Source organism: Berghia stephanieae, chromosome 2 (genome assembly GCF_034508935.2).
Source record: "Berghia stephanieae isolate SIO BIC M18660-M18661 chromosome 2, UCSD_Bste_1.3, whole genome shotgun sequence".
Taxonomy (NCBI): domain Eukaryota; kingdom Metazoa; phylum Mollusca; class Gastropoda; order Nudibranchia; family Aeolidiidae; genus Berghia; species Berghia stephanieae.
In genome coordinates this window covers 33,469,724-33,541,812 of record NC_088361.1, presented here as the reverse complement: position 1 = coordinate 33,541,812, position 72,089 = coordinate 33,469,724, and the positions used below count along the sequence as shown (strand labels likewise).

At 37.7% G+C, this 72,089-nt stretch overlaps 3 protein-coding genes across 3 annotated transcripts in view; 2 read left to right on the top strand and 1 right to left on the bottom strand.

Annotated features, from left to right (window-relative positions):
* Window positions 1-21,197, top strand: part of LOC144964751 (ubiquitin carboxyl-terminal hydrolase 3-like) — a 33,976-nt gene extending 12,779 nt beyond the window's left edge. Inside the window, exons 7-16 of the mRNA XM_078899332.1 lie at window positions 1,950-2,063; window positions 3,501-3,614; window positions 3,923-4,143; window positions 5,735-5,815; window positions 6,445-6,563; window positions 7,444-7,563; window positions 8,261-8,334; window positions 9,287-9,327; window positions 12,164-12,384; window positions 20,511-21,197. Coding sequence (XP_078755458.1) covers window positions 1,950-2,063; window positions 3,501-3,614; window positions 3,923-4,143; window positions 5,735-5,815; window positions 6,445-6,563; window positions 7,444-7,563; window positions 8,261-8,334; window positions 9,287-9,327; window positions 12,164-12,384; window positions 20,511-20,567 — 1,162 coding nt within the window. The 3' untranslated portion in view covers window positions 20,568-21,197. The remainder of the gene's footprint in view (window positions 1-1,949; window positions 2,064-3,500; window positions 3,615-3,922; window positions 4,144-5,734; window positions 5,816-6,444; window positions 6,564-7,443; window positions 7,564-8,260; window positions 8,335-9,286; window positions 9,328-12,163; window positions 12,385-20,510) is intronic.
* A 3,699-nt stretch (window positions 21,198-24,896) lies between these two features.
* LOC144963926 (uncharacterized) lies at window positions 24,897-25,451 on the top strand. Its single transcript, XM_078897869.1, has one exon. The coding sequence runs from the start codon at window positions 24,897-24,899 to the stop codon at window positions 25,449-25,451; it is 555 nt and encodes a 184-aa protein (XP_078753995.1).
* A 7,295-nt stretch (window positions 25,452-32,746) lies between these two features.
* On the bottom strand, window positions 32,747-69,848 carry LOC144964750 (uncharacterized). Its single transcript, XM_078899331.1, has 10 exons — window positions 69,660-69,848; window positions 62,038-62,157; window positions 60,974-61,065; window positions 50,839-50,896; window positions 49,998-50,057; window positions 47,876-47,894; window positions 47,160-47,284; window positions 43,421-43,495; window positions 41,793-41,936; window positions 32,747-33,340 (listed from the first exon to the last, which is right to left on the bottom strand). Exons 1-10 carry the CDS (start codon window positions 69,681-69,683, stop codon window positions 32,975-32,977), a joined length of 1,083 nt encoding a protein of 360 aa, XP_078755457.1. The 5' UTR covers window positions 69,684-69,848; the 3' UTR covers window positions 32,747-32,974.
* Window positions 69,849-72,089: the final 2,241 nt, after the last annotated feature.

Here is a 72,089-nt window from a genome sequence, read left to right as displayed (position 1 = left end):
ATTAGCTTTGGGGGGGGGGGGGGGGGTAAGTAAAGTTTTAAACATTGATTTCTGAATGATTAAACAATACAGCGGTCTTCGTTTATAAGCATCGTCCTCTGTGATCAAGCAGAGTATGTTTATAGCTGGATGATGCTTATAATTTACCCATATTCTATGTCTGTGTTCAATGTTCATATTACAGTCAAAATATCTTTTTCCTCTGAGTTTTATAATGTATACTTAATAACCATTATGTCCCTGCTTGGAACTGCCATTGTCTTATTAGAAAGTCATTTTTAGCTTTTTTTTTAGGGTTAACAAACCCTTTCTGTTTTGCCACAATTTCGGACAGCATTTCATCATAGGTATAGGATGAGGGGTAAAGAAGCTTGTGATTGTTGCTTGATTGAATTTTGATTGTATGCACCTATTTATGTCATCCTCTCTTTCTGTGAATTGGTCCTGACTCTGTTCTTAGCCATTAAGTTGGAAATACAGTCAGATGGTTTTAATCGCTTGTTTAACCTTTTAGGCTGTTGGTCCATAGTGCTTGTATGTATCAAAAATAGACTTGTCAACAGACGCTTGCATGAAATCAAGAAAGTCACAAACAATGAGTACAGGTGCAAATCTTGTCTTCATACCTCACATTTTAAGCATGCTTAACACCTCTGTTAGCAAACTGTAAACATATACATGAATATACAGAACTGTCTGGATATCGGAGATTTCTTCTAGATTAACCATACTGGTGATTTAAAATGAGATTGTGACTTTAAATTTGAATAACGTTTGACATCATGGGCTATAGCATAAAACTTTGATGCAAGGTAGAATACTGTTATAAAGTATGGATAGGGAACGATATGCAACACAAAGTGAAAAGTAAAATGAAATTTCCAATAAGGAATATTCAGTCGAAGCTACATAATTGAAACTGCACTGAAGAAATCATTCCAAATAATAGTCTTCATAATTTGAATAATATACGTAAGCCAGACACATGAAGTAATTGTGGTAGCATTTAAGCCAGACACATGAAGTAATTATGGTTGCATTTGTAATATTGTAGTAAGTATACCAAAAATGATATATAGCTTCCTACCTATTGGGTATCTAAAATTTTGTCTTCCGGTTTTCATGATATTCACATAACCTTGCAGATGTAAAAAGAGAATGAGTAACCATCTACTGATCACTCATTTATAAAGAACTGCCTTTACACTTATACCCTTTATCTGAATCTGATATAAATCAAAGGCACATGAAACTTGTTAGTTTACAACAAATTACTCACTTTCATCCAATGTGGCATGCTTGTCAAGCCCATAATTTGTTCCATAACACGTGTCTCTTATTGATTTTTCACTGCTCCCCAATATGCTCCTTTAGTAAAGTGCAGCAATATGGTCTGGTGGTATGACACTCACTTTTGGATTGGAAGGTCCAGGGTTCGATTCCCGTTCTGGTGGCGCATGGGAAAGGAAAAGGCTCTTTACTCACATTCTCTCAATGTTCTCAAGTGAAGTGTTAAATGAGTACCTGGTCGTTAACAGCTTTGTCTCTATCCGAAAAATTGTCCTGTCTCATCCTACGTGTTTAATATAGTTGGCACCAATAACGTAATATTCATAAAATACATGTGGACCACATCACTGGAATGCCTTACTGTTGGTTAAAATTATCAAATTTTATTGACCCGATATATACTGAGAGAAAAAGAGTTTTTAAATTGCAGACTAATTATGGGACTTATACTTCTGTAAGATGAGAAAAGAGGCTGTGACCTCTGAGGTATTGTCTGATCATTAATTTGTTATTGAATGGACATATTACGTTGCCAATGTGTGTATTTGTTGTCAATGAATTCATGTTGGCTTAATTCAAATTGGTTAATAAATTGGGTATTCTGGATGTTTTGTAAAACTGTGTTAATATAAAGAGCTTTTCATTTTTTTCCTCTTCAGTAACATTCAAGAGTTTTGTGGTTATATTAAACAACTTCCATCTTTGGAAGATAAAGTGATGAAAGCAAAAAAACTCCATATTGCTCGACGTGCAAGAGACTCAGGTGAAGATGTGTAAGTACACGCTGAGAGTTTTAATTATTTTTTTTTGTGATATATTTTTATTGAATTTTTCTTTTATTTAAATAAATATTTTGATAATCAAAATTATTAATTTTGATGTTTTAGCTCTGGAAATGATAATAAAAGTATTGGACTGGGTCAATCAATGATTTTTACAAAGATTTTATAAAAGTCTTTTGTTTTGGTTTTGCAAGAGAGCCCCGCCATACCTGCCTATTATTACGGACCGTCCCCGTAATTTTTACGAAGTGTAAGGACAATTACGGAGATAGAAGAAATATTACTGATACAAATGGTCTATTTACCGCATGCTAAGATAAAAAATCCCAATGCCTCGTTGGCTGGTGACGAGTGATGTCATCGACTCGACACAGAAACTTTACCCTCATCGTTAGACACAGTGCAGTGTCGAAAATAGGTCATCAATAAGCATATATTATCGCAGGGGTCATTGGCAATAGTAGGCCTATATAACATGGTAAGTTTATTTTACATATATAAAAGGGTGTATCTATCATTATTTTTGTTTGCTTTAGTATTACTGAAATTTGACCATTAATTACTGATGAATTTTGTATTTCTTACTGAATTTGAAATTTTCAAGAAGGCAGGTATGAGTCCCATAAACGCTTGCCTCAGAAGCAAAGAGATCAGTCTCAATAAGTGCTGTTGAGGTTTCTTCTGACCCCTCCACCCATCTAACATTAGTAAGGGAGTTGGGTCTCTTACTCTTGGAGCTGGTTGAAAGTACTTTGCAATAGTTTTATGCCTGATTCAAAGGGTAGCACAGTAATTGCTGCTGTCTGTTTGACTCTATACCAATCAAAATAAATTCTGGATCTTTGGGCCTTTACAGAGATTTTTTTTTTTTTTTCCTTTTGCTGTCTTAACAATTTTTGAAGCTATTATAACTCTGTAGAATTTATTTATAGCCATAGCTCAGATTTGAGATAAAAGCAATTAACAAACCTGCCACTAAAGCAGATTTCATTGGTATATAAAGATTTAAGGGGAGGAAGGGGCAAATTTGACTAAATCTGAATTTAATTATTTTTTCCTGACTCCGAATTTTAAAACCAAAATTTTTGAAAACTCATTTTACTCTGAAATAGTTATGTGACCAAATGTAAGTACATCACATCGATTCTGAAGTATTTTTATAAAGTTGTCATTCATTGAAGTAAGAGTGGAAATTGTTGAATTTGGGTAGATACATATTTTTTCATTAAACTAAGATTTTAGAGTATGATTAGAGCTGGATTGGACGGTTCCTGATAAGAATTCGCAACAAGAATGTTTTGTATTTTTAATTTTATTTTCTATTTGACCTGTGCCATTGTCTCTTAATACTTAATACTTTTACTTTAACATTTATGGTATTAGCATTAATTATGTAATGATGTTGTCCCTTGTAATATTTTAATTCAGATTACTGGTGGAGGAGTTGCGTAAGACTCTTGTTGCTTTATGGCAAGGGACCAAAGGAGCGATCTCACCCGATTCCCTATTTTCTGTTATATGGAAAGTTGTACCTCGTTTTAGGTAACTGTCATACTGAAAAGGTTCTATAAGATAAACCAGGGAGAGGGGCAGATCACATTTCCAGTTATAATACTAGGTTTTAAATATTCTAAATATATGATACACGTAATTCTGTTACCGTATTTCATTTTATTGTTTCAATTCTGGTAATATCAATGTCTGTATGATGTGTTATAGCAAGTGTAACTAAATGACAAACTTATGGATAATAAAGATAAAGAATTATTATTATTATTATTATTATTATCATCATCATCATCATCATCATCATAATTGAATTTTGAAACTTATTTTTTTATTGATTTCAGAGGATATCAACAGCAGGATGCCCATGAGTTTATGCGATATCTTCTAGATCGCCTTCATATTGAATTACTAGAATTGTTACCATATCCTAACAACAATTCCCCATACATCGGCCCCAAGGGCAAAAGCACCATTGTCACCGGCATATTTGGAGGATTATTACAGAGTGAAGTTAATTGTCTTATATGCGGGGTCGAATCAAAAAAACATGATCCGTTTCTTGGTAAGGAATGTTTTTTTGTTAATTTGTCAATAATGTGTTTGTGCATATAGAATTGTTGTTGACTTTGAAAATCAGGGCCAAAATATATAATATTGATTTGCACATTGTGATAAGAAGTTTCCAGATAATTCAAGGAGAAAGTGACCAAACACGACTGGGCGCCTCTTCTTCTTCTTCTTCTTCTTCTTCCTCTTCTTCTTTTTGTTCTCCTCCTTCTACTTCTTTTATGTTAGGGCAGCCAATGCATTATGTGACAAGCTGTGCACCATGTTACATGCACTCAGAATGGCCAGGAATTGTTCACAACTTGGTGCATCACCATTTCTTTCAGCCCATTGTTCCATTCCTTTGTCGTTTCCTTTATGTTTTGTTTGATCTGTTTACTATTAGATTTCGCTTGATTTTTTAAATATTTTTATTTATTGGTTGTTATTTCCCCCCTCTTTAATGACCATAACAATTTTAAGCAATACTTTTGATTCCTAAATTATTTTTTAAAAGATTTTTTTCCAATTTTCTGTGTTTTAACTTTTTCATAATATGACCTCTAATCAACTTATTTATAAACTGTCAGCCACATATGCCATGTAGTTTGTATTTTTTTCTACAAGGAGTTGTCAAAAATAGTACACTATGTGCAAAATAGAATTAGGATGTATTTTTGCTCAGGGTGGTCACATGTAAAAGTTATTAAGTTAAGTATGCTTGGTGGTGATATAATGATTTTAGAATTTTGAGCAAAACCCCTCCCCATAAGTAGAGAATGTTGTTTGATTCCATGTTAACTGTTGAGAGCAATGATGACAATTATTTTCACATGAATCAGCAAATTTCTTTGCTTTTCATAAATTCTGAACTAGTATTAAGTGAGCTTTAGGGTTTTATTATTCAGGAAAATAGATGAGAATGGGAAATACAATTTTATACTAGACATGATGGCAGCGGACAGAGATTTATGGAAACAAATTACTAACTGGATACTAGAAACAGACTGACACACAAATGGTTCACGGCAAGCATCGGTAGAGACAGCGCAGTCATATTCATTCACTAAATTAATATCTAAAGAGCATTGCATCCTTTTTATGTTTGACTATCACAAGCATGCTTAAAGCAACTTCTATCGGCTTGTGTCTACACATAGACATACAGTTTATGTCTTCAAAGAGCTATTCAGTACAAGTTGTTGTATAGATGGTCATGATTAAAATCATTTTCTCTGTGATGATTGTAATATAAGATTCGTATTCATTTGGTTAGGTTCTCTTCATTAAGCTGTTGAAAACATATTTTTGGGTTTTTAAAAAAATATTGTTAGTCTTGCTTTTACTGTTATCTAGCTCATACGACACAGTGTATTTTTCCAACTTTTGGTCACAACCTTCCTTGACAAAAGCCTTGGAAAACACTTGATCAAGCAATTAAGAGCTTTTTCTTTTCTTTTCTTTTTTTTTTTTTTCTTTTTTTCTTTAAATTATTTATATTAGATGGACAGTATATTAACATTTTCTTCATACCTCAAATTATAGTTGATGCATTGCAACATTTCTCAAGAACTCACCCCCCCCCCCCCCCTCTTGTTTTTTTTAAGATCTCTCTCTAGACATCCCTGCTCAATTTTCAAGTCGAACTAGTAAACCCAAGGAAGGTGAAGCAGTATGTACATTATCGGGTAAGAAGGGATGTGTGAAAGGGATAGATTAAAATAGCAATCTGAAATGGTGCGAAGGATCATAAGTAGGTATTGAAAATCATGGTTGTGGATGGTAAAAGTGGGCTTGACCAAGTGGACGTTATGGGTACATTGATAAAATAGGTACACAGCTGCAAAACACATCTAATCATAATTATACGGTGTTATTAGGATTATATGGTAACTTGATTGTGCAGCTGATATAAATTTCTGGATCATTAGGCATGAGAGAAATTGACATTTAAAGTCAACAGCATGTGAGCTTGTGACAAAAGTTTGTTTGTTTTTTTTTCTCTTAAAGTGGGACACGAAAGACATCAATATTAAATATTCAAAGAATGATAAAGGTGTTGTTACTTTCATCAGTTTCTCTAGAAAATTCAAAAACTGAGAGACTAGCACCAAAAGAATAGCAAGAATGCCTTGATGAGTCTTGAAAAGTTTGAAAATTGTCTTCTTTATCCACGTTTATAAAACTTTTGATATGTTATTCAAACCACTTTTTGTTGCCATCTCCAAAATTTTTCAAAATTATTTTTAATGTCTTTTTTTTTGATGCATGTTCTAAAAACTTATCACAGCCTTCTGTAAATTGTAATCATTAATAGACTGTCTTGCAAGCTTCACTGATGTGGAAGAGCTGGAAGACACAGAGCTGTACATGTGCAACAATTGTAAAAAATGTCAACGATCAACTAAAAAATTCTGGATTCGCCGACTTCCAAATGTGAGTAAATTGTAAGTTGTTTTGGTGTGCAGACTTGAAATCAATATGTAAGCTGGCAATTAGAACATCGCTTGATTTGAATGATTTGTCTCTGACAGAATTTTTTTTTCTATATAATTTCTACTTGTTAATTCAAACTTTTTCCCTCCATTTTCATATAATCCGAATCAAATGTCTTTTTTAAAAGCAATAATAACGATATTGTTGTAGTTTCACAATCAAGAGTGCCATTAAGTCATCTACAGTGAAAATCCCTTTTATTTTATTTGCTAGATTTTGCAAATTTAGAATTTAGAAATGCAAATAAAAGTGCAGGTTGTGATGTAAATAACTTGCTTGCTTTGGGTTTGAAAATTCAAGTATTTAAACAAAAATTTGTTTGTTAATGATTGTAAATTAATTCTGAGTGGATAAATTTGCAAATGAAAATTCAATATACTGCAACAGTGTGCAATAGCATCTAAATGGCTGTATTGACAAATGCTTTCACCAATATTGCCTTATTCATATTGTTGTATCTCCTTTAAACCTGTTATAATATACCATAAATCTACACCAAAATGTTATTGTTATTGTCTATGTACATAATGTGATGTCACTCGAATAAATCAGTTATGGTGTTCACCAATCACTGCCTGATTGAGTGGTTTATGTTTCATTTCAAAACACAAAATTGGCGACGAGGATTGTTGTTTTTCTCCCTCACGAAACCTGCCTTTTCGAACAGTTCCAGCTGTGCCACCTGAAAGGTCAAAATCAAGGGATCATGTCAGCTGAAGATGCTGGAGCAAAAATCTTTGCTACCCGCAGTATGTTTTTTCTTTTTTTTTAATGGTTGAGTGATTTATAAGTCATTGGTTTTAATTTGTGATCCTTATAGGTTTTATGCATTCACCTGAAGAGATTCCGATGGAGCATGTTCTGTAGATTGAAAGTGGAAACATTTGTAGACTTCCCCTTGGAAGGGTTGGATATGAACACATACGTTTTGAACAATCTGGTAAGATTTGAATCACCTTTCTCTAATCTATGGTCTCATCACCTATCTTTGTTTACAAATTGTTATCACCTGTTTTGGGGTTGTTTTCTGCTAGATTTCTTACAAGACTTGTCACTACTAATGGCCAGATACTCATTCACACTGGAGTGGAGTTGTACAGTATGTTACAATGCCTTACAACTATTTTAACCATTGTCACTCACTACTCTAAATGTCTATTATAGGGATACCTATGAAATGTACACGCCTCATGAAGATTTAATCAGAAATTCTAGTGGTAAAGGTTGACCAAATTCGTTTTAGCTCCTATATATTCAGATTTTAAAAACAAGTTTTAGATAAGAATTGCTCAAATTTTATTTATTATATACTGCCTTATTTGTAAGTAGGGTTGTTTTATTCATAAATGAATAGAGCTGTGTCCAGATGGAAACTTTACTAGATGAATTCTAAAGCATTTTAAAGTGACGATTGATACATAATATTTTTTCCTTCAAGGTCAGATTTATTCCTAAAAATACTCATATATTCTCTGTTAGCTTTTCAAAATATGACGTCATTGTGAATAGATATTCAGTTTATTGCAGACTGAGAGCAAGTTACAGCAAGTCTCGTTTTTGTGGTTTCTTATTTTTTAATTAGCCAAATAAAATTCAATGTATAAGATAATGCTGTCTTTACTGTCCTTGTATTTCAGCATGAGACGAGGGGGAGCTTTGCTGGGAGTAACACATATGATTTGGCTGCAGTCATCGTCCATCATGGATCAGGGTAAGCCATTTATACAACAAATTTATTTGTTTTATTTTACCCTCTCATGTAAACCATCATAAAGACATTCCATGAAAGAGTATATACATAATATATCAAACGTCTAATGGCAGCTGGCATCATTTATGTTTTCTCCAAGCAAGCCAATAATCTCGGCAGAAAGTACCAGAAATGGGGCTAAAAAGAAGAGACGAGGTCAAAATAACGCGACTCCGGATCGGACATACTGCCCTCACTCATCGTTTCCTTCTGGAGAGGGATGAAAACCCCTCTGAGAAGATGTAACTGTGACCTCACAGTTCAACATATTTTAATTGAATGTACAGAATTAGAACAGATAAGGTCACAACATTATGAAAACAGGGACTTGAAGTCTCTGTACCAGTTGGTCGATCCACTTACAATTTTAAAGTATTTGCAGGAATGTGAAATCCTGCAGAAATTGTAAATAAATATTTTTACATAACAAACATGTAACTATTATGATTTTATAAAGATTTTATTACAACAGTACACGTTTTGAGCAGCTATGGCCCCTCAAGGCCGATAAAAATTGATAAAAGACAGAAACGGGCGCTTAAATGACCTAAATAGTGTCGAAAGCGCCGTTAAACACCTAAAAACAAACAAAAACAAATGGGACTCTGATAATAGACCCCCAGATCTTGTCATGTTGCACTTATCCATCGGGCCAGTTGATAAAGGAATTCCTATGATTTAAAGATCGCATGGAACTGAGAAATATTCAAAATTTATACTTGCTTGTGGATCAGAAGATTGAGACCAATTATGAACATTCTATTTCAATTCGATTCTTGTCCTAATATTAATTTTTTTTAAGTTTGGCGGGGGGTTTTTTTCAATTTAACTAGAAAAACTGGTCCATATAATATGAATATGAGACCCATCTGTTTACAAATCCTTTCATCTTACACCTTTTGTTTGTCCACAGGGCTGGATCAGGTCACTACACAGCCTATGCTTTCCATGAAGGTTAATGAAGTCAATTATTATTTAATTTCATCTTTCCCCCTCCTCCTCCTCCTCCTACTTCTTCTCCTTCTTCTTCTTCTTCTTCTTCTTCTTCTGTATCTGTATGGTTGGCGCTGAAGAAACCAATGGTCTGGTTGTATTTCAGCGGCGTCCTCATTGGGCACGGGTCCATGTCAGTCGGGCCTTGAAATCGTTTAGGTGTGGTGCCATGATGACCAGTTCATCCAGCCCATTCCACTCTGAGATAGTTCTGAGGAAAGAATTTCTGTAGTTTTGTGTTCTTGTCCGTGGGATTTTGAAGCAGTTCGAATTGTTTGTAGCGTATCTCTCAATGGGGTTTTCGGTTATGTGGTTGGCAAAAGTGAGTGCTCGATTTTTCTTATGTTTGGTCGAGGCGTGAAAAAGGAGTCTGCCTTTATTGATGGTCTTTGATCTGTTATAATCTTGAACGTGAATGACAGATAGGTTTCTTTTCTTCTTTGTTAGAGGCTGATGAGGTTTCTTTCTTCTAACATTTTTGTCATGCATCCTGGGGTTCTGCTCTTATAGTTCCCAGTTATGAACCGGGCGCCTTGTCTCTGGACTCTCTCAAGTTTTTGAATAGCCTCTTTCAGGTAGGGGTCCCAAGCAACTGCTCTGTATTCCAATTGTGATCTCACAAGTGCGAGGTAGGCGTTTTGTTTGCATGACGTTGGGGCATGGCTAAGATTTTGGCGGAGAAAGGCGAGGGTGGAGCTTGCCTTTTGGGTTATTTTGTTAATGTGTTTCCCCCATTTCGTCCTTTGAGAAGGTGATGCCAAGGTATGGGTTATCGTCGACTTGTTTCAGGACAGTGTTGTTTAACTTGTAGGTCTCATTGTACTTTTTTGCTGTGCTGAGGATGTAGCATTTGTTTGCGTTAAATTTCATTCCCCAATCATTAGGCCACTGTTCGAGACTATTCAAGTCCTCTTGTAGCAATTTTTGATCGTTTGCAGATTTTATTGATCGGTAAATTACAGTCATCGGCAAATAACTTAATCTGAGATTTTACTCGTAGAGGTAGGTCATTGATGAAACAAAGAAATATTATGGGTCCTAGCACCGTTCCCTGTAGTGCTCCTGATATGACTGGACATTCATCCGATGACGTGCCGTCTAGGACTACTTTCATGTTACGTTTTGTGAGGAAATTACAAAGCCATGTGTGTTAGAGAGCCACAAATTCCGTAATTTTCTAGCTTCTGCAGGAGTTTTTGGTGGGGCACAGTATCAAATGCTTTGGAAAAGTCAAGGATGCCAATGTCTCCCTGAGTGTTGGCATTCTGGAGTCTCAACAGGTTATTAGGAGTTGGCTTTCACAGGAGTATCCTTTGCGAAACCCGTGGTTCAGGTTAGGATGTCATTGTTCTCAAAATGGTTCATCATGTTCTTACAGATTATATGCTCTAATAGTTTGGATATTACAGACGTCAGTGAGATTGGACTGTAGTTCTCTGCTTTATTTTTGTTGCCTTTTTTAAATACATGTGCGATGTTTGCCTTCAGCCAGTCATTAGGGAGCATCCCGGTGCGACCGATTTTTGGAAAATTATGCATAATGAGGGGGCTAAACTCTCAGCAAACCCCTTTAGTACTGTGTTGGGGATGTTATCTGGGCCTGATGCCTTAGATGGGTCGACGTTTTTCAGCAACTTTTCAACTCCTGAGATGTTAATGTTGATATTAGTAAGAGATTGGTCACACCTATGTGATGTCGGCGGGGTGGTTGTATCGTGTGGATCATGGGGGGTAAATACAGATTTAAATTGATCCAAGAGGATCTTCTTCTTCTTCTTCTTCTTCTTCTTCTTCTTCTTCTTCTTCTTCTTCTTCTTCTTCTTCTTCTTCTTCTTCTTCTTCTTCTTCTTTTTATTCTTCTTATTATTTTTCTTCTTCTTTTCCTCTTTCTGTAATGTTGTCCACCATACTCATAAAAACTTTATATCAACGGGATTATAAACAAGATTGTCAAATCTATCATTTTTTCCGGCTTTTCCCCGTTTGTTTCTTTTTTTTGGGTTTTTTTTTCAGAAAAGAGAAGAGGTAAGAGATGTTTTTGTTTGCTCATTTGAAAACTTTACAAAGTTTTAGTTGAGATATGGTGCCCTGTTCATATTCAGTTGTTTGTTTTTTTTGTTTTGTTTTTCAAAAATTATTTTGCATCCCTTTTTCATAGTTGGAAGTTCCCAATCAAAAGGTTGACATCTAAGACTTTGAAGTTAAATTATATATTTATGAAGGAATCAAAAGTGGTTTTGAATGCAATTTCCATACAGAGAAATTGATCCAATCTTATTATAATTCTTTGTAGCATTTGGTGCAAATTGTTTTAATAGATTGCTCTCAAAAAGCATTCGTGTCTTTTAATTTTAAATGACCACCCTAATATTTTTTTTTAATTTCATACAGTAGTGATAATCTGATTGTCTTTCTTCTTGACATTAGGAATCCCCAATTATGCTCATTAATATATGTAATTTACATGAAAGTATGGTCGTATCAACCTGGCAGTCCTTCTTTGAGCCATTTTTATTTTATCAATTAGGTGTGAGGGTCCCCATATTCCCCACTTTAAAAAAAAAATTCAAATTAAGTTCAAATAAAGCCAATCTAGCATGATGTATTTTGTTTCAGTTCCTTTTGGTGATCAGATCCTTCCACGTAATGTTGATCCCATTTATTTTTCGTCATCTTTTCGAAATAGGATTAGGCAACCTTATTTCCTTTTTAAAAATATTTTTTAATGTATTGTTTGTTTTACTTTCTTTGCTTGTAAAAGGCAGTATTCTAACTGTGATTGCTTTTCCCTTTTCAGGCCAATGGTACCATTTCAATGATAGCACAGTCACAGCTTGTGAAAAGGAAACTGTCATGTGTTGTAGAGCCTACATCCTCTTCTATGTTAGACGGGAAATACGACTGCCGGACAGTTTATGTGTTCGTGCCCACAGCAGCATCAATCGGGCACACAATAATCATCTCTCCACATCCATGGAGTACAAACAGCAACAACAAGACCATAAAGCATCGTCTGAAGTATTAGAAAATTCTAAAACAAAGTGATGTTTGATGTTTTATGCAGCGCATGTGCTAGTGGGTATGGACTAATGTGTTTTGACCACATTTGAAAACGCACTATTTTTTAAAGTCTTATTTTTGCATTTAAAAGTTTTTTGATAAATCAATCCATCACCTTTTTCTGACCTCCCATAGTGGGCAGGGAGGTACTTGCTGGTTCTTCTATTCCCCCAGTTTTCCAATTGCTTTCTGTCTGTCTTGGAATGAGAACTTAGTTTTGTCCTGACCCTGGCCAGAGTCCTTGGCTAGGAGGGAAACAGTCGAATGTATAGTTATAGTTTGAGAGATTTTTTTCCCTTGTAAATCAACTCTGTTATGTGCTGTTATTATTTTTTCTCTCTTTTTTTTTAGGATATGATTTGTAAACATTTGAGTGTATTCCTCTTAGTGGGATCTTGTGCTGGTGTTTGGGTGAGTGTTTAAGGTGATCTCAAACTGAGTACAACGATAGTGTGCTCTTGGAATCTACATCTGTTCCCTATTTGAACTAATTCCCCTTTGTCTTACTTTTTCCTCAAGTTCTTTTAATTGTACCTCTAGAATGTTTTTACTATCCAATTTCCTTCCTTTTTACTGGCGCTGATATGACCTAAATATGTTGCAAGCGCTGTAAAACAATTAAAAACAAAAACAAACAATCCATCACCTTAGAGGGATTTTCAGACCTTAAATGTATAATTGAGAACAAAATTAATAAGACTCATTGCTTTCATATGCCAAGCAAATCCATTAGGCAACAACCAAGTATAAATTCATTGGTACGTTTTAAAATGTAGTCATCAAAGTGCAATGTTGCTTTGTGTGCCAGAATGTTAGAAATGGAATACAGTTGTAGATAGCTTTTTGTCGTTGTGATTGTCATAGTCTGTGTATGCTGTGATGAAAATGAATTCAAGCTCCTGGAAATGGTTTTTTTTTTTTTCAAACAATCCTGTTTGAATGTTACTATATTTCTCCTTATTTCAAATCTGCTGGAGATTACTATGGCTAATCTAGGGTCTCCTCTATCTTTCTTGTTTTTATGGATTTGATATTTCTAAATGATGACTCGATGATCTAGATGGGTACCTACATGACCAGTTCTCTTTTTATTTTGTTTTAATCTGGCAAGAAGTGTGTGTTTTGTTTTTTTGGTTTTGTTTTGTTTTGGGGGGGGGGGGGGGGGGGGGGGGGGGGGGGGGGGGGGGGGAGTGAGGAATAAGGCATTTTATCCTTAATCGGTGAGCCTGCTTTATTTCAAACAATATTTTACCTCATTATTATCTGAATATTAGAATACGTCTTCAGTGTTTTCACCAATCTGAAGCCTGAGTTTAATCGCCATTACTGCTATCTTAGTGAAACTGAAAAGATCTTTGGTTAAATTTTGAATCTGAATGCTACTCGTAGTTGATTCAATTCTGTTTTTCAGTTGAATAATGGGAGAAGTTTTTATTTGATGAGGTAACTTTAAAATCAAACCCCAGATGAACATTATTTGGTTTTTGTAATTTTTTTCTCTCTCTCAATTTTTTGTTTTATATTTTGTTCCAGATCTAAATTTAGATTTTCTGTTTTTTGTTGTTTTTAAAAAAAATATTTTTATGTTCAGTATCTCTGACAGTAATACTCATTCATATTATTATTGTTATTTTACAGGGTAAATCAGTTTATTTTTATTCACAATTTATTTGGACAAGGGGATGAGATGATTGAATGAATGAGGCATTGGATCATAAACTGGTGAATCCGGTTACAAATCTAACTTTAGGCTCTTTGTTTTTTTTATATACATATTTAACGTATATCTGTATTTTAACCTCATTGGTGATATTAATTATCATGTTTGAAGGATTATCTATGATATAGATAATATTATATTATTATTCCTTGTAGGAATGTATAGTTGAGGAATTAAGTCCACAATACATATATGAGTCTGCGCTAAACGATCGTTTTTGTGATATTTGCCACAAGAATACTCATATAAGTTAATTGGAACAATTAAGGAAATATTTTGTTTTCATCCTTTTTTTTATATTAGTTGAATAGTGTAAAATAAATTTATAAACTGGCGGTCTAGCTCCAATAGAATAGCAGAAATAGTTTCTCAAAGGTTCAAAAAGTGTGGATAGAATATCAACTTATCCACACCTTTTCGACACTTTAAATAGCTATAAATACTGTAATTTTGATGCTAGGTCATCAGATTTTGTTCTGGCTGGGGTTCCTGACCTCCCACGATGGGCAGGGAGGCACTTATTGTGTCTTGTATATCTGTTTTCCAACATGCTTTCTGTCTTTGTCTTGGAATGAGATTACTTGGTTTTATCCTGGCCCTGGCTGGGAGGGAAACAGTCAAATGGATAGTTTTTGGAGATGATATTTTTTTTCTTGAAAATCGTCTCTCTGTTATGCTTTGTATTATTATTGTTTTACATACATATGATTTTTAAACATTTGAATGTGTTCCTCTTAGTGGCTGGGTGGGGCTCCGACCTCCCATAGTGGGCAGGGAGGTACTTGCTGTGCCTTCTATCCCACTGTACCTGTTTTCCAATTGCTTTCCGTCTTTGTCTTGGAATGAGACTACTTAGTTTTGTCCTGTCCTTGGCTAGGAGGGAAACAGTCGAATGTATAGTTATAGTTTTTGGAGATAATTATTTTTTACTTGTAAATCATCTCTCTGTAATGTACTGTTATTAGTTATTTTTTATTTTTAACATATGAATTGTAAACATTTGAGTACGTGGGGACCCGTGCTTGTGTCTGGGTGAAACATTTAGGTAATCTCAAACTAAGTATACTGATAGTGTGCTCTTGGAATCTACATCTATCCCCTTTTTAAACTGGGTGGGGTTCCTACCTCCCATAGCGGGCAGGGAGGTACATACTGTGTCTCCTATCCCCTTATATCTGTTTTCCAACATACTTTCTGTCTTTGTCTTGGAATGAGATTGCTTGGTCATTTTCCTGGCCCTGGTCGGAGTCCTGGCTGGGAGGGAAACAGTCAAATGCATAGTTATTGTTTTGGGAGATGATATTTTTTTCCTTGTAAATCATCTCTCTGTTATGTTTAGTTTACATATTATATTATATGATTGGTAAACATTTGAGTGTATTCCTCTTAGTTGGGGCCTGTGCTTGTGTCTGGATGAGACTTTTAGATGATCTCAAACTAAGTACATTGGTGGTATACTCTTGGAATCTACATTTGATCCCTATTTGTTCCCAGTTCCCCTATGTCTTACTTTTTCTTGGGTGCTTTAATTGTAATTCTGTAACTTTTTAATATCCCATTTTCTTCCTTTTTACTGGCGCTGATATAACCTAAATGTGTTGCAAGCGCCGTAAAACCCTTAAAAACAAAACAAACCCTTTTTAAACTAATTCCCCTTTGTCTTACTTTTCTTGGGTGCTTTAATTGTAATTCTAGAACTTTTTACTATCCCATTTCATTTTCTTCCTTTTTACTGGCGTTCAACTCAGAGAAATTTATGAAAGCAAATTTTTTCCTTAATTTTTCCTAGTAACTTAACATTTTTGTGGCAAGCGTTACAACAAACACAACCTTTTGGCACAGCCTCAAATACATACATATTTTTCCAAATGGAAAAACCTTCCATTTAATTCATTCCAATTTTAAGGATTATTTTGTGTCAAATTTTTACCTTGGCAAAAAAATAACATCGGAAACCATTTTTTTTAAATATTAGACAAAATACAATTTAAGAAAATGACTCCCTTATGAAAAAAAAAAAAATATTAAAAAATTATAGCCCTAAATTTAAAAATTACAGGAAATGTAAGAGGGTGGATATTATACTTAAGCATGTATTAATACCAAAATCTAGAGGTGCCTAAATAAATCAATAAAATGTATAGTAAAATAATAAAGGGAGTAAAAATGACTTTTATAAAAGATACAATACAAAGTAAACGATGTTTTGGCCTTCTTCAGGTAAACAAGAAAAGGAAATATGTTATATTACATCTGCATTATGGGTAAAAATGTGTGTGTGCAAGGGAAGGAGAGAGAAGAGAGGAAGAAATAGAGCGACAAGGAGATGAAGTAATGAGATGAAATGGAAACCGAGATAAAACTATATAAAGCAAGCATAAGATAGGGGAACGGGGAAGGGAGGTGTTATTAAATAATTCTAGATGGGGATAGTGTTTTTATTGACCCCAACCTACAAGATGACAACTTCCCAGTGGAGATGTACATGGCATGGATGAGACATGGGGAGGGAAAGGCAGGGATGACAGACAAAGGCCTTGGCACCCATACCCATAGTCTCTAGTGTATACGACAAAGGCACAAACCCACATGTTCCCGTGCGTAGTGTGTGTGTGTGTGTGTTAGAGAGAGAGAGGTATAGTGTGGGGGTCGTGTGGCAACATGTTTTTGTATTTCAGTGAGTCAGCACTTACTACACACTCGAATGATATAGCCAGTGCTGTTTCTTTATTGCAAGTGAATGAACGATGAACAGACTAACGGTTGGGGAGGGGGAGGGGGGTGATGATGGAGTGAAGTGGAGTGAGTGTCTATCCCAGTCGTGCAGATCCCGATTGATGAGTTTATCTTATCCGGACTAGTTGACAGACTGAGTTCATCTTAAAGGTTTTAAATTAGTAATGATTTATAGCAGAAAAATGGGGACCAGCCTTGGAGTTTATTTTATTTTAAGCGAGAGTTTATCTTAAGCGAACTACAGTGTATAACAGCAGCTTACATGTTGCATGTCTCATCTTACAAGTTCAGTGTTGATGTTGGCTTGTTAAGTGCTTTAAGCACTTTTAGTTCATGTTGCTCTGTATTGAATTTCACTTGTTTTGTTTTGTTTTTGTTTGGTTTTTTTTTTTTGGGGGGGGGGGGGGGTTCTTTCACTAAAGTCGTATATGAGTTCGGATATGTGAAATAGTGAAGCGGGTAAAACAACTGTGCCACGCTCCGTCAGTCCTTTAAATGTTGTCAGTTCTGCTGAACATGAACAAAACACGGTTCCCATTTTGCTGAGAATACTTTTGATTAACTTCATCTATGTAAAGGGGTGACCTCCCATAGACAAGTTAAAAATCTCAAAGAAGTCTCGGTTTTATGACTTTCTGTTTTTTCCTATATTATGGGGTAATTTTTTTTTCTTCTGTCGTTATTTCAGGTAAAAGTTTTCTGGCTAAATTAGTTTTAAATGTTTAGCCAGTGTACAGCAGTTTCACATGCATCGTAACAAGTTGGCTAGCTGTAAGTAGTACTTAATAGGAAAGTGCTCTTCGTAGTTTTTACTTTTTGCAAACTGATGTAACCGTGTTCTTTGGTGATCCAAATCTACGAATTATAATTTGTAATAACTATATATGTGTAAGGGTTGAGTCTATTAAGATGGGGGGAAATTTATTAGCGATAAACTTAGTCTAATCCAAAGTTTAGAAAGTCCTATATTACATGCTATAGCCTATTTGAAAAAGCGTAGGAAGGCGTTCATCAAATTTTCTCAGCCAGGTGGGTTTATTCTTAGAACAAATTTATTATTATTTATATAAAGTAGTCCTTCAGAGCCATTGGGCCCATGGAGTTTGTCCCGGTTTCTGTAGCATGAAACGGACAATAGTAATTAATTATCCTTTGGATCGGACTCTCTATTGCAAAATACTTTCCGCCAAATATAACAGACTCGGCTGTCCATTCGCTGTTGTGTGGACAGGGGGGGGGGGGGGGGTGTCAGAAAAAATCTCGACTACACCCGGGATTGATCTTGGTCCCTTTGCGTGTGAAGTGAGTGCTCGACCAAGTGAGCTATCGGGACCCCCTATTATTATAATTATTTGTATTATTATCTACACTCCACTGCGGTGTATGGCAGTTTGTATGAAAGAAATTCTTTCCTTTCTTTATTATTATTATTATTTTTTGTGACTTCACCATTGTGTTCAAATTGGTTCCAATTTTGCTCTTGTAAATATTTCTTGTAGAAAAGAAAAGTAAACTTGTTCAATTGAATGCGCAGTGAAATAAAAGTGTTCACTGAAAAACTTCTCGTTTGTGCACGTTTCTTTTTCTCCCTTTGTTGATAATTGTTAGCTACATGCATGCACATTATTATACTTGCAAGTCTGACACTGACAGCCATTTGTAAACATGGGTTTGATGTAATGTTGATGTGTAAAAGTGATAAAATTTAAGATTATTTTGCGCACAACCACCGAGATAGAAACAACAGGAACGGTTTATTAGCTAAACACATTGTCGTGGTGGTGGTAGAAGTAGCATGCCTACCATCCCGGAATTTCTGGTCAAAAAATAATGGCTGTCCCGGAAATTTTAAAAATCGACCATTATTCCATCAGTCATCCCTGCAATACAATGTTTTTGTTTTTAAGGGTTTTACGGCGCTTGCAACACATCAAGGTCATATCATCGCCAGCAAAAAGGAAGAAAATGGGATAGTAAAAAGTTCTAGAATTACAATTAAAGCACAAAAGAAAAGGTGAGACAAAGGGGAATTGGTTCAAATAGGGAACAGATGTGGATTCCAAGAACACACCGTCAAAGTACTTAGTTTGAGATCACCTAAAAGTCTCATCCAGACACAAGCACAGGTCCCAACTAAGAGGAATACACTCAAATGTTTACAAATCATATAATACAATATGTAAACTAAACATAATACAATGCATAACAGAGAGATGATTTACAAGGAAAAAAATATCATCTCCCAAAATTATAACTATACATTCGACTGTTTCCCTCCCAGCCAAGGAACTTAGGCCAGGGTCAGGACAAAACTAAGTAATCTCATTCCAAGACGACAGGAAACAATTGGAAAAAGGGTATGGGGGGATGGAAGACACAGCATGTACCTCCCTGCCCACTATGGGAGGTCAGGATCCCCACCCAGCTACAATACAACAACTCCCACCACATTATCATCCTTACTATTACTATCAATTCAACAGTTTCCACCTCATCATCTTTCCTACCACTACCAACACCTCTACAGCTACTACATCAGATTCCTACCACCAATATTACAACTTACTCCACATCATCTCTACCATCACTACTACTACAACTGACAGCACATCATCATCCCCACTATCACGACTACTGGGTGGGGTTCCCTACCTCCCATAGTGGGCAGGGAGGCACTTTCACTTACTGCGTCTATCAGCCTAGGGAGCGTTCACATATTACGTCATCAGCTAGGGGGGGGGGGGGGGGGGGGTCTACCAAATGTTGACATGTGTTGACATGGGGGAGGGGGGGGGGGGGGGCAGACCCAAGATGATGTCATCAAAACATAGGCAAATTAGGCCTATTTTATTAAATGCAAGAGCTTCAAAAATGGCATTCCAAATAAATTACCATGATTTTCCAATTGGTGAAAGACATAAACTAATACCATCAGTTTATGCTGGATGTTCCCTGAAAGAGGATGGAACCATTGGTTACAGTGGTCCGACGTATGTAGCAATCCGCAGTGGCAAGCACGACAGCAGTAGTGCTCTCTCCCATGCTGATGATTTCGATGCAGTCTTGAATTTAGAAGAATTCGACGTCATCAGCAAAGTTAATGGACAAATCAAACCCCTAGTATTTGTTTCAGTGGATGGTGGTCCAGATGAGGCTCCAAAAAACGGACAGACACTCGCTGCTTGGGAGAGACATTTCAAGGCGCTGGATATTGATGCTGTATTTGTCTTTACACACGCTCCAGGTTTCAGTGCTTATAATGAGGTGGAAAGAAGAATGGCACCGCTTTCAAAGGATACAGCATCTGTCATCTTACCATTTGATATTCATGGACGTCATCTTGATGGAAGCAACAAGACTGTTGATGTTGATCTGGAATAAAAGGAACTTTGAAGCTGCTGGAAAAATATTAGCCAATATTTGGTCCGAGTCGATAATAGATGGATACCCAGTAGTTGGAAAATTCATCCCTCCACCTGAAAATCCAAGACCCAAACTTCAATTTCAAGAAACAGATGATTGGAAGATAAAACACATTCGTCAATCCCAATATCTGCTGCAAATAGTGAAATGCAGTGACAAATCATGCTGCAAACCTTGGCGTACTAACTATTCATCTTTTTTCCAGAGCGTTTTCTGCCACCACCTGTACCACTTGCTTCATGTGATGATGGTTTGGAGATAGGCAATAATGGAAGATTTGGAAGCCTATTTCAAAGTTTGTTCCTTTCAAAACAGCTAAAGATAAATTGCTATGATGAGTATTGCCCATCTCTCAAGAAACAAGATGGGAAAGGGGTATCACTTCTCAAAAGGCGAACTTGCCCTAAATGTTCATTGTATCACCCCTCGATCACAGCAATGAAAGACCATTCACGAAAATGCGGCATACAAGAAGAACAGCAAATGGGAGAAAGTGATGACGATGAAGATGAAATTGATGATACTATTTATAGTACATTGCCAGAGGTCCAAGGCAGAAACATTTTTGAATCAATTAATTTTATGTTTGGAAATTGAAACAGAAATTCATTCCACTAAAAGACTAATATGCTATAAAATAATTTGCCTCCTATACTATTTTAAATTACACTTTCTGAAATTTTTTTAATAGCACCTGCACCAAGTAGCCTAATTTAAATAATGTTTGTTAGATTTTATCTTTGCAAATTTAAATTTTATGTCCCCATTGTATCGTAAAACATAAATTATCAACAGTTTCTGAAATTAATAAAATGTCTGAATGTGTTTTATCAAACGTTGATAATCAATGTTTATGGTTTGAAAAATGAATAATAAATATTGTGAAATTAAAGTTATCTTTTAGTTTTTATTAAATTAGATGACGTCATCATCTGTTGGGGGAGTGTCAGACAATTCCCGGATCTTGTGTATCTTAGGGAGCATGTAAAAACATGGATTACCTAGGTCGCTGGGGTCGTGTTTAAGGACCTCTGCTCTACTAGGTAATTCTCCCTGCGATACCAAAGACTGGATTGTCTGGTGGACTTTGGTGTTGTTAGCAAGTGTTGGGTCCGAAGTCACTTTCTCATAAAATATCTGGTCACTCAATTGCCTGTGGCCCTCAGCTCTATAGAGCTCAGCGTCCCGTGCCCCACTAAGAAGGTATCGCAGTTCCTCGATGCGGTATTTCAACGTATAGTTCCCACCCTGCCATCGTATATCAAGGACACTAACCATGCTCTTGGTGTCATTGACGAAATTCGATTCCAGGATGAACGTCCACGGCTGATTTTCACCATGGATGTGAAGGCACTGTACACATCCATACCGCACCCTGACGGACTGCGTGCCATCAGGCATTTCGTCGACCGTCATCCATTACCAGGGATTTCCAGCAACAGCATTGTGAGGCTCACCGAACTTGTGCTCACACTCAACACTTTTGAGTTCAATGATGTATTTTTCCATCAGATCTCAGGTGTTGCGATGGGCACCAAGATGGGTCCCTCATATGCTAACCTCTTCATGGGCTACCTTGAGGAAACCTTCTTCCGTCAGTACAGCGGACCTGCCCCGAGCTGTTCAAAAGGTACATTGACGACTGTTTCGGCATTACGTCATTGACCCACAGCCAGTTGAAAGGGTTCATCCTAGCGATGGACTCCTTCCACCCGTCCATAGAGTACACTTATGAGATTTCAACCTCTGAGGTGAACTTTTTGGACATCAAGGCTGTATTGACCAGCACGGGAGTACGGACCGCTGTACACTACAAGGAAACGGACAGTCACAGCTACCTGCTCTATCGGTCATCCCATCCGGTGAAGTGCAAAGACTCCATCCCATTCAGTCAGATACTCCGCTTGCGGAGACTCTGTCTGGAAGATGATGAATTTGCGCTTCAACGTGATCGCATGCTCGATTTTTTTAGGGCACGGGAATATCCTGAAAGGGTTTTGCTTAAGGCTGTCCGGAAAGCCAGCCTCGTGTCGAGAGAAGCAGCAATGAGGCCTCGCAATGCCAGGAAGCAGGAGACACAGCGTCCCATTTTAGTCCTCACGCATCACCCCCATGCCGATCAAGTGAGGAACATCCTATTGCAGAACTATGGGATCCTCCAGGCGGGCGAAGACACCCACAGAGTTTTCTCAGAACCCCGTTGGTAGCATATCGACGGGATCGTAACCTGAGGGATCTCCTTGTCAGAAGCCGTCTGGAACCCATACCCAGGGATGGACCTAAAGCCAGATCGTGTATGCGACCCCGATGCAAGACTTGTGGGCACCTGTGGGAGTATGACAGAGTCAGCTTTCCAGACAAGATTTGGGACATCAGGCGGCCGTTTACTTGCACTGACCGTAATCTAGTCTATGCGATTACGTGCTCCCTGTGTGGGATTGCTTACGTTGGTGAGACCGGAAAGAGGCTGGGTGACAGATTCGTGCAGCACTTGCGTGACATATCGAACTGTGCCGAAACAGCAGTGGCCAGACACTTCAATCTGCCAGACCACTGCGATGTACAGTGTGTGCGTGTGTGTGTGCTTAGTTTTTGCCATTCGGACACTTCCGCCCGTCGACGTAGGGAAACTCACCTGATCAAGTTGTTGGGAACGCTGACTCCACGCGGACTCAACACCAGGATTGACCACCACTAGATGTCAACGTCACCCATATTCATCACCACTGCTGCTCTCACTTCTGCCACTACAGTTACTGCTGCTGCTACTACTACTACTTCTACTACTGCTACTACTACTACTGCTACTACTACTACTACTACTACTACTACTACTACTACTACTACTACTACTACTACTAACTACTACTACCTACTACTACTACTGTTCATACAACTAAAACTAAAACTCTACCTACCTACCTGCCTACCTATCTATCGATCTATCTATCTATCTATCTATCTATCTATCTATCTATCTATCTATCTATCTATCTATCTATCTATCTATCTATCAATCTATCTATCTATCTATCTATCTATCTATCTATCTATCTATCTATCTATCTATCTATCTATCTATCTATCTATCTATCTATCTATCTATCTATCTATCTATCTATCTATCTATCTATCTATCTATCTATCTATCTATCTATCTATCTATCTATCTATCTATCTATCTATCTATCTATCTATCTATCTATCATCTATCTATCTATCTATATCTATCTATCTATCATCTATCTCTATCTGTCTTTATCTATCTATCTATCTATCTATCTATCTAGCTAGCTAGCTATCTATCTATCTACTGATTATCACCATTCATAGTCATCTACCTTCCTAGCTATCTCTCATTGTGTCCAATCATCCACTTTTTTTCCATTATATACATATAGACCCAGCTATCACTCGCTGTTTACTCGCCCGCTCTCACCTCCCCTCCTCTCTCTCTCTCTCTCTTTCTTTCTTTCTTTGTCCCCCCCCCCCTCTCCTCTTCTCCTTTTCCCCCCCCTCCCTCTCTCTAATTTCCCCTCTCTACAGGTCCCCCCCCCCCCCCCCTTTTTAATTTTTTTTTTTTTAAATTAATTTTTTTTTTTTTTTTAATTTTTTTATTGTTTTTATGTTTTTTTTTTTTTTTTTTATTTTTTTAATAATTTTTTTTTTTTTTTTTTATTTATTTATTTAAAAAAAATTTTTTTTTTCTCTCTCACTCTCTTCTCTCCCCTCTTTTCTGTCTATCTACCTATCTATCTGTCTATCCATCTATCTATTTATCGGTGTATTCCACTTTACTATCGCATCGTTCCTTCGCGAAGATTCGACCTTCGCTCATCCAACAAACCCCCCCCCCCCCCCCCCCTCCGCCGTGACCCTTTCACCTCGCCCCCTCCACCGCCCCCTACTGTTTAACTACAGCGTTCTACTACTACTACTACTACTATTACTACTACTACTACTACAACTACTACTACTACTACTACAACTGCTGCTACTACTACTACTACTACTACTACTATTACTACTACTACTACTACTACTACCAATATGTCTTTTATCTTCCATTATAGTCTGGAAAGTTCTGTTCCCTGACGCTGACCTTTGCTTATCAATTAGATCACCCCCCTGGGGCACCCTATCCTCTACCCACGCCACGCTAACATTTCATTCATACTGCAACCACCATTGAGTACAGACGATACAAGTTATTTTTCATTATATTTTATTTGTTTTCCACGTTTATTTGTGTATTGTTGTGCTGACGAAGGGTTTGTACCCGAAACGTCCATTGTCTGTTTTGTTCCCATACGAAGCCTTTCCATTTTCACTCTTTCGTTAGTATTTTACGATCACCGGCTTCAGGCAGCCCTTACCGTTTTCTACTTTTCCATTTTCTATTTAACAAATTATCATTAGCAATCTACAATACACTACAAATGGCGACGAGCATCTAGAACCCAGATAAGTGCAATAACGTTTACATGTATTTTCATTCTACCAAGCCATAAAACTATAGTCTATTGACAGGCTACTACCAACTATTGAGCTTGCATTCTCCAGTCTTGTACGTGTACATACCAACATTAACATGCCAAGACCCGACACCTTCAACGAAGGACTAGAGTCCTTCACAAACTATAAAGAAAGACTGGATGCGTTTTTTGTTGCAAACGACATTGCCGAACAGAAACAAACAGCAACTCTGCTATCATCCATCGGGGCTAAAACGTACAACACACTACGATGTTTGACGTCACCCGACCTTCCCTTTAGTAAAAGTTATGAAGAACTTTGCAAACTGCTGTCCAACCATTACTGCCCCCCTCCACTTGAGATAGTTGAAAGATTCAAGTTTCATAAACGCAGTCAAGCGATGGACGAATCGCTTCCGGATTTTTTAGCATCCATAAAACGGTTGGCTGAACACTGCAAATTCGGAGACAATTTAAAAATGTCTCTGCGTGACAGATTTGTTTGCGGAATACGCGATGAAACCATACAAAAGAGACTCTTGCAAGAGCCAAATCTCACTTTAGAATCTGCAACAGCTTTGGCACTTGCAATGGAAACTGCCCAGCGAGATGCAGCGGAAATCCACACAACACAACATCCGGCAAATCAACAGCTGATCTCAACATTATAAAAACAAATCAGCCTTTACCTACTAACAGAAGACATAACTCACAAACATATCCACCATGCCAATCATGTGGGAAAAATAACCACAGGAGAGCCGACTGCTACCTCCGTGATGCAGTGTGTAAGTCATGCAACAAACAAGGACACATTCAGAGTGTGTCAGGCCAGGAAGGGCAGCCAACAACAGAGGAGAGGAGGAGACAGAACCTCACAATCCCGACAAGTTCACGAGCTAGATGAAGACAATGTTTCCGAAGATAATTTTACACTGGAAATGTTTCACATGGAAGGAAACACACCAAAAATAAAGGTAGACTTGCAAATCAATAATATTCCTACAAAAATGGAAGTTGACACAGGATCTGCTGTTTCAGTGATGACGAAGAGGGACTTCACAAAAACATTCAAAACCTTCCCAAATTTGGAAAAGACAGCTGTTCGTCTGAAAACATACACAGGTGAAACCATTATTCCACTGGGAAAAATTTCAGTTCATGTAGAACTCAACAATCAGAAGAAAATACTTCCACTCCTTATACTTGACAAAGGCAGCAATCCTATTTTGGGAAGAAACTGGTTGGCCGCTATAAAACTGAACTGGCAGAGCATACATCAGATGACGACACCTAAAGATAGATTCAATACAGAAAAATTGAAAGCTCAGTTTCAAGATATATTTTCAGATGGAATTGGAAAAATAAAAGGAATAGAGGCAACACTTCATCTAAAAGAGGGATCCGTTCCCAAATTCCACAAAGCCAGACCAGTGCCGTACGCCTTAAAACAAAAAGTTGAGAAAGAACTAGACAACTTAGAAGAACAAGGGATAATCACAAAAATTGCAACCTCGGATTGGGCCACACCCATCGTACCCGTATTGAAAAGCAATGGAACAGTGAGAATATGTGGTGACTTCAAGGTAACAGTCAACCCAGCACTTAACACAGAGCAATACACAATGCCAAAAATGGAAGACATGTTAGCTACTTTGGAACAAGGTCAAACATTCTCTAAAATTGATCTGAGACAAGCATACCTTCAGCTCCCTTTAGACAGTGCGTCACAAAAAGTAACAACAATCAACACGTCAAAAGGACTGTATTCCTTCAACCGTTTAGCGTTTGGTATTTCTTCGTCACCAGCAATTTGGCAAAAGACAATAGACACAATCCTCCAGGGAACACCCGGAGTTCAATGCAACCAAGATGACATGATAGTCACAGGGAAAACAAACGATGAACACTGGCAAAATCTGCTACTAGTCCTAGCTAGACTTCAAGAGTATGGACTGAAGGTCAATCTTGAAAAATGCCAATTCTTCCAAGACGAAGTTATCTTTTGCGGTGTCAAAATAACCAAAAATGGCTTGCACAAAACCGAAAACAAGGTCAAGGCCATCATCGACGCACCACAGCCAACAAACAAAACACAACTCAGATCATTCCTCGGGCTTGTAAATTATTACAAGTGGCTGGAAAATGTAGCTCAAATTGCGAAGCCACTGTACAATCTTCTACAGGATAACACAAAATTTGAATGGTCAACTGAAGCTGATCACGCTTTCATTCAAATAAAAACAATGATCGCTTCGGACAAAGTCCTCATGCGCTACGACCCGATCGACCATTGCGACTCGCCTGTGACGCTTCACCATACGGCATCGGCTGCGTTCTCTCGCACATCACACCAGAAGGCGACGAAAGACCTATTGCATACGCCTCAAGAACCCTCAATAAGGCAGAACAGAATTACTCCCAACTAGACAGAGAAGCCCTAGCTATCACATGGGGTGTTAAAAAGTTCTTCAATTATGTATGTGGCAGGCACTAATCACTGACCATCAGCCACTCAAATACATCTTCTCGCCCACAAAACCAGTCCCTGCAATGTCTGCAGCCAGACAACAGAGATATGCAATTTTCCTTTCAGCCTTCGACTACTCAATCGAATACAGGAACTCCAAGTCAAACGCTAATGCAGACGGATTTTCACGATTGCCTTTACCCACCACAAACTCAAGTCAAGAGGCCAATTCAGCAGATGAACTATTCTATACAGAAGTAATAGAGTCCTTACCAGTCAACGCAGCAAACGTTGCCAAAGAATCACGCCACGACAAAACACTGTCACAAGTCATACATTACGTCCAAACTGACAGATGGCCAAACACAGTCAACGAAGAACTGAAACCTTACTTCAACAAACAAAACGAACTGTCAGTGCAACAAAACTGTCTCTTTTGGGGATACAGACTCATCCCTCCACAAAAACTGCATGCAAAAATCTTAAGTGTTCTTCATGAAGGACACATTGGTATAGTCAAAATGAAAAACTTGGCTAGGGGATACTTCTGGTGGCCTGCTATTGACAAACAAATCGAGGCAACTACAAAAGGGTGCCCTGGTTGTGCTTCAGTTCAACCTGATCCACCGAAAGCTCCTCTTCACCCATGGCACTGGCCTGACAAGCCATGGCAAAGAATTCAAATAGACTTCGCGGGACCATTCATGGGATTAATGTTTCTAGTGGTCGTCGACGCCCATTCCAAATGGGCCGAAATAATACCGACATCCAATGCCACATCCATTTCAACAATCAATATATTGAGCAATCTTTTTGCAAGATTTGGTTTACCTGAACAGCTCGTATCTGACAACGGTGTGCAGTTCACATCCCATGAATTCAAATCCTTCACAAAGGTCAATGGAATCAAGCACACCCTTAGCACACCCTACCACCCAGCAACCAACGGGCTGGCTGAGCGAATGGTCCAAACTTTCAAACAAGCAATGAAAGCTTCAAAAGATGAGAAGGGTACCATCCATACAAAACTGGCAAGATTCCTGTTTGCTTATAGGAATGCACCGCACACCACAACAAACGAGAGCCCAGCATCACTTATGTTTGGCAGACATCTGCGAACTCACCTAGACATCATTCGACCAAGCATTCATACAAGAGTATCTTCATGTCAAGACCGTCAGCTTCGTACTCACTCTTCTGCCAACACCAGGAACTTCGACAACGGAGACAACGTCCTGGTCCGAGACTACCGCGGACACCAACGATGGCAACACGGCGTAATACATGCCCAAACGGGAACACGCACCTTTGAAGTCAAAACAGCTCCCGGAGCCATATGGAGACGACACTCCGACCAAATTGTTCACACAAACACCCCTGCAATCACAAGCAAACCAGCACCAGCACCACTATTGGACATCGTCCCAAACTTCAGAACGACAGAGATACCAACCATGGTTCAAACAACCCCAGCGAATGACCGAGATCCAAATTCTACGCGGTCACAGGTCGAGGTCCCGCCCTCACCACATAGAGAATTCCCAAATTCTCTAACTCTCTCTGACAACATGTCACAGAGAACGCAATCTCAAAACAATCACAACACTACAAGTGCACCTTACACTACGAGAAGTGGTCGCAACGTGAGAAAACCTAACAAATTCACACTGTAGGCATGGCCATTTATAAGCCTTAAGCTTGACTATAATATTGGAAGAAATATTCGTGACGTTACGACCACAAACACAAAAACACTTTGCATCTACACAGCCGCATGAAGTTGACACTAGTTAAGACTATTAGAGTCCATTACTGTGTTTTCTTTTATCATTATGAACTGTTGACCACTTCAACTAGTTTAGTTCTACACAGAAGAAACACTTTTTCTTACTCATCATTGATATATGAGATAATTTTTTTTTTTTTTCTTTCTCATTAACTCTTAATTAATCATTTAAGCTGTATAAAACAAATGTAAGAATGAATGAACCATTATGTAAACCAAAACGAGCGAAAGTATAATAGCTCATTTTTTTTTTTTATCATCTAATTTTTTTTAAGGGGGAGATTGTGGGATACCTGAGTACCCAAATAGCAGTATTCGATTACGTTATTTCAAGAATAAAAAGAATCACTTCGATTCCAAAATGGCTGACTATTGTTGACGTTTTCTACTTAACAAATTATCATTAGCAATCTACAATACACTACACAAGTGATGACTTGGGGGAGGGGGGGGGGGTCTAAAAAGGGCAAATTTTTGATGACGTAATATGTGAACGCTCCCCTATATGTTTTTCCAACTTGCTTTCTGTCTTTGTCTTGGAATGCGATTCAAAGCACCTACATCACATCGGTGTGCGCCAATCGTTCGCGGATATTCTTAACCCTATTCCGAACGGCATATTTTACACCAGATTCCCACCGGCTGGGTGCATTGCACCCGGTAACAATTAAAAAGAAAAAAAACGGCTGGGTGCATTGCACCCTGTGATCCAATGATAAGATTTAGGCACTGGCAACTCTGGGAAAGTGCGTCTTATTGATTGGCAGATATCTAAATCAATCAAAAGTGGTCTGCCTTTATGATAAGAGTTGTGTCCCCTAACTTACCATCCACTTTCACGTTCATTCTTCCTTTTTCAAGCATGTGCTCTCTTGTTCTCATTTTTTGACCATTAATTAAATTCTCAGCATGAAAATGCGACTCTGGGGTCTTGGTACGTTTCTCACTTTCAGATTGGAAGGTCCTGGGTTTGAGCCTCTCTCTCTCTGCGCATACTTGAATCCTTGAAAAAGACTCTTTGCCCACATTATCTCATCGTACTCGGGTGTAAAATGAGTACATGGCCATTAACAGCATTGTCTCTGTCGGAGAAATTTTAATGTCGCTGAGTAGGAGTCGTGTCTCGTTCTACACGTTACATGTTGCTATTGGTCAGGGATCCTTTGTAAAGCGCTTTGAGCAAGTTTAGTGGATAACGCGCTATATAAAAGATTGTTAATCAGATATTTGTTACAAGTAGCTAGACCCGTTTCCTGGACGCTGTACATTTATTCAGTACATGCCACCAAAGCCTGACTAACAAGGATTAAAGATATTCTGGATTTGCGAGACAAGTTATCACCTGAGGGATTTCCTTAATTAATTGATGAAAGGAACCACATTCACAAGGGTGGCTACAAATGATTCTTGACATTGTCCAAGAACTTGACAATTTTCTTGACACTAGGCGGAATTTATGTTGCGACAAATTGTTCACCAACCTAAAACTAAAACTAGCGACAGATCTTTTGAAGAGAAAATTGTCAATTGGCACGGTTCGATGAAACAAGTGCTTGCTCCCTCCCCCCTTCCAAAGTAAGAAGGGACTGGGACTTTTGAGACACAGTGCTGCTGAGTTCAATGTACAATGACTGCATGAGATGGTCGCAAACCAGAGATTGTGCGCACTTACAATCAAACAAAACGATGGGGGTCCTCAATGGACCAGAAGGCATATTTCACATTCCCTCTACTGTTTCAAGCATGTGCTCTCTTGTTCTCTATTTTTGACCATTAATTTAAAAGTCAGCATGAAAATGCGGCTCTGAGGCACATTCCTTCTCAACCAAGCAGAAAACAAACAAAAATAAATAAATAACCATTGGTGATGTCAAAATTACTTGCAGGATGATTTGGAGCCATTTTTTTTTCCAAGGATCGATATAGCAATGTCAAAAATCATTAAGAGTTCCTGATCTAAACAACCACAGAACCTGTCTTTGAGCAAGTCAGAGGGCAGTAAACAGGACAATGAAACTGACATATAGATAGAACATAGACAATACTGTTGAAAGTTTGAAGAAGGTGTGCTGTCAACCAGAAAAGAAAACCACGTCCACACCATCAAAGGAAACACCAGAACAAAACAAGGAACACCCGCCTCCCTAAAACATACAAAACCGGAAAAGATGTATCTGACCATCATACAAAGACAGGAAGATAGGAACACAATGTTCAATTTTGTGCGAGAAATGCCTTCAAGAGTGATAGTGAAAGTTATTTACTGAACGCAGGTTAATGTCAAAGTTGTATTTTTACTCAAAATCTTGTCAAACTGATGTATTTTACATTTGAAATAAAATACTTTTCACTTTAAATATAATACATTTTCTAACTAAATGTATTTTAAGTATATTGCATCAATCTGTTTGTACTTCTGTTATGCATCCCTCCTTTTTTCTATGTTAAAGTATACGGGTGCATTGCACCCAGCCACTTTTTTCATTTTGTTACCGGGTGCATTGCACCCAGCCGGGGTTGACCGTGGTCAAAACTTTGACCCTGCATAAAATTTTAAGCTCTGTGACAATAATTCCTATAATTTGCATATGTATTTATAACCACTATGGAAACGCTCATTCTGAATTTTAAGGGGGAAAAAAAGTGATTCTCGGCTAAAATATCTACAGTTGTTTGGTCGCTCCGGGTGCATTGCACCCAGCCGTTCGGAATAGGGTTAACCAATGAAAATTCTTACTGGTAGCTTTTTTTAACTAGTGGAAATATTTGTGATTTTATTGTGGTCACGAGTGATAAGAACATCGACTTATGGATTTTTTATTTTTTTTTACTGTTATATAGGAAGAAGGGGGAGGGACAAAGAAAAAAATTCGACGTATCCAGAGTGCACTGTAACACTGTTACTAACAGTAAAAAAAATATCATCTCCCAAAACTATAACATTTGACTATTTCCCTCCGGCAGGGTCAGAACAAAACCCAAGTAATCTCATTCCAATACAAAGACAGAAAGTAATTGGAAATTAGACACAGGGGGACAGAAGTAGAAGACACAGCAAGTACCCTCCCTCCCTTCTATGGGAGGTCAGGAACCCCACCCAGTTGTGGAATTGTCTTTCAATTCTGAAGAGAACTTCAATCACCACTGCTACCTGAACAAGTACAATCCCATCTGACGGAGGGTAAACTGGAAAAAGAAATTATAGGCGGATAGAGGGAAGAGTGACCTTCCCGTCCACCATGAGATCAAAAGAACCCACCCAGAGTATTTGTATGTGTAATATTTCCTCTTATGGAATCTCTCAATGACCATCTGATGGTCCTCCCAGTATTCTTTGGATGGCAACAGGTAAATGCAGTTTGATGCTAGGACCAATTTTGTTAACTAAACTCTTTCTTCGACAAACTTGACCTATTCTGTTGCAGGCACTTAGAACAACCCTCGACTTGTGACAAACAAGTTAGAGGTTTGCTTCTTATTGTGGGCAAAGTCTACGAAGGCTATTTACCCACATATTCTATTCACAGGAGTAAAATTAGTCCCTGGCCACCAACAGGTCGAAAATGATGATCTATCGATTTTGGCACTCTCGGATTCTAACAACACGTTTTTTTACTTCTGAGAGCTTGCTAGAATACAGTATCTCAAGACTATTGTCAACCCGAGTGTCCAAGTTGAAATGACAAGCAACAAAATATTTTAAATATGTGTATAGTTCTCAGTTTTTATTCTTTGAATACATGGGCATATTTTGATAAATGAAATTGCACTCTACCATTTATTTGTATAATGTGGACAGCTACAGCACTGTCAGTCTTTAAATTGTCTCTTAATTATGCATCTACAGCTATGCACTGAAAAAAAAAAAAACCCTAAACCATAACATTAAACATTACAAAATAAACATGTACAGTGCAATTTGCAAAGCATTAAAGTATTTATTTGGTGGTGGCAGGCACTCCCGGCAAATGAGTGTATCGGATGTAAGATGCATCACTCCCATCACCTGTGTCACTGGGGTTACATGGATTGAGTATTTGACCATTGTACATGGTTGGGGGTGATGTATTGGATACCATCAATCGTTGGACTTTGGATCCATGCTTCACAAGAATGGTAGGGCTGTTGAATGATCTTCTTGTGAGAGCATAATGCTTCTTATAACTGGCTATGGCATTCTTCGTCGCTGCGGACTGCACTGGAATAACAGGCACAGTGCCAACTGAGGTTTGATCTGTGGTAACTTCAGTAACAGGGGAATGGATACGATTTGCTAATGGCTGCTCCACAGGAATCATGCTGCCCTGAAATATCAAAATACAGTATATATGAAAGGGTGTTCTTAGAGAAGAGGTAAAATTCACACCTCATGGTTAGTCATGTTATACTTAGTTGTTTTCATGGCATATCTGATACAATAATCTTGAATTAATTCAACTGCACTAACCCTTATTTTGACCCAAGGCACCCAAGAAAAAACGAGATAAAGCGGAATTGGTTTAAATGGGAACAGGTGCAGATTCCAAGATCATACCATCAATGTACTTTGAGATCACCTAAAAGTCTCAAGACACCAGTACAGGATCACACTCAAATGTTTACAAGATATGTTCAAAACAAAAAGATAACCATCAGTACATAACAGAGAGAAGATTTACAAGGGGAAAAAAAATCAACTTCCACAACTAACACTATACATTTGACTTTCCAGGACAAAACCAAGTACAGTGAAACCTATATTTTTATTTTTTAAGGGTTTTACAGCGCTTGTAACACGTTAAGGTCATATGAGCGCCAGGACAAAGGAAGAAAATGGGATATAAAAAAGTTCTAGAATGACAAAGCACCTAAGAAAAGTAAGACAAAGGGGAATTGGTTCAAATAGGAAACATGTAGATTCCAAGAGCACACTGTAAAAGGTTTGAGATCACTAAGTCATCTAGACACAAGCACAGGTTCTCACTAAGAGCGATACACTGTTTTGTTTGTTTGTTGCTTTAGGTCTCTTCCAACACAATTGAGGTTATATGAGAGACCGCTGAAACAAAAAAACAAGCTAACAAAAATAGTACAAATGTAAATCAAAATCATAACCTAAAGATATCATAAGCTAAATTATAAATAACCAGGAACAAACAGGCAGAAGATTTACAGAAAAAAAAATATCCCCTGTCAAAAATACAATCACAAACCAAAGAAGCAGGATAGGCTAGTAAAGAGAAGAAGAAACGACATCACTATCGGATCGTACACCCAGGTTTATGATTCAAGGGTGATGCTCCCATCCAACCACCCGCAGCGATACACTCAAATGTTTACAAATCATATATATTATGTAAACAAAACACACGACAAAAAATACCATCTCCCAAAACTCACATTTGAGTTTCCCCCCCAGCTGGGGTATCCAGCCAGGGCCAGGATAAAACTAAGTAATCTCATCCCGAGACAAAGACAGAAAGCATGTGAGAAAACATGTAGGAGGAGAGAAGACAGTAAGTGCCTCCCGGCCCAATATGGGAGGAACCCCACCCAGACAGCGCAACCTCTGGATAACGACAACCCATGAATACTGATTTTTTTGTTTGTTGCTTTAGGTCTCTTCCAACACAATTGAGGTTATATGAGAGACCGCTGAAACAAAAAAACAAGCAATCTAACAAAAATAGTACAAATGTAAATCAAAATCATAACCTAAATATATCATAAGCTAAATTATAAATAACCAAGAACAAACAGGCAGAAGATTTACAGAAATAAAATATCCCCTGTCAAAAATACAATCACAAACCAAAGAAGCAGGATAGGCTAGTAAAGAGAAGAAGAAACGACATCACTATCGGATCGTACACCCATGCGAACATCATAGGTATATGATTCAAGGGTGATGCTCATGAATACTGACATTGACCTCTGGTCCCAATTGTTTTGCTCTATGTTATTAGGAAAAACCTCAAAATAGCAACATACATTTCAGTAAAAACCCTGCTTAGCAACATCAATATATAGCAAAAATCGGGGATGGTTTTCCGGTCAATGAGACGTACAACTCATGAAAACCTGAGTTTTGTCATTAGCTTTTCAAAATGACTGTTGGAGTATTTGTCACACATGTTACAAAAACATTTTGGCAGCCTCAAATGCACTCACAGACTTCTGGTTGGCTCAATAGATTTAAACAGCAACATGGTTCTAACAGGGTGTAATACTGTTTCTTTTTGTTCTACCTCAAAGGAGAAAAAGAAATCACAATAGGGAATGCTTTCAGTGATGTGACCGCATTTTCTTGAACTGGCTTCAGCTGCCAAACCTCCTCCTCCTACTACTACTGCTGCTGCTGCTACTACTACAGCAACAACATTACTACAACTACTACTACGGCTACAGCTACATTACTACTACTACTGCTATCACTATTACTACAATCACTTCTACAACGATTAATTCCACTGCTACAACCACTACTACTATTACCTCTACCACTACTACTATTACAACTATTATTATTGTTGTTACTACATAAAAAATAAAATGTTGAAATTTCGTTTCTTTTTAATTATCATTGTCATTCATGTGTATCTTGGTTTGTTTTTTTCCCCTAATCATCTGACCATGTAAACGTTAGCTATTTTAAGGCAACATTTTTTAATTAACCCATTTAGACCTGTAAATGAGCTCTATAAAAATTGACTGAAACTCTTCGACAAACTTAAGATTCAATTATTTTTTTAAAAAATAAGGGCATCATTGGAGAGGAGAGTGATAAATACAATATATCAAAATAGTGGGTGTTATTTCTTACTGGAAGTCTGGAAGTATGACTGTCATAATTTGATGTAGAAGTAGAAGGAATGCTAAATAAGCATGTCATTCATATAGGTAAAGATGACTTCATCAAAGTCATATTCCTGCCTCTGGAATTTTTTTGACATAGAAAAATAATCACCATTATCATCTTTAACTTCTAGCCATGACCAATTGAATTTATTCCTCACGGGACTCACACTCACATCTTTATCGATGCTCGACAAGTCTGAATTGCGATCCACAAACAGCTCAGCCATTGTGAGAACATTAGAATAATGTAGCAATGAGCAAACTTGATTTTCAATCAGTAAATGACAGAGAAAAAAAACTTAAATAAATATGACTTCAGGCCAATACACTGAATTATTAAGTAGAAGTGAATTATCAAGAAGAAACTTCGGCAGGCGTAGCGGAAAAATTCAAAGAATCGAAATGAAGGTAAATCGCCACAAAACAGCAAGCTCGCTTGGGCTTGAGCAAAACAATGCCAGAAAACGTCCTGATTTGCACGGGAATTAATTAGGCTACTTACCATTGTTCCTTATGATCAGGTACTCAATCAGTGAAGAAACGGTCAACCAGTTTGTTTACAACGTGAGGCAATCGAAATGTGCTTGTAGCAATCTATCCTAACTTTCGATTTGAAGATGTCTACATAACGCAATTTACTTTATCATAGTTTTGAGACTCGAAGGGTAAATGTGGTCAATTTTGGCTTAGATGAAACAGTGAAATTTATCGCTCGGTGGCTCAGTTAAAATTGGCTACAGTTGGGATCACGACGGATTGGAAAGTGAAAAAATAATTTAACGAAGGATGTGTGAAAATACCCAGGGAAGTGTTCAGACACGCCTTTTATAAAAAGCGTCGCTTTGTCTTGGCAATATATACATCGTTAATATAAACGGTCCCCATGAGCTATGCGTAGCGCTGTGGAACACTCCTAATTATTTTACGGTCATTCGACTACGATTTGTGAATTCTTTCTTTTTTTATTTCTTTCTTTCTTTCTTTCCTTTTTTAAATATTTGAATTTGACAAATTGACTGATTTCAGTTAATTGACTGAGAATTTACAGGTCTACCCATTCTTGAAACACTCCTCTGCCACAGCAGTGTAGCATGCTAAGGGTTTAAAATCAATGTTCTTTAAAAAAGTATACTTCTACATTGCCAGGTAGTCTGGTTTTGGGGGTTACAAAAGCATGCAAGAACAGGCATAAATGTCGGATTTTTGGCATAATGTCCGAATTTATGGCATGATTCCGCGGAGACAGAATAGTACAATGGCAATAGTGAGTGATTCACACTAGCCGCTATTTGCAGAGTTAATATTTCACCAACGTCAGATGCTGTGTATCAGCATGTTAAATTTGGGAGAGAAATCGCTACAGAAGTTCCCACCGACAGCCGCTACAGAAGTTCCCACCGACAGCCTCTACTTCTGACTGGGGTTGGAAACCTGCATGCTAGTGCGGGGCGGTTCTTGGCAAGCTTAAGGACCACGGTCCTACGGTCCCTGGGAAATGAAAACCGCAAGGACCGGTCCTTTTCAACATTGAACATTCCTGAGAGACTGTTGGAAGTTCGAACCATTTTGACCTTTGGGACCGTGGGATTGTTCATTCTTGAACCGTTAAAGACTTGAGACCGCTACACGATGAAAACCGTGGTCTACAGGAGTAAAACACACGGAGTAGTCACACTCATTTCAAATTGTAACCTAATTAGAGAAGAGGGGTGATGCCTTCTTTATTTGCTCACCGTACTTCATTGTTACTTCGTGGCAACCCCTCCCCCCCCCCCCCCCCCCACCCCACACACACACACATTAGAGGGCAGCGAGCATTGAAGAGTAAGAGAGAGACGTGAAGTTATAATAAGAGCGGGTGGATGCGGTAATAAGTAATAAGTAATAAGTGGGGTCGATGGTGACTTTTCGCCAGATCTAACAAACCCAGCTACCCATTCACTGCTGAGTAGACAGGGATTCAGAAAAAACTCGACTGCACCCGGGATTGATCTCTGGCGCTTTGCGTATAAAGAGAGTGCTCTATCAACTGAGCTATCGGGGTCCCCAAATATTCTATTGGACTTTTTAAAAATACAGACGTTATAGCTGGGTTTTTTGGAAGGAAGAAACGAATGAAACTCATATTATTTGATTAGTTAAAACACCAAACGAAATTTTAATATTATTGTATTATTTTAAATGACAACAATGCGATAGAAAGGAGTGGTGACAAGAGATGGACAAAAGAAAACAAAAAATCGGACTTGCTACTTGCTAGGTTCGAGACACACACACACATCGCTTTAGTAGTCACATGCATTTCAAACAATAACCCATTAGAGAAGAGGGGTCATGCCTTCATCATAGATCATTGTCATTGCGATCATTATGGTGTAGTAAATTTTGAAATTTACCCTGTATAATGGAATCGTCCAAGGCGTGCGCCTCCTGTTCCCCCCATCTCACACACGAAAGGGCGGTTTGCGGAGTGGAGGGAGGTGGTTGTCTGTGTCGTTTAGTGTATGGCAAAGGGGGGTGGGTGCGATTAATTAAGTGGGATGGGTGGTGATTGGTGGAAGATAGGCAAAGAACCGAGGCAACGAAACGCTGGGGAAGTAGTATGGCGCAGTAGTATGGCGCGAGACCGTTGAAAGGTGATAAGAAGTGAGGACCGCCGCCGGTCTTCCACTACGGGACCGGTCCCCGGTTCACAGCTAAAAGACCGTGGGACCGGTCCTCAGCGCGGCACTACTGCATGCAGACCTGTAATTGGCTCTTGAAAAAATTGTCGGAACTTTTTGAACACACGAAAATAGACCAAAAGGACAAAAAATATGGATTAATAAATAAACACAACACAATTTTGACATGTAAATAGACTAGTCAAATCCTGTCACTTTACCAAACTCATTTATAATGAGGTCACTGTATGGTACCAAAAAAAACAAACAAACAAACAATTATTTGAGAGAGTACACACATTTCTGGGCTCAGGTCTGAGTTAGTTGTAAAATGAAAGGAAGATTTGAAGGCTGTGTATCGAGTGCTCTACACGAGAAGCTGCTATCTTCGCTCCTGTTTGTTTGTGTTAAATTTTTAAGCTGATTCTTTCGTTTATTTGGATTAATTCTTAAAAAGAAGAAAAAGAAGAAAAAGAAGAAGAAGAAGAAGAAGAAGAAGAAGAAGAAGAAGAAGAAGAAGAAGAAGAAGTGGTGCGGTCGTGTGTGAAGGAAGAAAGAGAGAAAAATTGAAACAATCACAGTCGTTAGGAAAGTAGGTATACTTCCACTGAGAGCTTTTGAAGAAATATAATTATTTCGCATTCGCATTCAACTTCAACATTTAGACTGTAAAAAAGAACCCATAAGAAGGTGAAATGAGAGACGGAGAAATGCATGTGTGTCATGGCAAAATAGAGAAACAGCCCAGTCCAACACTCTGTGCTAGTTATTTACTGACTAGGTGTGTGTTAGACTCGCGCAACCCTCTCTCAGAGTAGGCAGGCAGTGAATACATCCACGTCTAGCGGGGCGTGTAGGTGGCAAGATAATATAGCTAACTGATAGACGGTCCAGTTTTATTTTGTCTTTGATATCACAAATAAAATATTTTTCTTCTTTTTAAGTCGGCGTTCGAAACTGAATAAAATCTAATTTTTTCGAAGAACGAAATAAAACTTTTATTTTCTTTTTGTTGGTTCTTTGACGTTAGGAATTTATGACTATTGATTTTTATTATCATTATTTTTTTATATAGACCTGTAAATGAGCTCTATAAAAATTGACTGAAACGGAAACTCTTCCTATATCGGAAAAAAAATCCACAGAATCGAAATGAATAGTAAACAGCAAACTCATTAAAGCAAAACAATGGCAGAAAACTAATTTGCGTGGGAATTAAATAGGCTACTTACTATTGTTTCTTATAATTAGGTAGCCAATCAGTGAAGAAACAGTCAACCAGTTTGTTTACAACGTGAGGCAATCGAGGTGTGCTTGTAGCAGTCACAGGCCCTATAACTTTCGATTTGAAGGTGTTTACAACGCATTTCTGGCGTTCAAATTTTACTTTTTCATGTCGCCAAGTAAATGTGGTCAATTTTGGCTTAGACGAAACAGTGAAATTTATCGCTCAGCCGCTCAGTTAAAATTGGCTACCATTGGGATCACAACAAGTTTGGACAGTGAAAAAATAATTTCACGAAGGCTCTGTGAAAATACACTGGGATGTGTTCAGACACAGCAATTCTAAAAAGCGTCGCTTAGCCTTGGCAATAATATACCTATCCATCATTAATATAAACGGCCCATGAACTATGCGTAGCGCTGTGGAACATTCCTAATTACTTTACAGTCATTCGACTACGATTCATGAATTTTCTTTCTTTCCTTCTTTAAAATAGTTTAGTTTAAATTGAATATAAATTAGCACTTAACAGAATATATAGAGCAAGATCGTACTGTCGGAAATCCGACAATAGTCGGAAGATTTACAGGCCTGTGTATGGATCACTTTGCAACCAATACAGGAGACATGCCATGAACTGGTTTGATGTGGATGCAAGAAAGGCTGCAAGACACGATGCAAGTGTGCAAGGGCCCTCCTTCCCTTCACAGCCCTTTACCACTATGGAGACTGAAGTCATGAATAATGGCCACACCAGAGTTTAATAAGCATAAAATGAATAAAGCCTCCCTTATGTATTTACTTTAGGTTTCCCCAGTCTTTTAGGCCCACATCCGGTTTCTAGAGGTCACTTCATGTGTAGATTATATCACTTTCTGTGTCTCTAAAGCCACTCTAGGTGAGTAACAAGTTATGAGAAAATCAGATGATTCATCTATTATCTAACAAACTGGTTGAAGGGTTACTGCCAGTTTTGATTACATCACTTTTGGTGCTTCTAAAATCTTCTTTAAGTGTCACTCAAGGTTTTACTCGAGTTTGTGAATAGTTGGATCATTTCTCAGTCTTTTATGATTAACTTCCTAATTCAAGGGTTTATTTCCGTTTTAGTGATGTCACTTCCCATACCACTGTGTTATTTCCCCACATATCTCTTTAGGATGATGCGCCGTTCAGGGCAATCCGACGATTCCATAGTCTCTGAGTACAGATTGAACTTCTCAAAAATGGGTTTTGACCGATCACATTATTTCCGGTTTTGTGACGTCAGTTCCAGTAAAGTCCATGTCACTTCCAATGTTCACCTCTAGATCTGTGCCGATTTTAGTGCAAATCGGTCGAAGAGTTTGTCCATCAACCTCGAATAAACACACAAAAACAGACCATGGCCACTTCTACAGAACTGATGACCTGCTTTAAACGGTTGATTTTCCACAAATAATGACAATAAAGCTTGTCTCTATTTAAAATTGCATTCTATAAAGCCCCCCCCCCCCCCAAGTGTTGTATAGAAGGTGTTTGTACTATGAGTTCCAGTGAAATTTGTTGCTTAACCTACATACCATTTTTCCATTAACAAAAGATTCAAGGGAGGGCCCATGTGAAATCACATGGTCCCATTCCACACCAGGGACAGTCACATAGAAACAGCAAAGGCAGATATTTAGAGAGATCAGAGGGGTCTCCACATAAATAATTTATTCTTGTAGCTAGTCTGACACAACTTTCCAAGTTCAACACGGACACTACCCCAATATCTACACCCAGAAAGTCAAACAATGATCATTATAATTTAATATTTCGAAAAATATCGTTCACATAATGAATAATCTTCCAGCTGTTTCCCCCTTTAAAAAAAAACCATTCAAGTGAGATCCCATGACCCGATTCCACAAAAGGAAAGGTAGATTTGAAAATTTAGATGTAAGAGAGCAATAACCCCCCCCCCCCCCCCCAAAAAAAAAATCCTCAGGGATAATCATTCACCACAAATTGTTTTATTAAGAGAAAAATGAAAAGTGTTAGTGTTACCTCAACAGTCCCATCAACGAAAGTAGCATCAGCAAGTTCTCCACCTGCATATGTCTGTGGATTTTGGTAAACAATGTCTGACGTAGTAGGCATTGTTGTAGCCCAAATGTAGCCTGGATTTGATGGTACAGTTGGCATGGTACTCTGTAGGTATATTGAAAAATCTTGTTGATGGAAATGTTTAAGAGAAAAAATGCTGAATCTGATAACTACATTATAATGTAGCTGAGAAATTAGAGAAAGTTGCACGGAAAACAATAATGGATAATCAGTTATGTTTTGAATACATGGAACAATTCTTTTTTCTATTGATTATCCAAAATTGAAAAATGTAGGAAAGAAACTATTGACTCCTGATAACTATATATTCTTCACAGAAACTATTTTTTTTTTAAATGTGGCTTTATTAGGTTTAAGCAGGGGACAACAGAGTTCAATGATTTACAATCAACTCTTGATAATACGGGTATTGGACGATTTAAAAAAAAAAAAAAGGGGGGGGGGGGGGGTTAGGGAGGGACAACAGGTATGAATAGAAGATTTGTTGCAAAAACTACATGGGGCAAAGTTGACACACAAAAAAAAGATTTTTTAATTCAGTGACCAACCAAGCTGCTTTAAGACAAAATTACGCAATACTTAAATTACCAAAAAATAAAAGCAGGGTTCCCACAATTTCAGGCCTTTTCCAGAGACGGTATAAGAAGGCATGGATGTATCTTATTGAAGAACCTATAGAAGTAAAGCTAGATTCTCACCGTTTCTCAAAATTTGCTACTTCTGCATGTTTTATCACAATCTGCATGGCGCAGAACCGCAAATTGAGCTAGGGAGAGATGGCTTGCAGAAGGCGACATAACGGGATGGATATTCGAACTAGGTATCTTCATGGGTGCCAGCAGGAAGAAGTGCTGAAACCTGAAACTAAAATCTCGACACTTTGCCAAACCTGAAAATGTTCCTACTGAAAATGCGGTCTAAACTTTACTCAAAACACTGAAACCGGGGGTATTTGACTTTGAGATATCGTGAAACCAGAATTCCGGCATGAACCGGCAAACTGGCACCTATGGGTATCTTTTGGGTGCATTTCCAAAGTCCCTATTGACTGCTGAGCCACACTGCCTCTTTCTCCTGCCCCCTTTACGGTTTCCTTGAATGTTTTTGCATGTCCCGAGGAAACTGTGCTGGAGTGTATTTTGAATTAGCTTTCAAAGTCAGGCTCGAGTCCAGAATATAAAAGTAGAATTTGACTTCAATTCAATGGATAGCAACTGGTTTACACCAATATAAAACATTCAGTCAATGGGTCATAAATGTTTTCGATCAGCCCCATGTCAATTTTCATGATCACACCACTGAAAGCATATAAGTTTCAAGAGAGATTATGCATATTCTTTAAGTTGTAACTTAAAAATAATTATGACACTTGTGACAGAGTGCTCACTTGAGGATATAAAAATGTTAGAAGTATTATAGTTATTTAGGTAAATCAAAAGACTATGGAGATAGTCTAACAAAACAGGTAGACAAAATCAGCAACTACTAATGGACCCCAAAAGCAAGACATTGATCATATTATTAGACTAATCAACCTGGAGAAGAAGAAAAAAGTTTCTTTAACTTACTTGTTGATATGGATACTGAGGCGTCATATACATTTGATTGGGAGGCAACATAACAGCTGCAGTGTATGGCTGTGGCTGAAAAAGGAGGTCGAAACAAGGCTGTCATTAAACACTTTAGTCACGCTTTAATTTCATCATCCATACGAAGAGAGTGCATTTGTTTTTTTGTTTTAAAGGGTTTTACGGCACTTGCAACACATTAAGGTCATATCAGCGCCAGTTAAAAGGAAGAAAATGGGAGAGTAAAAAATTCTAGAATTACAATTAAAGCACCCAAGAAAAGGTAAGACAAAGGGGAATCGGTTCAAAAAGGAAACAGATACAGATTCCAAGAGCACACTACCAAAAAGCTTAGTTTGAGATTACCTAAAAGTCTCATCCAGACACAAGCACAGGTCCCCACTAAGAGGGATACACTCAAATGTTTATAAATCATACATAATAAGTAAACAAAACAATACAGAGCATAACAGAGAGATGACTTACATGGCAAAAAAATATCGTCTCCCAAAACTCTACCTATACATTTTACTGTTTCCCTCTCTGCCAGGGCCAGGACAAAACCCAAGTAATTTCATTCCAAGACAAAGGCAGAAAGCACGTTGAAAAACAGATATAGGGGGATAGAAGACACATTAAGTACCTCCCTGCCCACTATGGGAGATCAGGAACCCCGCCCAGAGAGTGCATTTATGGTGAAGCTAGTCTATAAAAACTGGTCCTTTACAGCCTTAAGGGTCATGCTGCAACACTTAAATCTTGGGTTTCTCTAGCATAAAAGGGAGACTGAAACAATTGCTTATATTGCTACTAAATCAGATAGGTTTCCCCTTTGATCTATTCTATGTGACCCAGCTAAGCTAACGCTGTTGCATTGATAAAGAGGGCAGAAAAAAAACCAAAAAAAAAAACTGACTCAACAACACAGAAAATGGCGGGTCCCTTTGTGAGACAAGTGCTCTACTAGTGCGGGGCGGTCCTTGGCAAGCTTAAGGACCACGGTCCTACGGTCCTTGGGAAATGAAGACCGCAAGGACCGGTCCTTTTCGACATTGACATTCCTGAGAGACTGTTGGAAATTCGAACCGGTTTGACCTTTGAGACCGTGGGATCGTTCATTCTTGAACCGTTAAAGACCGCTACACGATGAAAACCGTGGTCTACATGAGTAAAACACACGGAGTAGTCACACTCATTTAAAATTGTAACCTAATTAGAGAAGAGGGGTGATGCCTTCTTTATTTGCTCACCGTACTTCATTGTTACTTCGATAATTTAATAAAATTTGAAATTTATCCCCATTAACGGAGATAATGGCATCGCCCAAGGCGTTGATCGAGTTGTTCGTGGCGTTGATACACACACGCAACTCCTACCCCCCCCCCCCCCACACACACACATTAGAGGGCAGCGAGCATTGAAGAGTAAGAGAGAGACGTGAAGTTATAATAAGAGGGGGTGGATGAGGTAATAGTAATAAGAGGGGTCGATGGTGACTTTTCGCCAGATCTAACAAACTCAGCTACCCATTCATTGCTGAGTAGACAGGGATTCAGAAAAAAATCGACTGCACCAGGGATCGATCTCTGGCCCTTTGCATATAAAGAGAGTGCTCTATCAACTGAGCTATCGGGGTCCCCAAATATTCTATTGGACTTTTTTAAAATTCAGACGTTATAACTGGGTTTTTTGGAAGGAAGAAACTAATGAAACTCATATTATTTGATTAGTAAAAACACCAAAAGAAATTTTAATATTATTGTATTATTTTAAATGACAACACTGCGATAGAAAGGAGTGGTGACAAGAGATGGACAAAAGAAAACAAAAATCGGATTTGCTACTTGCTAGGTTCGACACACACACACACACAAACACACACATCTTTAGTAGTCACATACATTTCAAACAATAACCCATTAGAGAAGAGGGGTCATGCCTTCACCATAGATCATTGTCATGCGATCATTATGGTGTAGTAAATTTTGAAATTTACCCCGTATAATGGAATCCTCCAAGGCGTGCGCCTCCTGTTCCCCCCCATCTCACACACGAAAGGGCGGTTTGCGGAGTGGAGGTTGGTGGTCGTCTGTGTCGTTTAGTGTATGGCAAAGGGGGGTGGGTGCGATTAATTAAGTGGGATGGGTGGTGATTGGTGGAAGATAGGCAACCGAAGCAACGAATCGCTGGGGAAGTAGTAGGCTATGGCGCGAGACCGTAGGACCGTGGTCCTTGCAAGGACCGCCCCGCACTAGTTGAAAGGTGATAAGAAGTGAGGACCGCCGCCAGTCTTCCCCTATGGGACCGGTCTTCGGTTCACAGCTAAAAGACCGTGGGACCGCGGTCCAGACCGGTCTTCAGCGCGGCACTATGCTCTACCATGAGCTATGAAAATCTCAAGATGAAAAGGGAGATAAAATTTAATTGACATTAGAGGAAAGGAAAATGAACGGTGTTCTGGCAACTGATTCTTCATTCCCACCACTGTTACCATATTTAAACAGAATGGAACATCTGACTTCATTTTTAAAAAATTGATTCGGTCAGAATATGTACATTATAGAACAGTTCAACAAAAATTCAAGTGGCAAATACATCACATTATCCCTATCAAGTAATATTTGTCCAAAAGAAAATTCTCTCTGGTTGTTAGAAAAAAAGAGAAGCCGGTGTAATGAACGCAAGACAGATAATCCATATTTTATACTTTATTGTTAATTATTATAATGATAATGCCGGACCTGTAATGCTGAAAAACAGATGTCAAATTTTTTTTTCCAAGAGTCAAATTGAGGCAAAAGAAATGAAGATTTCCAAAGGAAATGTCAATAATCAAAAGTTGACAGTAAAAATGTAAACATAAGCCCTTTTCCATTCACAAAATTATTTCATTCATTGCAATATAACTAGCAAAAAAAAAAAAAATGATAATAATATGAACATTTGTACCAAGCATTTCTATGAACTGTGCTAAATGCGCTTCCTATTTAATTTATTAACCCAGCAAGCCATTTGGAATCAATTTCCATTTTATACAGTATCAGTTGCCTGTTAGGCACTCATAAATTTCTAGTGTTCCTATTTGGCACGCTACAAAGACCACTGGGACTGACTTCTTGTGAGGAGAGTAGTTGAGAGGTAGAACTAGTTCTTACTTACTTATCCGAACCAGCGACCACCTGAGCTCTAGCCCTTCGGTCTTGTGCCATGACGAAGAAGTTAGATGTCTTTTGTAGTTGTTCCAGGTGACTATAAAGTGTGGTAGAACTAGTTCTAGATCTAGAACAATCAACACTTTTTATAATATTCATCAATAAAATCAACATCTGAATCCAAATTATCTACAGAAAGTACTTCAATGATTCCAGTAGCAAAAACGCAAGAAATTCAACAAAGATCGGCTGAATCGTATCACATCCGTTTTGCTTTCCAAGTATGAAAAGTTAACCACAGGACCGCAGTAAATAGCAATTTAGCTGTCTTAAATGCTAATCACTTGTCACATCAAACAAAATTGGCATCTTGATGGCCAACAGGAAATTCAACAATCCTTAAAATTGGCACAATCAGGTGCTAAACTTTCCATGCAAAAACAAATTTTCAATTACTCTGGCATACACATTTAATATAGAGCGGCCCAGATGCCGTGGAAATTAATTTGTCATGCAGGTTCAAATAAGCATATGTCGTAATTTCTCATGCTAATTTGAATAGCTATAATACTTAACATTTTCCTCACCTGTTGAGCAACAGGATAGTTCCCATCAGGGGTTTGAAATATAGCCATCCCATTATGGTAAGTGTACGGCACACCATTTGTAAACAGAACTGAACCTGGAGTGATTGAAGAGTCTGGTAGACAAGCTGGAGAGGAATTCAAGAAATCATTGGGGTAAATGGAGAGCTTCATAATTTTTTTAGAGCACATCACCTTGCACAGTAAATGACAATTTCTAAACTGTCACAACGGGCTCGGAAAATTTTTTCATATTTCACTATCAAAGTAACAAAAGATTGATGATTAAATCATTCAGAAAATTGGAATCTCATATCTTAAAAAGAAAGCTTAACTCTTTCCCAAATAATTTATTAATGGTTCAGAACAAGAACGGCTAATGAAAGAATGCGACAATATAATAATTACTATTTCTTTATTTTTTGCTTGTTTTCTATTCTATTTTCCCAAAAACTGATGTTATTTTCTATCTTTCCTTTTGTCCAATGCCATAGAGACCGTTAAAATGCCTTTGTGGCTATGTGGTATGACATTCGCTTTCGGATCGGAAGGTCCTGGGTACGAGCCTCGCTCGGCGCATAGTTGAGTCCTTGGAGAAGGTTCTTTACTCACATTCTCTCACCGTACTCCAGTGTAAAATGAGTACCTGGCCGTTAACAGCTTTGAATTGGGAGATGCTAAACAATCACTGTATAGACCTTCAGACAAAAACTACTTACCATAGGACCGAGGAATGATCTGTGAAAAATATAATTGGACAGTAACAATCATGTGAATAAAAAATATTACCGTGATCATTTGTAGGAGCATTAAAAAGTATGTTTGCTTTGTATAATAGCATGGGTCAAAGTTGGCCTGAAAGTGTTGAATGTCATACATAAAAACCCCGAAACAATCCAGTGACCCAAGCTGAAATCAAACAAAACTGTGTTACACAAAATTACCAAATATAAAAGTGGCTGTAATACTTAATGTAACAGTGTTGTTGATGCTGATGGTTTAGAAGGTACTGGCATTGTTGGGAATTGTAATGATCTGGTGGTAGTGGTTGTTGAAGTAGTATTGGTGGAGGCAGTAGCACTTGTGGTGATAATGATGATGAGGATGACAACGTCTTTGCAAACCTCTCCTCTGCCAGAAATTTTTTTTTTAATTTTGCAGATTGCTTCTATTTCTATACCATGATCAAGACAGTTTTATTAATCCTCTTCAATAAACTGAAAGATAAATAATAATTATAATTCTAAACATCTTTCCTTGATACAACATAAAGTTTCAAATGACACTTCTATTATAAAGTAAGCTGCATTGCTTATTTTAATTGTTTTGATCATTAAAAAAAAACTTTTTTATAATAATAATGATCTGAGTAATGTGCCTTTTATCCTCACTAAAAAAAAATACTACCTCCCCTGGATATGTAAAGTATGCTATAACAATAAATAGACTTCAAATATCAAAGACAATTTGAAAATATATTATAACCTTACTATAAATATGTGAAAACTGACATAAAAAGAAGAGATGCTCCACATGGAATTTTGGTGGTGGTGGTAGTAGTTGTGGTAGTAGTAGTAGTAGTAGTAGTAGAAGCAGCAGCAGCAGTCATGATACAGTAGTAATGATGTGGTACATGAGGGTGAACTATCAACTTCCTCACTATTAATCAACCTTGCCGGCAAAATTTGACCCATGATTTTTCGCATTTTCGACCCTTTTAGTTCATTTCAGCACCAGTAAAAAGAAAGATAGGATAGCTAAAAAATAAATTCAATTTACAATAAAAAAGCACCTGAAAAAGAAACGTCAAAAGGGAACTGAATCAAATGAAGAACAAAAAGTAGATTCCAGAAGCAAACTTATGAAAGAGATAAAATATAATCCATGTATTACTCTTTACTGTATATAAATGGTTTATGCCTCTTGTATATTTTAATATAATACTAATACAGTGGTGATCATCAACTATATGCCTGGTGGTTGGGAAGCAGAAAAAACCCGGTTATTTAAGTGGAACGGAAATTTAGACGAAGTTGATAAAGAGCAAGTTATCAGGCATGTGTAATGACCTTGTTCACAGGGCAGACAAAGTTGATAAAGAGCAAGTTATCAGGACGTGTAATGACCTTGTTCACAGGACAAGCGTATTTAATTTCTCACATTAACAACAAAATCAAAGTTAGGCCTTTCTAACATTCACTATCCACATGTCCCACAATTAGTAATAAAACAATAGGCCTATCAGTGTTAACGACAAGACATCCACAATCAATCATTTAAAATGAAGTCAAGACTTCATAAAATACTCAAAAAAAGCCAAAAAAAAAAAAATCACACAAAAAGCTCACATACACCACACACACACACTCGACCCTCTCTAATTACCTTGTGGATTCTTGGAAGACCGGGAACATCGCAAACTCATGCATCGAGATAATGACTATTTATTCAACCATTAATACCTCAGCCATCAAAAAACATACAGAGCTAAATTTGGTCGCTTGGTCTTTAGGGTGTGTGTAGCGGAAAGTACTTTATTTCAGACTAGCATCATATCTAAAGGTTAGCAAACAGTTATCCTGTTTATTCAGGATCACAGAAATGAGGATGGAGTCACACAGTCACACATCATAATCTTTAAGATGATAAACGACTTTGGGGTGGGAAGGGGGTTGAGGCCACAAAACACACCTGCTGGGCACAAGCGCATGATCGCGCAGTGTGGAGTAGCTCATACCATTAAGCAAACAACAAAAATTGTTCATTTGCGGGTCTTTTTAATCTAACAATAAAATAGGAAGTCAAAGTGATTTTGTCACTTTAAAACAGATTAGTACTTGCCTGTTTTCTAACAGCTGGTCCAATGTTCAATTTCCGATCCTTAAAAATCAAATTGTCAGCCTGAAGATAGAAAATGAAAAAAATGTCAAAACAATGGTCACCACTTGATATAATTCCTCTCAGAATCAACCCGTTATGTTTTTAATGTGTTTTGTTTGGTTTTTAATAATGATATTCCCTAAGTCGCTTAGGGGTACGCCATCCCTCCAACCAACAGCCTTTCCATCCTGACCATTTGATACTTTTGTACATAATGTAATTATGAAATGTCTTCAGGCTAGGGCAATCAATGATTTTTCTTTTGCATAACATTGAAAAAGAGGCCCAGTCCAACAGTCATTATGAATATATTTGTAAAATACACTAGCATAACCCCTTTATTGTAAACATTGAGATTCTGGATTCAATAGGTCATTACCACTTTGTCATGGATTTGATGCTGAAAAGCAGGTTATTAAATAAACAGGATATTAGAGGGGAATTTTATATAAGAAAAAAATATTACACGAGTAGCTAGTTATTATACAAAGTAAGCTACTACTATGTGTGCCAAGAGGTCAATAACATTTATTTCACTATAAATCTAATTAAAGTTATAATCATTATGGTCAGTGGCATAAAGGGCACTGGTGAATTTGGCGAATTGAACATTTCAGTTGTACCATTTAGACTTCCCTAAATCATAATCCAAAAGATATAAGAACGTCTAGTTTTATACCTACTTCCATTTCAAACATTAAATGGGAGATTGATTTAGCACAAGTAGGCCTACCTTACAAATCATCAATATGTTAATATCCAATGCAGTTTCAGCTAAGCTTTAAAAAAAGTTAAAACTCACTTCTTTCTTAATTATCCTGTCAGCATCTTCTTGACTTTCAAAGGTGACAAATCCATATCTAAATAGAGAGATTAATAAATAAATAAATAATTTAAAAAAAAACAAAAGCCCAGTTAAAAAGTAGCCCAAGTCAGTTATTGAAACGCTGTTCAATCTGAACAGCTGCTTATGGAACGATCTAACAGAATTTGTTTCTATATATTTTCTACTAGTTAATAAGAATGCATGATGGTTAATTGAAACAATTTCAGACCTCCACAAACGAAGGAATTTTTCTAAGTGACAGTTTCAACTGAACAAATAGGCTCGTTTATAAACAATAGCATTTCTTCTATCACCATCCATTCTCTTATACATGACATGTTATAATTTATTCAACTTACCAAAAAATAATGAAAGCGCAGGTAGTAATAATGCAATGGTTATTTACTTTTAATGAAGCTTGCCAGGTCGATTGAAATTGCATAATTTCTAGGAATTAATTCAGAACAGAATTCATCTGTCTTCTAATTCATATGACTTACTTTTGGATGTATTGACGATTCCATATAGTATGTGGCAATAAGATTGGTAACTCATTATCATCTGCCATCATAATAATAATATACAAGCACTTCCGGCCTGTAAATCATCCTTTCCAAAATTGTCTGAAAATTTATTTTAACCACCAGTGACGTTTTAAATTTTGCCTTCTATCAATTGAAGATCGATTCTACAATCTACAAATGTTTTGGTCATGTTGCAAAATCTTTTACTGTTAGCTCTTGTATTTCTTCCTCGTCTTTATGAGAAAGCGGCTCAGTGAGCTGTTTTTTTCTTGCAGACGAAACCGGCAAAACAAACTAAACAAAAGGCATCTGTTTCGCTAAATATTCGCTTTTTCATAAAAATTTCACAGAAAAATCAATTTCGACAATGTTTAAACGATCGTAAATTATAGAGAAACTATTGAGATTATTTGAAAAATTATAAAGAAATATAGAAAAGTGTTTGAAGTCTTAAAATTTTATCTTTAGTTATCCCAGCAAAAGAGAATTACAATAATATAATCTTGATAATATAAATGGTGTTACTAGCTTTTGTGTTACATCTTTAGTCGTACATTAGCAATTTTCTTGAAATTTGAAGTTAAACTTTTGCATTGCTTTTCAACAAGTGAATTTACGCCGAAATTGCTATTTAAAAATACTCCTAAATTTCTAATTGTTTTACTTGATATAGAATTGCCATTGATATTATTGATATCGCCAGGAAAGGACCATTTTTCTTAGCACCACATAACATTACTCCTGTTTTTTTCATTATTAAGTTAAAGTTTATATCCATCCAGCCTATTACATCATCAAAAACAGAATTTTCAACTTATTTTCGTAAATGAAAAATATTATCAAGAGTATCCCTTTTATACATTTGTTTATCATCAGCATAAAAGTGATAGTTCATACCATGACTATTACACATTTTTAGAAAGAGGTTGTGTATACATTGTAAAAATAATAGGCCCTAGGAGGCATAGAGAATACGGAGGTACCCCACGCATCAAATAAAATTCATCTGAAAATTTGCCATTCATTTTAACTGTGTTCTAAATCTAAGGTACAATTGAAACAATTCTAGTACGGTGCCTCTGATTCCAAAAGTAATTTTAAACAAGTAAAATATCATGGTCTATGGTGTCGAAAGCAGAGGAGAGATCTAAAAGAGTTAACAAACATGTTTTTGTCAATAGAATTCAATAATCAGTATAGACTTCGAAGACAGATGTTTCTGTGCTATGTTGTTTTGTACGCTGACTGATAGGTTTCACTCTTAGATTATTTAATGTAACATGCTTTAAAAGTCTTTTTAAAATAACTCTTTCAAAAAATTTTGTACAAAGGAAAGATTCGAAACCGGCCTATAATATTTAAGTTCATTCTGTTCAAGTGTACTTCTTCAATAGAGGTTTTAGGTACACTAGTTTTCTTAAAAGAAGTTTAAAATACAACAGAGTGGAATGAGTTATTCAGTATCATAGTAATGATAATCTGCTTAAAGCAATACAACATCAATACAATTTTTAAGTAACGAGGTTGGGATGGTGTTAAGATCACAGCATTTCTTCTGTGGCTGAAGAAAATCATCTAATTGAATGGTTCCTATTTTGGTTTTTCAGCTGTCACTTGGTCTAACTGGCAATGGATGGAGGTAATCTTTTCCTCAAAATATTTTGCAAATTTATTGCATTGTTGGCGTTAGGTATCATCATCATGTGAAGGAGTAAAAATAAAACGTTAAAAACAAACAAAAGGATGCTCTTTATCACTTCATAATCAAGGATGCTCGTTGCTAAAAGTAGCTGACTTTCAAAACGTACTAAACTAAGTCCCATTTTCATCAATCAAAGAAAACTGCAATTTTGGGTCATTTATCGTGTTAAAGAGGAAAATATTGTCTTGTTTGCCTTATAAAACAAAACCCTGAGTGTTTTCAAACTTCTAATTTTCTCTGGTGATTCTATGGAATTCAAAAGATATGATTTTAACTCATTTTCTATTAGGATGCGACTTAGTTGAAAGTCAGCTACTCCTTTATGAAAATACTTCGTACAAAAGCTTCTATTCATCAAATGGTATTCATGTATTAAGCGAGATATAGCCACAGACCAGAATAAAACGCAGAAAAAGCGTCCCATATTTTCCGTCTTTTTTTCTTCTTGTGAGTCATCCAAATAATTGACACCTTTGAAACTGCATAACTTTTTAATTTATGAATGGTTTTTCAAAATTCAAAAAGATTTTTACTCAGTGGAGACAGGGCTTTGATTTAAACGTAGTATTTCCCACAAAAATAGAAAAATAAATTTTCATAGTCATTGCTATAGTGTTTAGTGATATAATGTCAAAGTTGGAACATTTTCTTACATCAATTGGCAAGCAAAAAAATTATAAGTTCTTGAACAATGTATTTGCTCTCATATTCTTATTTATGTATGGATCTTCAAAATTTAAAGTGTTTTCCATGACTATCAGAATCCTTTATGAATATGGTAAGAAAAATCCATTTCACTCGTAACTTTCCTGTGGTACCTACTAAGAGGAATACACTCAAATGTTTAAAACCATACGTTCATAAAATAAATTAAAAAAATTACAGTACATAACAGTGAGATGGTTTAAAAAGAAAAAAATATGTCCTATAACTATGCATTCAACTTTTTCCCTCTCAGCCAAAACCCACCCATTTCCCCAATTCTTTATTCCAAGGCTTAAATCAGCCATTGTTTAAGAGAAAAAAGTGCTTTTAGGCTTTTTAGGCGTCATAAGTGCAGGAGGCTGATATCTGAAAAGGTAGCTTAAGCACTCTAAAATAAGTTATAACTCAATACATTCCACAAGATATCAGTTTTTTAAATTTCTTCACTAAATGACTCGGAACAAAATCAACATACATGAAATCACATGCAAAATAAAGACATAAACTATCTTGTTATAAATTTGTTATCAAAATGTGTTCTCTTTTTGAAGATTTTGAGTTGAAGTTAGGTATTTTCACTGCAAATTTTCAATGGGTTTCTCTTTTTGAAGATTTTGAGTTGAAGTTAGGTATTTTCACTCTGCAAATTTTCAATGGGATTGGAGTACTTACTGGTAGTGATGACGTATATGCATTACCTGCCATCCATATTTGGGGATGATATTTTGCAGATTAGCTTAGATGAGCCCAGACGTGATTGCAAATAAACTTCATTCATGCTAAGAGTTGGTCATCTAAATTATTTACATTACTCTTGATCGGATGGCATAGAATGGCATATGGAAACTAGCTTTACGAGTTTATCTAACCTTAACTGGTGTGAGCTCTTTTCTCATAAAATCAACTCTCAATTTCACCATTTGTTGACACGTGATATCCTAAACTATTTGCAAATTTATTGTATCCTTCCTTTTCAATACAGCACCACTGCCAGTTTAGACCCAGGGCCAATGGGCGAAACACTTCCCCACCCCCCCCCCCCCCCCCCCCCCTGGGGATTTTATGAGACCAATTTTTTAAGTAAATATAATGTGTGGGCTTTCCATTTCTGGCCGGCTGCCAGAAAAAAAATGTGTCATCTTCACAGAGTTATTGCCCTTGAAAGGTCATCAAGTGCGTTAAAATAAGCTGCCAAACTTTGAACTGCCATAGCTTCCTTAGTTTTCATCACACATGTCACAAATTTGGATTGCACTGATGTATATAGACTATATTAGATAAATAATAACTAAATTCAAGGTTCAGAGTATTTAGTATGTATGAACTTCAAGGATGAATTTTAAAATATTCAAATTTTCAAAAAAGTTTCAGACACTTATATAACTTTAGAGCATTACATATTTCTATATACATCAAAGAGAAAGTGTTTTTATAGCCTGTGTATAGCTAGACCTAAATCTAAAATTTCGTAGATTTTTATTCACTAGTTTTGAAGATATTTGGATCTTTTGTGATTGTACTGTTGACAGAGCAGTTATTCCCCTTGGTGGATTAGAGAAAGGTTTATGGCAAAATGAAAGCAGTTTATTGTAATATACTTACTTACTTAGATGCCTTTCGCGTCTCGACCGAAAGATCGGGTCGCCTTGGCTGTTTCCAGTATTTCCTGTGTGAGGTGTCTCCAATATTGACGGTCCTCTGCTAGGGTTCTCAGATTTTCAAGGTCCCCTGCCGTTATGAGACTAATGCTTTGTCCAAGTGTTGTGAGGTTTTTGTTTAGGATCACAGGGAGTGTTGTGATCGGTCTTCCTCTGAAAAGGTTCCCGTGTTTTTGGAAGTATCCCGACATGGCTTGGTTTGCTGGTATGTTTTTGTCCCTGCGTAGTATGTGACCGAAAAGTTGCCATCGTTGTTGTAAAATGTCAAGGGAGATTGGTCTTTCTTTTGTGATCTTATAGAGTGATTCATTTGAGATCTTTTTGGGGTATTTGATGTCCAGTACCCTTCTTAGCTGTGTGCGATGGAAGGCATCCAGATGTTCTTCTTCGGATTTTGTCAACGCCCAAGTGCCGCAGTTATACAGAAGTACCGGTTTTACAAGAGCATGGTACAGTTTCAGTTTGGTTTTTCTCTTTATTTTGTCACCTCTAATCCATACATTGGTGAGTTTACTGAGTGCGGCGTTTGATAGCTGTTTTCTTCTTTGTACATCCTCGGTGTCTCCAATTTAGTGAGCCGACTTTCTTTGTTCTTTTCCATTCCTCTTTGTTCCTCGATATTGTTGTAAATTCGGTTTTATTGGCATTGACTTGGAGGTTATATTTCATGAGGGTATTTTGTATGATGTCTATATTTGCTGGTGTTGATCCAATAAAATCGACATCATCTGCATAGGCGATTTCTCTAGGGATTGCATTCTCAATATGAGTCGTTGGTTTTGGAATGACTTTTCGAACTTCTTTCAGAGCGTGTTCTAAGTATATTGTGAACAGAATCGGGCTCAGACTATCTCCTTGGGGGGTCCCGATGTTACTTTCGAAATGCGTCTGTTTTGTGGCCCCGTATATCCTTGGTTGTATCTTTGTGTTGCTGAGGAGAACTCGGATTATTCGGAGCTCGTCTTCGTCTACTATTTCTGTTAATATCTCCAAAAGTTTTCCTCTGTCGATCGTATCAAAGGCTGCGGACATATCGATTCCGGTTATTGTTATGGATATGTTTTCTTTGAGTGCCTTTGCTGCCAACCATTTATGTGTCCATACAACGTCCGATGTGCTTCGGTCTTGGCGAAACCCGCTTTGGCTATGTGATAGATATTTTTCTATTTTCGGTCTAATTCTGTTGAGGACAATAGTTGACAGTGTTTTTCTTATGGTATTCAGTAATGTTATTGGGCGCAGGTTGTTTACGGGTCCTTTCGTTTTTCCTGGTTTTTGTATTGTAATTAGGACACCGCTGTTTATGTCCCAGTCTTTGTGTGTTGAAAATGTTTTGTTCATTATGTTTGCAATGCTCAGATCCAGGGAGAGGGTACCGCATTTCAGCAATTCAGCGGGAATTTCATCTTCGCCTGGGGATCTGTTATTGTTTAGGCACTTTATGCTATTTCTAACTTCAGTTGTTGTGATGCGGTTGTTTAGGTCTCTAGGGTTTCCTAGGAAGGGCGATATTTGTGAGACTTGTTTGTGAAATTTCTGCTGGAAGTGGTCAGTTACAATGTCAAGGATATCGTTGGGATTGTAATATGACAGGAGAAATTTGGTACTTCGGGATCATTTTTTAATTACATCAGCCCAAGGAGAGGATGGGGGGGGGGGGGGGGGGGGGGGGGGGGGGGGGGTCCAGGTAAACACTGACATCAGCTTTTCTACACATGGAATTGTCATCCAACAACCTGCAAGCAGAGCACAACATACATCGGAACAACCATCAACAAGCGTTGAATTGAGTTGCCATGAGATACAAGACACACATTCCAATAGATCAGCTGCATCAGTAAATGTTGTTTCATGAAGAAACACAAAGTATAAAAAGAGATCGGTCACATACAAATGATTGGAGCTCCAACCTTGCTTTGTAAAAGCAAAAGCAGATCCAGTACTACCAATGCAGGAAAATACATCTCTTATTTCTATCAGCAAGGCCATCAAATGTGACCTCGACTGGGTTTTTCTAAGAGCAAAGATGCCAGGCAAAATCCCTGCTTGGAAAGGATGGTTATGTCAGACAAGTTCAAGTAGTCAAGATGAACTCATGAAAAATCTGTTGTTGATTACATGCCCCCAATAGATGCATCAATCAATGAAAATTCCACTGTTCAAAAGGTTCTTCAATTGTCCAAGGAAGCCACTGAAGAATTTGGTCAATCCATAGCTCTGGTCACATTTGATTTGGCAGTTGCCAAAAAAGCATATATAACATCATATGGCAAAATCCCAGTGAATTTAGTAGTGTGTCAGTACACCTCGGTGCATTTCACACAATGATGTCATACTTGGGGGCACTTGGAAAACTGATGAGAGGATCTGGTATAGAGGAAATAATTGTTGAAGCAGGGATATGTGCCAGAAGTTCACTTGAAGTTTTTACTGGAAAACATTTCAACAGGTCAATGAGGATACACAGCGTCTTGCTAGACTCTTTTGAGCGACTTTTGTTTCAATCATTTGAACAACACAAACATATGGAAATGCTCATTGGTGCAGTAGAGTCTGAATTAAATTCCCATTCAAGTCTTTGCACAAAAAACAACTGAGTCTGAGGCTTTTCGTGACCTCTCAGAGACATATTTTCAATTCAGGAAAGAAGTGCAGACTGGGAGACATGGAAAAACTGCCCAATTCATCCGTCAATACATGGAAAGAGTCTGGAACCTTTTGAGATTCGACGAAGGCATAAGATCAAATGATGTAGATCTTTACACACAATTCCTTGGACATCTATGCCCACTGTTTTTCTCAATGGACCACCATAATTATGCAAGATACGCATCATATTATTACACAAAACTATTGAATGCAACACCAGAGGAAAAAACTTTGCTGCAAAATGGAGGTTTGAGTGTGGGTAGATCAGGCATGCTTAAAACCAGAACACCAATTGATCTGACAATTGAACAGACAATCAATCGACATGCAAAAACAAAGGGTGGCATAATTGGCTTCAGCACAAATCAACCTGCTTATTACAGATGGTGCGTCACTCGCCATAACCGAGCAATTTATGTACAGGCGACACAAGTAACTTTAGGACTAGAAGACAACATAGATAGCCAAAGAGAACTTATCGCATATTGAAAAAAGTGAGCTTCTAGTACAAAAAACAGTAAGTGCTATTAGAGGATTCATAAACCCTTTTGAAATAGCAGAAAGAGAGTTGGTTTATCTTCTGGCTTGAAAAATAATGTTGCTGAAAACTTGATCAATGTTGAGTCTGAAGGTAAAAAGATTTTTGATGAATTTGTACAACATCGACTGATAGATAAATCTATTCCATCCCATAACCCAATACAGAGATCAAAAGTGAAAACATTTTCATCTTTGAAGACAGAAGTCAAAATAAGTTCTAACAAAACCAAAATATTGAAAATTACAGCACAAAGAGATATGTTTGGCCAGTTGCCCATGTTCAGCCAGGGTCATAACATTGATCTTCGTAAAGTGATGTGCTATCCACTAAGCCCAGTTCCATGGGCTTTAGCAACAAGTGATGGATCTTTCTTGAAGACAAAGCTACACTTATGAAAAGAATGGAGAAATATGAAATTGCTGACTCAAGAATGAATTTCCTGAAGAGCATCTACATTGTTGATGGCAATGCAGTTCTCCAAGCATTGGTTTCATTACCAGAAACATTTGGTGAACTGGCTCTGAAACTGTTCAGCACACTCCCAAAGTCTACAGACCATTTCATTACAGACAGATACCTCGAGGATTCAATAAAAGCAACAGAAAGATATCAAAGGGGTGATTCTTCAAATAACACTTCTTATTGGAGGACCGTTAACAAAAGTGCCAAGCGACCGGAAGCTATTTCTATCAAATAAACCTAATGAAACTAATTTTACAAGAATGGGAGTCAGACAAATATGCATCAAAACTTCCAAGGCAGAAACATTTTCTTTGCGATCGACAACACATGTGTACAGCTGAGCAGTGAGGATGGAATAACCACAGACTCTATACCAATGCCTGAGCTGGATTGCAGTCACGAAGAAGCTGACACCAAAATTATTGTTCACTGTACATATGCAGCTCAACATTCAAGGAAGGAAGAAATTGTAGTAAGATCACCAGATACTGATGTCTTTTTGTTGCTTTTGGCATTTGCAAAGAAAATTGAAGTCCCTTTACGTTTTGACACAGGTACAGGGAAAAACAGAAGGCTTCTCAACATCACAAACCTTTCTAGCAAATTATCACCAGAAATATGTGACGCTATGTTGGGATTTCAGTTTCACAGGTTGTGACACTACCAGCTGCTTTGCTGGAAAAGGAAAAGTACGTCCATTTGCCATATTGACAAAACACCAAGATTTCACACTTATTTTCTGAATTGGGAAATCAAGAAGTGCTACATCAAGATGTTTTATCAAAGCTTGAAAAGTTTGTGTGTCTAATGTATGGAGAGCAAATGACGTCAACAAACTAAGCGCTGATACGGTGAGAAAAAGATTCACCCCTGGATATGACAGACCCCTCTCCCACTGTAAAGGCATTGATTTGTCCCAGCTCCCTCCCTGTAAGAAAGGTCTACAGATGCAAAACAAGAGAGCATACTTTCAAGCAATGGTTTGGAAGCAAGCAGCATCAAACTTCCCTGAAATTCCCAAACCAGAGGAAAACAGTTGGAAAAGGACAGCTTCTGGTAGTCTGGTGATCGACTGGTTTTGAGATGATGACATTATACAAAAAGAACTAGTTAACATTATTGTTGATTAACAGCAACCTAAAGAAGATGACATTGAGGAAGAGGATGGTGAAGAGGAATGGCCTTCTGAATCAGAGGATGATTTTTCAGACTGTGACCAATGGGTGGATGATGAACTGTGAAGTAAAATGAGTATGTTCCATACCTCTCAAACCATAACAGAATATATATATATTGTGTGAATGTGGTGTGTGTGTGTGTGTGTGTCACAATTATAAATATAAATGTATTTCAAAGACACCTATTCTCAGTAGTTCACATTCTCATCCTAAAATGCTATAATATGTATTTCGAAAAAATGATGTTTTTGTTTATTAATTTTCTATGTTTACAAAATATATTCAAGTTGGTTTTTCTTAGCCAAAACTCTGTCATTAGTAAAGATAGTTTGTATGTATTTCAGAATTACCCTCAAATCATCAGTTCAAACATAATATTTAGATATATTAAATTAGACATGTTTCAAAATACAAAAATGTATTTTATGAATTTTTAAAAAAATATTTTTGCACCGAATGACCTTTCAGGGGCAATAACTCTGTAAAGATGACACTATTTTTTAATTGGTCTCATAAAATCCCCAGGGGGATTTTAGTCTTAAAACCACAGTCAATCTCAAAACATTTTTACCACCCATTAACAGGAAGGTAACAAGTGCTGCACTACCCTTGTGTGTCAACCGCAACTGCTGTCACAATTACCATTACAACTCTTCTATTATCTTACTACAAATTGATCTGAGAAATCTTACCCTCTAGAAGCCCCTGCTCTGTCAGAAATAATCTTGGTATCCTTCACAGCTCCAAATGCCGAAAAATATTGTTTTAGCTCAGCATCAGTTGTCTGTAAAATGTATTCATATATCTAATGACAATTTAAACAAATAACTTTCACATTCAAAACATGATTAATCAATCAATAATAATTTTTTAATAAAATATTTATCAGATTCATCAACTTTCAACTTTTACTTGGAATAATTAGAGCTATGTGTATGGTTATCTGACAAAACCCATCGGATGTTGCGCCTGCCAGTTTGAGAATGAGTGACCATTGAAAATTTTAACCCACTGCTTTTCAATAATTTTTTTTCCCTTTTAACTCTAACTACCAAGCCAAGGAAAATAACTCATAATTGACCTATTTCAGAAAATTATTTACTCTGTACCTGTGGTGCGGTACCAGTGATGAAGCCATAATTAAAAGGATAATGTCAACAACAAAAATAAATAAAATAAATGAATAAATATTAAGAAACAAATTCCCATTGATATATAACACGTTTGTGACAAGTACAACATTGGGAAAAATAAAAGGACCACGTGTCAAACTAAGTCAGGTTGAAATGACAAATGAGCTAGACTCCAACCTTGAAAACAATCTCATTAAAGGCACTAGCAGAGCATGACGTCGACATTGCCCTCCTCCAGGAAACCCATCTCTATGACAATGCCTCTAAAGATTTAGTTCTGTGACAAAGGGCTTGTATTACACTTCTAACATATTGCCAATAGAAAATTGCAAACAAAAAAGATAAAAATATAAAATAAAACGCAAAAAAAGGGTGAAAAAGGCAATATCTCCCATCATCGATGTGGATCACAATATTTTAAAGAAAAACAAACAGGCACTCACTTTACACCAGCTTCAAGGGAATAAATTTTTGCATCCTGTTTTTCCCCGTGTACACGATGGCAGAGTCAACTTTGTCCTTTTTGTTGATCCATTACAATTCTCATCATTTGGCTTTTTTTAAAGAAAAAAAAATGTAACCTTAATAGGTACTATTAATTTTATTAAAGAAATATTACTTACATTGGCAGCTATTCCTCCAACAAATATTCTGCTAGGTATAACTGTTCCAAATTTGGAAGCATGAGCACCAGTGATAGGGGTAGAACTGGGAGTTGCGGCGGGTGAGACATCTGTTGATGACTAGAAAAAAGTTTGGGATTAATAATGTCACTCGGACAATAATACAAAAATAGAAGAATTTGATTTGTTAAAAACAAATCAGTGCTGTCTTTTGTAGTTTGTTTTGTTTTTAAGGGTTTTACAGCACTTGCTACACATTTAGGTCATATCAGCTCCAGTAAAAACGAGGAAATGGGATAATAAACAAAAATGTCTAAATTGACATTTGAAAACACAAGAAAAAGACAAAGGGGAATGGTTCGAATAGGAAACAGGTGTAGATTACAAGAGCATACCATCAATATGCTTTGAGATCACCTAAAAATCTCATCCAGATACCAGCACAGAGTCCAACTAAGATGAACATACTCAAATGCTTACATTATGAATTCAAAACAATACATAACAGAGAGGTGATTTATAAGGAAAACTAGCTCCCAAAACAACTATACATTTGACTTTCCCGCTCAACCCAGGGACTCCCAACTGGGACAAGGACAAAACCGAGTAATATCACTCCCTGACTAAGAGATAAGCAAAATAGAAAACGTATAGGAGTATAGAAGACACAGTAAGTAACCTCCCTGCCCACTATAGGAGGTCAGGAACCCCACTCAGGTCCTTTGTATCATTCTATCATTAGAACCAATAAGTCATACTGGCAACTGAGATACCTAGGCATTTTGTCATTTACGGTACAAGGTTGTAGTACAGAGCAATTCTTTTTTGTTGTCTGTATTAATCGTCTTGTAACAATATTATTTTAACTGGGAACAGGAACGAAGATCAAGACACCCCATAAAGACTGACTACAGTACAAGGTTGTAGAACGAGTATATAACTAACTTGATTCTTATAAACCTCTTACTTTGGATTTTCACATCTGGCCAACATAGTTGAACCAAATTTTCTTGGCAGATGGTGGAAGGAGGAATATAAAGATATATTGTGCGGAACACAACATTAACCAGATCCTAGTAATGTCATATATGCTGTAGCAGGCCAAGATAACATTAGTTTTTAAGGGTCAAGATTACATTAGTTTTAAGGGTTTTATGACACTTGCGCTACATTTGGGCCATTTCAGCACCAGTACAAGAGGAAGAAAATCGAGATTTACTATTAAAAGCAAAAGTAAAAGTAAGACAAAGGGGAATGGTTCAAATAGGGAACATCTGTAGATTCCAAGAGCACAGTTTACACTTAAGTTTGAGATCACCTACAAGTCTCATTCAGACAAAGACAAAGGATCCCACTAAGAGGAAAACAATCAAATGTTTACAATCCATATTCAAAGTTTAAAAAAACACAGATGATTTACAAGGAAAGAAATATCTAAAACTCCCCGCATTTTACTCTTTCCCTCTCAACCAAAAACTCCGGCAAGGGTCAGGACAAAACCAAGAGATCCTATTCCAAAATAAAAACAGAAAGCAACTCAGAAATCATATAGAGCAGCAAATGACCTGCCCACTATGGGAGGTCAAAAGAACCAACCTGGGAGGTCAAAAGAACCAACCCAGCAAATGATTTATCCGAACTCTACAAAGGGATTTAAGTATTAGTGTTCTAATTAATGGTTCATTATCTCAAGGTCCCTTGGCCTAATATAAGTATATTGACTGATAGCTATCTGTTTATATTATGGTTACAATAACATCCAGTATTAATGCCTGTCCCTACATTCAGCACCCGTAAAGCTAATGTAACAAACCAGCACTAGAATTATTCTCCAGTTTCTACGGCCATCTTGCTTTATTTAATGGAGATAGTTCAATTAAAAAAATCTTGCCATTTTTCTATCCAACCAAAAGTACATTAAAAATTAATTTTAAATGCATTGCAAAGTAAAAGAGTTTTAGAGATAAGCAGATTAAGAGCAATAATATATTTTTATAAAATAGAATGAAATCACTTTAAATATAAATATATCCACTAAACATGCTCAAAGCACTTTACAAGCCAGCAACACTTAACATGTAGGACGAGACACAATGCCTGAAAGGCAATATACAATTCTCTTCTGATGGAGATGCCAGGCACTCATTTTACACCCAAGAACAGTGCGAGAAAGTAAAGAGCCTTTTCCAATGACTCTGTATTTCTCAAAGCCGTCTGAAAGCATGTGTCGTACCAAAAGACCACAAAGCCACATTTTAAAGTCTCAATCCAAGCTGAAAAAAGCTACAAATACCGAGCATGCAGTATAGGAGAGATAGAGGAGACCTTATCGAAGTGTTCAAATACACGCATAATCTATACTCTAAACATGAGCCTTCTCAATCTTGATTCCACCAGCACCACCAGAGGACATAGATTCAAACCCTCCAAGGAAAGGTGTTCTCTAAACCTTAGGCAGAACTTTTTCTCAGTTTGGGTAGTCGACAAATGGAACCGCCTGCCTGCAACAGTTGTCGACGCCCCTTTATTGCAGGCATTCAAGTGCTGTCTTGACGCTCATTGTGAAACAGAAAAATATACTGTTTGTAAAGTTTAATTCAGACACCGCCTTCCACTATGTGGCATGCTCAGTTTTGAGAGACGTGAATTAAATGCGTTCACGAAGTGACGAAGGCACAAGAGCAGACAAAAGGCTGTAAATGCCTACATAGGCCTAAATCTGGACTTATATCAAAAGGGATACACTCAGTTATAAAATGAGCATTATAATAAAATGTCTCATAACATTATAATGGTGAGATGATTCACAAAGATAAAGAAAAAATGTTTGGGCCCTTCAATTTACTCTTCTCCTAACGGCCAGTTGCAACAAACATGTTTTTCACACAAGTGTTTTGATCTGTATACAAACTTTTAAAAGAAGCATAATTATTCCACCCTATCATTTTTTAGTAAATACGTAATCGTTGAATGCATTGAACAAAAAATTTATTCCGATAGCAGAATAGGGTGTAAACGACAGCTGACTGGCAATTAAAAATAGTCTTGGTTCTCATGAATACAAAATCAATGGTTTTCTTTCTTTGGGTCAAATTGTCATTCAAGCAAATGGTGAAAAACAAATCATAGCGGATCAAAGTAATATAGGACGGTGTCACTTTTTTACGCAACCACGCGCAAACAAGCAAAACCATGTCCAACCACGCGCAACCACATGAGCCAAATAGCGCAACCACGTATGACAATCAATATACTAGCATGCTCCGATAAAACACATAGATCTATTTCTCAAAAACACAGTTTTGAGAAAAACGCAATTATGTCATCACCTTGTAATTTGTACGTCTGTGTAGAGCTATCTACAAAATTTACACGTGGGGCAGACACAGGCAAAATTTGTCTAGATTTAGAATCTAGATCTATTTCTACTGTCTGACTAAATTTGAAAACAAAATAGCGCTTAGACGACGACGTGGTTGCGCAAAACTTTTAGAGATCTAAATTCAAGATTTTCCTCAGGCGCTTCCTTTTCCTTGATAAACTGAGCAAATATTATTTTGTCTAGAGTGCCGCGAAAGAAAAGCGTTTACTTCCGGTTGCGAAAGAAATGCGTTGACTTCCGGTTGAAATTAACTTTTGTCTTTGTCTCGTCTTTGTCACTGCAAAATGTTTCTATCGGGGAAAATTATGTCATCACCTTGTAATTTGTACGTCTGTGTAGAGCTGTCTACAAAATTTACACGTGGGGCAGACACAGGCAAAATTTGTCTAGATTTAGAATCTAGATCTAGATCTATTTCTACTGTCTGACTAAATTTGGAAACAAAATAGCGCTTAGACGACGACGTGGTTGCGCTATTTGGCTCATGTGGTTGCGCGTGGTTGGACGTGGTTTCACTTGGTTGCGTAAAAAAGTGACACCCATATAGGATCAAGGAGGAGTAGAAGGATCAAGAGGTTAAAGAAAAATATCAAGAGAAAGAGGAAAATGAGGAGAGGGAATAACGGGGAGGAGGAAGCAGGAAGAGGAGGAGGAGGAGGTCACCATCACCTGCATCCTCCTCATCATCATTAACACAATCATCATCATCAACACCACCACTATAGATACCAGTGGGAATTGAGAAGTACCCTTCTGAGCTCACTCTCCACTGGTATCTACCTCATGTCCCAGGATCAATCCCCATCGATACCCACATCCTATAGTTCCAGGTTCATTTTATTTCCCACTGTCCCAGGTTCACTAACCATTGGCGCCCACCTCCTATAGCGTCAGGTTCATTCTCCTCTTGTACCCAACTCCCATAGTCCGGCTTCGATTCCCACAGGTATCCATTTCCCACAGTCAGGTTAACTCCCACTGGTATGTACTTCCCTGAGTCCCAGGTTCAATCCCCATTGGTACCCAAATCCCAATGATATCCATCTCCTATAGTACCAGGTTTATTTCCAACTGATATCCTTTTTACATAGTCCCGGATTCACTCCCCACTGGTGTGCACTTCCCTGAATCCCAGGTTCAATCCCCATTGGTGCCCACAGCCTATAGTGTCAGGTTCATTCTCCTCTGGTAGGCTACCCAACTCCGAACTCCGATAGTCCGGCTTCAATTCACACATGTATCCATCTCCCACAGTCCCAGGATAGCTCCCCACTAGTGTGCACTTCCCTGAGTCCCAGGTTCATTCCCCATTAGTGCCCACCTCCTATACTGCTGTTGCTTTTAAAAAACACAGTATATGCAATGTTAACCAAATAGCACATACTGTGTTCTTTAACCCATAGAGGCCCGCTTCCCCTGGAGTCGCCCGCGACTGTTGAGGCCCGCATCGCCCGTCATCGCCCGCGGCCCCCGAGAAAAAACGGATCATGTTTACTTTGTTATTGCAACGAATCACTTTGTTTTATTCTAAACCGGAAACATCGTAAACGTAATGCGATCGTTCTATTTCCGTTTCCTTTTTACCGCACGTTTATATCGTTGATAGCAAGTGAGTAATCGAATTCAGAAAAATGGCATTCCCGTACTTCACGAGTTTGTTGCGTGGCGCTAGAAATGATGTTTTGGAGAATGGTGTAGAAGATGAAGAGGATTTTGGAAATGAAAGCGATATCGAACTAGAAAGAGAAGATGTAAACAATGGTGGGGATGGACAAGACGAGGCGTTAGCACCCGATCAAGGTGATTCTGACACTGAATCGGAGTCCGAGATTGACGAAAATGACGGGAATGGGGGTGCGGGGAACGAGTTTTTTTTTTAAATATTTTTTTTCCCAATTTATTGAAATCAAAACATGTCATGTTATATATCATTCGAAAGCAAATTTATCTGGCTATAAAAAGGAATTAAAATTATAATTTTATGTCATTTGGTGCTCGTTTAATAATTTTTTAACTTTGTGTTGGTATTATTTTGTTAAGAGTTATGCCCCTTACACTGGGCCTCAGGGGAATTTTTTTTAGTAAACACCGGGCCTCTATGGGTTAATAAAATGGCAGTATAGTGTCGAGTTCATTTCCCTCAGTTCCCAAATCCCATTGTCAGGCTTCAACTCCCAATGGTATCCATCTCCCTTTAGTCCCAGGTTCACTCCCCACTGGTGCCCACCTCCTATAGTGTCGGGTTCATTCTCCTCAGTACCCAAATCCCATAGTCCGGCTTCAATTCCCACAGGTATCCATCTCCCAGGTTTATTTTCCACTGATATCCTCTTCCCAGTCCCAGGTTCACTCCCCACTGGCGTACGCCTCCCAGAGTCCCAGGCTGGGAAAGGTCCTGGACAACCCCAGCCTACTCCAAAAATGTTGCTCATTGTTCTGGGGCTAGGGTTATGGCATCCATAACTTTAATTTTCCCGCTATTGTTACTGCAACAATGTCAATTGATCCATTATTTTTAATATTGGCACAAAAGTATGCTGTAAATTACATCGACCCTTCGCTCAGTCTATTCTTAGCAGACTAAACTCTATCTAGCTTTATTTCACGTTAAAAATTTGCTCATTGTTCTGTTTTTCAACTTGATTTTCCATTGTCAGTTTGTGAACACAAAATGAACACATGGACAGCGAGGATTGTGATCAGGAAATCCAAATTAAAAAACAGAACAATGAGCAACATTTTTGGTGCAGTCCGAGGTAGTCGAGGGCATAAAGGGACCTTTCCGGTCCCAGGTTCACTCCCAAGTGTTGCCTACTTCCCATAAGTTTGTCGGATATTGTCAGGTTTTGTAAAAAACTAATTGCTTTTTTACAAAACCCGCCGAAAACCATCAGGTTCACTCCCGACTGGTGTACACTTCCATGAGTCTCAGGTTCACTCCCCACTGTTTCCCACTTCCCATAACTTTGTTGGATATTGTCAGGTTTCGTCAAAAAGTAATTGCTTTTTTTTACGAAACCCGTGGATAACCATAGTCTCAGGTTACTCCCTACTAGTGTACTCTTCCCAGAGTCTCAGGTTCACTACCCACAGTGGTCTACTTCCCACAACTTTGCCGGATGTCAGGCTTCATCGGATTTCGTAAAAAAGTCCTAATTGCTTTTTTACAAAACCTGCCGAAACTCAGTCCCACGTTCACAACCCAATAGTGTACACTTCCCTGAGTCCCAGGTTCACTCCCCACTGCTTCATTGCTGCCTACTTCCCATAACTTGGGTTTCGTAAAAAAGAAACACCCCCAATTTTTATGGGTTTTTTTTTTTGTTTTTTGTGTTTCAAGAAAGTTTTTTTTTTTTATGAATTAAAAAAATACGGCTTAATGTTCTTGCCCACTAAATGTAAGTTATCTTTACATTAAAGTATCTTCTAAATGAATTTAAAGATGAAAACGGGGTTTTTGGTAGAGCGTTCGGTAATACTGGTTCAGTGCGGTCCCCAGTCCTTTGTTTACAGTGCAGCCGTATTGGATGGCCAGATGTTCCAGGCATTCATTGCCATATCCGGGTGGCCAGATTCTGACTGTGCCATATTTGTAGCCAATTCAGTAACATACAACTTACCTGACAAGAGGAAGAGTGGTCTTGGAGATTTTAGTGAATCATAATGAAATAGAATGATAAGTGTTAGTAATAAATTAAAAAAAGGGGGGGGGGGGGAACCAACCAACCATGATTGTAAACAATTACAACCTGGCAAATGGAATCCAATATGGCCGCACTGTAAACAAAGGACTGGGGACCGCACTGGTTCAGTATTACCGAGCGTTCAACAATTTTGGTGTTTAATTTTTCAAATTCTGTAAATAAACACCAGGACCAAAGATCTGTTTAACCAAGCCATGGTTTTAGCCTGTGGCTCACAAACGATAACTTGCGGTCACGCAGGTTAATGGGAGAACTGTGACACAATTTCATTTATTATGTTCCTAATTAACTTAGCGCTACGGAAATAGAGGCGGTTCGCCTACCTAGGTAATAGTAGACAAAGACTACGACCACTCCGTGTCGCCAGTGCACATTGTCCTACTAAAAAAGATAGATAGCAGGTGGTCCAAATGAATAAAAACGCAAAACTTATTTAAATTTCTAAAAATTCACGATCATGCAAAGTCGAAGTTCGTGCTGATGAATGCCCTATTTGTCATTATTGAAAAATTATCCTTCTTATGGATATGACTCACCATTTTAGCACAAGCTTCAAACATCTGGTTTTTAATAGAACACTTGAATCTACATAAAAATGAGAACAAAACTCGAACGTCAAAAATAGAAATTTTAAAAGAAAAACTCTAACGCAAAACAATAATTTACAACATTATTTACAAGTAGGTGAACAAGCAACTTAAAGCTGCTTCCGCATCCGGTTTACAACTGTTCCAAATTTTAACATGACGTCACGAATGCAGGGCGATACCACCTCAACATTTCTAGAGATGAAATCATGGGTTGTAACGCCAAGAAGGGGGTTATGGATGAAGTTTTTAACTTTGTACCTGAAATAAATGTTCGATCTGACGTCTAAATTTCAACAATCTATTTTATTACATTAAAATATTGTTCCTCGCTGAAATATTTTCCTTTCCTCAAAACAACAATCAATATTGTCTGTCTATTGATAGCTTTGCACTCTATTCATATTTTTTCAATTTTCTCTATTAATAACTTGGGCATCTATTTTGATTTTGATGGAATCCCTTCATCAAGGTCACAGATATCACAAGGTCCGGTGACATCTTCCTAACCAACTTTTAACTGCGACTTCATTGGTCAAATTACTCGGAGGGATTTCAGATTTCAGGCTGCGGTAGCTTTTTTCGACGTTTGTAGCCTGTACTGTATGGAATCTTTATTCGATTTTTGCATAAAAGTGGTTGTAGCCTTGTTTTTATTTTTTTAAATGTGAATAATTTTTAGAAATTAAATTCGTCATATCAAAATGACGTAATGTGTATTATTACAACGAAGTCGAGTCTATATATAGAGATATATAGTGCGCCTATGTGGTCTTGTATGACACGACACTCGCTTTCGGATCGGAAAAACCCCCCCAAAAAACTTGAGCTTTTATACAGCGCATTATCCACTAAACGTGCTCAAAGCGCTTTACAAGGGGTCCCTGGCCAACAGCAACACGTAACATTTAGAACGGCCAGGTACTCGTTTTACACCTGAGTATGGTGAGAGAATGTGAGTAAAGAGCCTTTTCCGTGGACTCAAATATGTACCGAACGCGAGGTTCGAACCCACGACCCTCCGATCTGAAAGTGAGTGTCATACCACTAGACCACATAGCCGCACGAAGGTCCTGGGTTCGAGCCTCGCTCGTCGCAGTTGAGTCTTTGGAAAAGGCTCTTTACTCATATCACTCACCGTACTCAGGTGTAGAATGAGTACCTGGTCGTTAACAGCGTTGTCTCTGTCGAAAAACAATTGAATATACACCTAATAGACGGTAGACGTCTTGTCTCGTTCTACTATATGTCACGTGCAACTGTTGGTCAGCGACCCTTTGCAAAGCGTTGCGAGCACGTTTAGTGGATATTACGCTATATATAAAAACTCAAAGCTCAGTATATTATAATTTGACCAATATTTGTTAACAGGATTACTATTTCGTCTGCGTGAAGACTAACCGGAAAAAAAATGTGCAGTTCACTCCGCTTAATCGCACATCGGTTAATCGCGCACTCCGCATATACGCTACACAATCCCGAAAAACGAAATTTTTTCCATATAATTGCTCTGCACACCTTCTCCGTTTAATCGCTACATCTTGATTCCATTTTGATTTGAGAAAAATATCTAAAAAATACAATTTAAAAATGTTATGAAAATCCGTTTCACATTGAACAAGTTCGGCACGCATGAAAAAGGCTTTCCTGTCAACGCAATTCCACTGTCCCTCTTACCACGACTGGGTGAGACGCGCAATGCTTGTTAACTGACATCAAAAATTACCTGACACGACGGACTAATTGACTCAGAGCTCGCTGTCTGTATCACAAGGTGTGAAACATGATCGCAGTCCACCCAATGCCGTATGTGTGTTTACATTGTCTGACCACTCGATTGCAATTCTCTACCTGTGCATTGTTTTCCTCTACTGGGCCGTAAACAATAAGAAAGGATTAGAGGGAGGACTCGCGTCTCATCTTTTGATTGATCTATGCGGTACGTGTCCACATTGATACACTCAATAGGCGACTGAACTGGCATAAAATTAAGGCAAGTCTTTCTCCCCATTAGAAAGCTGGCTTTCGAGATGGAAAGGTCGACAGAATGTCGGGCTTGAAAATGGACTTGAGGAAAAACATTATGCTGATGTTTCTTCTGCCAGCCAATGGAGTGATGATGTTTTGAAACAACTTCTTCAGCATACGACTCTAATGACATTGGCAATTCAGACTAGACGAGGCTTTACTACAGTCAATGCTTCACGATTACCATTCTTACAAACAATGATGTCACACATTGTTGTCGATGAAACATGAATAAAATGAGAAATCTTTAAAGATAAAAGTCCCCCCCCCCACCCCCCACGCCCCCCAAAAAATAATAATAAAATGAAAATATACACACACACAAAAAAAAAAAAGAAAAAAAAAAAAAGA

What these genes read in the sequence shown, in the direction of transcription:
- LOC144963926 (XM_078897869.1), top strand. Translation starts at nt 24,897, where the DNA reads ATGCCAAGACCCGACACCTTCAACGAAGGACTAGAGTCCTTCACAAAC.
- LOC144964750 (XM_078899331.1), bottom strand. Translation starts at nt 69,683, where the DNA reads ATGTTTGAAGCTTGTGCTAAAATG. An exon ending in TTGAAGCTTGTGCTAAAATG is followed by an intron (nt 62,158 to 69,659) that starts GTGAGTCATATC and finishes ACTTTTTTCTAG; the next exon opens with TCATCAACAGATGTCTCACC. An exon ending in ACTATCCTGTTGCTCAACAG is followed by an intron (nt 43,496 to 47,159) that starts GTGAGGAAAATG and finishes CTCCTTTTTCAG; the next exon opens with CCACAGCCATACACTGCAGC.